The 72,089-nt window shown below is 38.3% G+C and overlaps 1 pseudogene; it reads right to left on the reverse strand.

Annotated features, from left to right (window-relative positions):
- Positions 1–2,173: 2,173 nt before the first annotated feature.
- LOC112395965 (40S ribosomal protein S15 pseudogene) lies at positions 2,174–26,412 on the reverse strand (annotated as a pseudogene).
- Positions 26,413–72,089: the final 45,677 nt, after the last annotated feature.

Genomic DNA, 72,089 nt, shown 5'->3' on the forward strand with positions numbered 1-72,089 from the left:
CTTGCTTCAGAAACTGGGACTATGTCAGATAACTCTTAAACGTTGTTTCCAGAGTTCTGGTTCCCTCTTAATCAGGTGCTTTACATAAGTAAACATTGAAAAATAATAGAGTAAGGAAGTCTTGGGGAGGACTGGATAGCTGTCTTCAGATATGCATAAGGCTGGCAAGTAGAAGAGGAAATACTTTGCCCTAGCTCTAGAGAAGTTTTAAGTTACACAAAAGAGTAACTCTACTCAATCCAAGTAAGAAATAAGTAGAATCGATTGTCGTGCTGATATTCAGCTCTATTTTCCTGGAATTCTATAAGCAGAGTCTGGTGGTTGTCTGTCAGTGATACTGTAGAAAACTGCAGTGGGTGGGAGACTGAACTGGGGGACCTTTCAGGTTACTTCTGAACTAAAGCTGGAAGGGAGAGCAAGGGAATGTGGTATTATCTTAGGCGGGGTTGCAGCAGTAGACTCTCAGGGAAGGATTTGAATGCAAGTGGTTTGTTGAGGAGGTGATCCCAGGAAGTATCAGTAGGAGGGTAGGGATGTGAGTCTTACTGGGGACTTCTGGAACACATTTCAGAATTGTCCTACTCAAGGGGTAAGTAAGCAGGGGCATCTATCCTCCATTTTCATCCCTCCTGGCTGGGCACTGCTCTCTGGGACATTAAATCCCCTGTACTCCTGGTCTGCCCTGTGCAGGTGGAAAATCGTGGGTCCTTGCCATGGAATGCCGTGGGCAAGCATGGAGTAGGTGACAAGTGCCAAAGGGATGTGACTGGGGCATGACAGAATCTGCTGTAGTTGTAGAGCATTGGCTATGGAGTTAGGCTGATCTTGTTTTGGTGCTTACCTCTCCTTCTTATTAGCTGTATGACTTTAGACAACTTATGTAGCCTCTCTGGATCTATTCCTTATCAACAAGTCAGATGTGACATAGATACCACACAGGGTGATTGTCGAAATTCAGTAAAATAACAAACTTAAAGCACTTAACAGAATGATCTAAAAAAAGTAGCTTTTGTTATTGTAAGAATAAATCTTTCTTCTTAGATCTAAAATGAGCTCATTCCCAAAATAGTAAGATATTAAAATCTTACATGCTGCCAAAAGACTTTACAGGTAATACAAATGCTAAAGAAAGAAAATTTTAAACTACTATAGAATTTAGTCAGAAATTATTCTTCTTTCTTCATGTAGCAACTAACAAGTATTTAATATTTATTGACTATCAGGTAAATATGTGGCAGTACTAAATTCACAATGAGCATAAATGCCTATTTATTCAAGACTTGGCTTAAGCAGCATTTTCTCGCTGCGAAGAATAAAATTATTTTACAGCTAGACTGGGACACTGACTGACACTGACTCTTGGCCAAGATAAGGGCAGTGGGCTAACTAATGATGTGTAACATGCTATTTAAAGTTTGAAACTCCCCTAGCAGCACTTAGGACAGGTTTATTTTAACTTTTTTCTTCTAGCTTTATTGAGGTATAATTGACATATAGCATCGTATAAGTTTAAGATGTATAACATAATGATTTGACATATGTATATATTGTGAAATGATTACCACAATAAGTTTAGTTAATATCCATCACCTCACATAGTTACAGTTTTTTTTTCTTGTAGTAAGAACTTTTAAGATCTCTCTTAGCAGTTTTCAAATATGCAATACAGTATTTTTAACTATAGTCACCATGCTGTACATTACATCCCCAGAACAAATTTCTTTTATAAGAGAAAGTTTGTACTTTCTACCACCTTCACCCAGGCCCCCTTCCACCGCCCCAACTCCCCACCTCTGGCAACCACCAATCTGTTCTCTGTTTCTATGAGATCGGTTTTATTAGATTCTATGTATAGGTGAGATGATACAGTATTTGTCTTTTTCTATTTGACTTATTTTACTTAGCATGATGCCCTCATCCCTGCTGTTCCAAATGGCAAGATTTCCTTTTTTAATGGCTGAATAATATTCATATATATATATCTTAAGACATCTTTATCCATTCATGTGGATGGGCACTTAGGCGTTTTCTTGTCCTGTAAATAATGCTGCAGTGAACACATGGGTGCAGATATCTTTTTGAGACAGTGATTTTATTTCCTTTGGATATATACCCAGAAGTGGAATTGCTGGATCATAAGGTAGTCCTATTTTTATTTATTTTTTAAAATTATTTATTTTTTAGAGCAGTCTGTGCCTTTATTGGCCAAGCAGGCTTCATGAAGGGGATGAAGCTGGAGAAGTGGGCGACCCTGATGTCTGAGCAGCTCGTGCTTCACAGGCTTGTAGGTGATTGACAGCTTGCCCATACAGTGGCCAATCACCCCAGGCTTGATTTCCACCTGGTTGAGGATCTTGCCCTTGTAGCCGCCCACTATCTTGGGAATGATGATCATGTCCCACAGGTGCATCTTAACAACCTTAGGCTTCTCTGTGGGTGGCGCCTTGTTCTTGGCCTTGCTCAGGCACTTAAGCGGCGAGTGCTGCTTCCTCCGCAGGCCAGATTCAGCCGCGGTTGCTGCCGGGCGCAGTACAACTGCATGAGCAGCTTGTAGGACTTGTCCAGCAGATGGTTGAGGTCCACGCCTGAGGTAGGTGGACTTATGGAAGGTCTGCCTCTTTTGCTCCACTTCTGCCACCTTGTCAGTTATTGGAAAATGTTGGTAGTCCTATTTTTAATTTTTTGAAGAACTTCTATACTGTTTTCCATAGCGCTGCATCAATTTAGATTTCTACCAACAGTGTGGAAGGGTTCCCATTCCTCCACTTCCTTGCCAACATTTGTTATCTCTTATCTTTTTGATAATAGCCAGTCTAATGTATGCGAGGTGATATCTCTTTGCGGTTTTAAATTGCATTTCTCTGATGATTAGTAATGTTGAGCACCTTTTCCTGTGCATGTTTGCCATCTGTATGTCTCCTTCGGAAAAATGTATATTTGGGTCCTTCACTCAATTTTTAATTGAATTATTTTGTTTTCGCCACTGAGTTATATGAGTTCCTTATATATTTTGGATATTAACCCATTATCACATGTGTAGTTTGCAAATATTTTCTCCCATTCTGTAAGTTGCCTTTTCATTTTGTTGATTGTTTCCTTTGTTGTGCAGGAGCTTTTTAATTTGATGTGGTCCCACTTGTTTATTTCTTATTTTGCGTGCTTGTGCATATCTAAGAAATGACCAGTGTTAAGGAGCTTTTCCCCTGTGTTTTCTTCTAGGAGTTTTATGGTTTCTGGTCTTACATTTAAGTCTTTAATCTATTTCCAGTTAATTTTTGTGAGTGGTTTAAGGTTGGGATCTAGGTTCATTCTTTTGCATGTGAATATCCAATTTTCCCAGCATTATTTGTTGAAGAGACTGTCTTTCCTCCACTGAGTATTCTTGGCTCCCCTGTCAAATATTGGTTATCTGCATATGCGAAGGTTTATTTCTGGGCTCTCAATTCTGTTCCATTGATATATATCTTTTTGTATACTATTTTGATTATTATAGCATTGTAATGTAGTTTGAAATCAAGAAGTGTGATTCCTCCAGCTTTGTTCTTCTTTCTCAGGATTGCTTTGGCTATTCAGAGTCTTTTGTTGTTCCAAATGAATTTTAGGATTGTTTTTTCTATTTCTGTAAAAAAAAAAATGCCATTGGACTCTTGATAGGGATTGCATTCAATCTATAGATAGCTTTGCATAGTATTTTAACATATCTTATTTTAACAATATGAATTCTTCCAGTCCATGAAGACAGGATATCATCCCATTTGTGTTTTCTTCAATTTCTTTCATCAGTGTCTTATCGTTTTTAGTGTGGAGATCTTTCACCAACTTGGTTAGATTTATTCCTAAGTATTTTATTGTTTCTGATGCTATTGTAAATGGGATTTTTCTTTATTTCTTTTTCAGATAATTCATTTATTAGTGTAGAGAAGCACTAATGATTTTTGTATGTTGATTTTGTATCCTGCAATTTTACTCAATTCGTTGATTAGATCTAACAGTTTTTTGGCAGAATCTTTAAGACTTAATATATATAAAATCATGTCATCTGCAAATGGAGAAAATTCTACTTCTTCCTTTGTGATTCTGATGCTTTTCTTGCTTTTTCTTGCTTGATTGCTCTGGCATAGGCATGGTGAGAGTGGGTACCCTTGTCTTATTCCTGATCTAGGGCCAGTTTGTTGGTGCTTTATAGCTGGTGTAACCAGTTTAACAGTCGGGCTTGGTTATGTGACCAGAAGGTCATGGAAGAATCTGCTGGAACCTTTTAGGGAGTTCTCCCTAAACAGAGACTCATTGGACAAGTCTTTCACCTCCTTGGGTGAATAAGAAGGACCATGGGGAGCTGTGCTTGGGAGGCTCTTGGGAGTCTTGTGAATATGTTCAATTATCTGGTCCTATTGTAGTCCTTGAGGGAGTACTAATCCTACCAGGTTATTATTGGCTGTCTACCTATATGTCTTCCCCATAGATGTGAGAGTTTTGAGAGCAAGAACCCTGTGTGCATATTGTTTACTATTGTATCCTTCATACTGAAAACATTGCACAGAACACCATGAATAGGCAAAAATGTTTGTTGGATAAAATGAGTGAATGAAGTAGTAGTTGACATCATGGAAAAGGCTAGATGTTTATTAACTTAAATCCACAAATATTTATTTAATGCCTTTTATGTGCAAAATGTAATAATTGTTTTTTAAAATATTTTCTTTTTAAAAATTCGATATAAATTTTTATAGTAAGTATGGTTTATTTATAGTCTGTATTTAATAATTCTAATATATAAAGTCATTATAGTTCTATTTGTGTGCCTTGTTGTCCTTGAGTATTTGCTGTTCACTGTATCTGAAAATTACCTGTAAGAACAATTTAAGTCAAAGAATGAAAGTGAATTCCTTCAGAAAGAACTTGGATTTGTTTCTACCAAATGCCTGAAGTTACTACCGGTCTAGGTTCACTTTAATCCAAGTTCAATTTTTAAGTTCCCTGGACCACACAGATGACATGATTCCAGCCTGAAAGACGACTTACCCTTCCTTGAGGGTGTAGCCCTTTGAGGTCATAGCTTTTTATGCAGACAGTCTCCTAATAGACTTCCCATCTTCTATGGGCCTTGGGCTTTGTTCTCCATGCTCCTAATCCTGTGAGACCATCACAATAAACATTTTTATTTTACAGAAATATCCGAGAAATAATAAGGAAGATGGTGAAGGAGTAAGACGTGGAGATCACCTTCCTCTCCACAAATACATCAAAAATACATCTACATGTGGAACAACTCCTACAGAACACCTACTGAATGCTGGCAGAAGACCTCAGACTTCCCAAAAGGCAAGAAACTCCCCCACATACCTGGGTAGGGCAAAAGAAAAAAGAAAAAACAGAGACAAAAGAATAGGGACAGGACCCGCACCTCTGGGAGGGAGCTGTGAAGGAGGAAAAGTTTCCATGCACTAGGGAGCCCCTTCACTGGCGGGGACAGGGGGTGGGCAGTGGGGAAAGCTTCAGAGCCATGAAGGAGAGCGCAGCAACAGGGATGCAGAGGGCAAAGCGGAGAGATTCCTACACAGAGAATCTGTGCCGACCAGCACTCACCAGCATGAGAAGCTTGTCTTCTCTCCCATTAGGGGCTGGGAGCTGAAGCTCGGTCAGACCCCAGGGACAGAACTGGGTTTGGCTGTGTGAAGACAGCGTGAAGGGGGCTAGTGTGCCAGCCGGGAGGGAGTCTGGGAAAAAGTCTGGACCTGCCAGAGAGGCAAAAGACCTATGTTTCGGGATGCATGAGGAGAGGGGATTCCTTCCCAGTGTGCCCACAGAAAGCAGAGCACTGCCTAAACGAGCTCCAGAGATGGGCGTGAGCCGCGGCTATCAGCTCAGACCCCAGAGATGGGCATGAACCACTAACGCTGCTACCGCTGCCATGAATAATCCTGTGTGCAAGCACAGGTCACTATCCACACCCACCTGGGAGCCTGTGCATGACACCACTGCCAGGGTCCCATGATCCTGGGACAGCTTCCCCGGGAGAACACACAGCAAACCTCAGGCTGTTGCAATGTCACGCCAGCCTCTGCCGCCTCAGGCTCACCCCTCATTCCAATTATGACTACCGTACCCCTCCCTCCCCCCAGCCTGAGTGAGCAAGAGAGCCCTAATTAGTTGCTGTTTTAAGCCCCTCCTGTCTGGGTGGGTAAAAGACGCCTGAGGGTGGCCTACACCAGAGGTGGGGCCAAAACCAAAGCTGAACCCCAGGAGCTGTGCGAACAAAGAAGGGAAAGGGAAATTTCTCCCTGCAACCTCAGGAGCAGCAGATTAAGTCCCCACAATCAACTTGATAAACCCTGCATCTGAAGATACCTGAATAGACAATGAATGTTCCCAAAATTGAAGTGGTGGACTTTGGGAAGAACTGTAGACTTGGGGTTTGCTTTCTGTGTCTAATATGTTTCTGGTTTTATGTTATGTTAGTTTAGTATTTAGTGCTTATTATCATTGGTGGATTTGTTTATTAGTTTGGGTGCTGTCTTCCTTTTTTTAAATATATATATATTTTCTTTTGTCTCCTTTTTCTCTTTTTGTAAGTGTGTTTGTGTATGCTTCTTGGTGTGATTTTGTCTGTATAGGTTTGCTTTTACCATTTGTCCTAGGGATCTGTCCTTTTTTCTTTCTTTCTTTCTTCCTTTTCTTCTCAGCCATGTGGCTGGCAGGGTCTTAGTACTCCGGCCAGGTGTCAGGCCTGAGCCTCCGAGGTGGGAGGGCCGAGTCCACGACATTGGACCACCAGAAAGCTCCCAGCCCCACGTAATATCAATTGGCGAGTGCTCTCCCAGAGATCTTTGTCCCAACACTAAGACCCAGCTCCACCCAACGGCCAGCAAGCTCCAGTGCTGGGCACCCCATGCCAAACAACTAGCAGGACAGAAACACAGCCCCACCCATTAGCAGAGAGGCTGCCTAAAGTCATACTAAGTTCACAGACACTCCAAAACACACCAGCGGATGCAGCCCTGCCCACCAGAAGGACAAGATACAGGCCTACCCTCCAGAACACAGGCACCAGTCCCCTCCACCAGGAAGCCTACACAAGCCACTGAACAAACCTCACCCACTGGGGGAAGACACCAAAAATAACGGGAAGTATGAACCTGCAGCCTGTGAAAAGAAGACCCCATACATAGTAAGTTAAACAAAATGAGAAGACAGAGAAATATGCAGCAGATGAAAGAGCAACGTAAAAACCCACTGGACCAAGCAAATGAAGAGGAAATAGGCAGTCTACCTGAAAAAGAATTCAGAGTAATGATAGTAAAGATGATCCAAAATCTTGGAAATAGAATGGAAAAAATAAAAGTAACGTTTAACAAGGACCTAGAAGAACTAAAGAGCAAACAATGATGAAAAACACAATAAATGAAATTAAAAATTCTCTAGAAGGAATCAATAGCAGAATGACTGAGGCAGAAGACCAGATAAGTGACCTGAAAGATAAAATAGTGGAAATAACAGCCATAGAGCAGAATAAAGAAAAAAGAGTGAAAAGAGTTGATAACAGTCTCAGAGACCTCTGGAACAACATTAAATGCACCAACATTCGAATTCTAGGGGTCCCAGAAGAAGAAGAGAAAAATAAAGGGTTTGAGAAAATAGTTGAAGAGATTACAGTTGAAAACTTCCTTAACATGGGAAAGGAAAGAGTCAGTCAAGTCCAGGAAGCGCAGAGGTCCCACACAGGATAAATCCAAGGAGAAACACAGCAAGACACATATTAATCAAGCTATCAAAAATTAAATTCAAAGAAAAAATATTAAAAGCAGCAAGGGAAAACCAACAAATAACATACAAAGGAATCCCCAAAAGGTTAACAACTGATCTTTCAGCAGAAACTCTGCAAGCCAGAAGGGAGTGACAGGACATATTTAAAGTGATGAAAGGGAAAAACCTACAACCAAGATTATTCTGCTCAGCAAGAATTTCATTCAGATTCGACGGAGAAATTAAAAACTTTACAGACAAGCAAAAGCTAAGAGAATTCAGCACCACCAAACCAGCTTTACAACAAATGCTAAAGAAATTTCTCTAGGCAGGAAACACAAAGGAAGGAAAATACCTGCAATAACAAACCCAAAACAATTAAGAAAATGAGAATAAGAACATACATATTGATATTACCTTAAATGTAAATGGATTAAAGGCTCCAAACAAAAGACACAGACTGGCTGAATGGATAGCAAAACAAGACCAATATATGCTGTGTACAAGAGACCCACTTCAGACCTAGGGACTCATACAGACTGAAAGTGAGGAGTTGGGAAAAGATATTCCATGCAGTTGGAAAAAGGTATTCCATGGTAATGGAAATCAAAACAAAGCTGGAATACCAATACTCTTATCAGACAAAATATACTTTAAAGACTACAAGAGACAAGGAAGGACACTACATAATGATCAAGGGATCAATCCAAGAAGAAGATAGAACAATTGTAAATATTTATGCACCCAACATAGGAGCACCACAATACATAAGGCAAATGCTAACAGCAAACAAAGGGGAAATCAACAGTAACACAATAATAGTAGGGGATTTTAACACCCCACTTTCACCAAAGAACGGATGATCCAAAATGAAAATAAAGAAAGAAACACTAGCTTTAATAGACACATTAGACCAGATAGACTTAATTGATATTTATAGAACATTCCATCCAAAAACAACAGAATACAGTTTCTTCTCAAGTGCTCATAGAACATCTCGAGGATACATCATATCTTGGTTCACAAATCAATTCTCGGTAAATTTAAGAAAGTTGAAATCATATCAGGTATCTCTTCCAATCACAATGCTATGAGACTAGATATCAATTACCGGGAAAAAACGGTAAAACATACAAACACATGGAGGCTAAGCAATACACTACTAAATAACCAAGAGATCACTGAAGAAATCAAAGAGGAAATCAAAAAGTACCTAGAAACAAATGCCAGTGAAAACACGACAACCCAAAACCTATGCGATGCAGTAAAAGCAGTTCTAAGAGGGAAGTTTATAGCTATACAACCCTGCCTCAAGAAACAAGAAAAATCTCAAATAAACAACCTAACCTTAAACCTAAAGCAATTAGAAAAAGAAGAAACAAAAAACCCCAAAGTTAGCAGAAGGAAAGAGATCATAAAGATCAGGTCAGAAATAAATGAAAAGAAATGAAGGGAACAATAGCAAAGATCAATAAAACTAAAACGTGGTTCTTTGAGAAGATAAACAAAATTGATAAACCATTAGCCAGACTGATCAAGAAAAAAAGGGAGAAGACTCAAATCAACAGAATTAGAAATGAAAAAAGAAGTAACAAGTGACACTGCAGAAATACAAAGGATCATGAGAGACTACTACAAGCAATTATATGCCAGTAAAATGGACAACCTGGAAGAAATGGACAAGTTCTTAGAAGAGTCCAACCTTCCAAGATTGAACCAGGAAGAGATAGAAAATATGAACAGACCAATCACAAGCACTGAAATTGAAACTGTGATTAAAAATATTCCAGCAAACAAAAGCCCAGGACTAGATGGCTTCCCAGGCAAATTCTATCAAACATTTAGAGAAGAGATAACACCTATCCTTCTCAAACTCTTTTGAAGTATAGCAGAGGGAGGAACACTCCCAAACTCATTTTACGAGGCCACCATCACCCTGATGCCAAAACCAGACAAAGATGTCACAAAAAAAGAAAACTACAGACCAATAACACTGATGAACATAGATGCAAAAATCCTCAACAAAATACTAGCAAACAGAATCCAACAGCACATTAAAAGGATCATACACCATGATCAAGTGGGGTTTATCCCAGGAATGCAAGGATTCTTCAATATATGCAAATCAATCAATGTGATAAACCATATTAACAAACTGAAGGATAAAAACCATATAATAATCTCAATAGATGCAGGAAAAGCTTTTGACACAATTCAACACCCGTTTATGATAAAAAGTCTCCAAAAAGTGGGCATAGAGGGAACCTACCTCAACATAATAAAGGCCATATGTGACAAAGCCACAGACAACGTCATTCTCAATGGTTGAAAACTAGAACCATCTCCTCTAAGATCATGAACAAGACAAGGTTGCCCACTATAACTGCTTTTATTGAACATGGTTTTGGAAGTTTTAGCCACGGCAATCAGAGCAGAAAAAGAAATAAAAGGAATCCAAGTGAGAAAAGAAGAAGTAAAACTGTCACTGTTTGCAGATGACATGATACTATACATAGAGAATCCTTAAGGTGCTACCAGAAAGCCTCTAGAGCTAATCAATGAATTTGGTAAAGTAGCAGGATACAAAATTAATGCACGGAAATCTCTTGCATTACTACACACTAATGATGAAAAATCTGAAGGAGAAATTAAGGAAACACTCCCATTTACCATTACAATAAACACAAAATATCTACGAATAAACCTCCCTAAGGAGACAAAGGACCTGTATGCAGAAAACTATAAGACACTGATGAACGAAATTAAAGATGATAAAAAAAGATGGAGAGATATACCATGTTCTTGGATTGGAAGAATCCACATTGTGAAAATGACTATACTACCCAAAGTGATCTACAGATTCTGTGTAATCCCTATCAAACGACCACTGGCATTTTTCACAGACGAGAACAAAAAAATTCACAATTTGTGTGGAAACACAAAAGACCCCGAATAGCCAAAGTTTTTCTTGAGAAAGAAAAACAGAGCTGGAGGAATCAGGCTCCCAGACTTCAGACTATACTACAAAGCTACAGTAATCTAGATAGTATGGTACTGGCACAAAAAGAGAAATATAGATCAAGGGAACAGGATAGAAAGCCCAGCGATAAGCCCATGCACACATGGTCACCTTATCTTTGATAAAGGAGGAATAATATACAATGGAGAAAAGACAGCCTCTTCAGTAACTGGTGCTGGGAAGACTGGACAGCTGCACGTAAAACAATGAAATTAGAACACTCTTTAACACCATACACAAAAATAAACTCAAAATGGATTAAAGACCTAAATGTCAGTCCAGACACCATCAAACTCTTAGAGGAAAACATAGGAAGAACACTCTTTGACCAAAATCACAGCAAGATCCTTTTTGACCCACCTCCTAGAGAAATGGAAATAAAAACAAAAATAAAGAAATGGGACCTAATGAAACTTAAAAGCTTTTGCCCAGCAAGGAAACCATAAACAAAACCAAAAGACAACCCTCAGAATGGGAGAAAATATTTGCAAATGAAGCAACTGACAAAAGATTAATCTCTAAAATATACAAGAAGCTCATGCAGCTTAATATCAAAAAAACAAACAACCCAATCCAAAAATGGGCAGAAGACCTAAATAGACATTTCTCCAAAGAAGACATACAGATTGCCAACAAACACATGAAAGGATGCTCAGCGTCACTAATCATTAGAGAAATGCGAATGAGAACTACAATGAGGTATCACCTCACACTGGTCAGAATGGCCATCATCAAAAATCTACAAACAGTAAATGCCTGAGAGGGTGTGGAGAAAAGGGAACCCTCTTGCACTGTTGTTGGGAATGTAAATTGATACGGCCACTATGGAGAACAGTATGGAGGTTTCTTAAAAAACTAAAAATGGAACTACCATATGACCCAGCAATCCCACGACTGGGCCTATACCTTGAGAAAACTATAATTCAAAAAGAGACATGTACCACGATGTTTATTGCAGCACTATTTACAATAGCCAGGACATGGTAGCAACCTAAGTGTCCATCGACGTATGAATGGATAAAGAAGATGTGGCACATATATACAATGGAATATTACTCAGCCACAAAAAGAAACAAAATTGAGTTATTTGTAGTGAGGTGGATGGACCTAGAGTCTGTCACACAGTGAAGTAAGTCAGAAAGAGAAAAGCAAATATCATATGCTAACACAAGTATATGGAATCTAAAAAAAAAATGTCTCTGAAGAACCTAGGGGCAGGACAGGAATAAAGATGCAGACGTAGGGAATGGACCTGAGGACACAGGGAGGGAGAAGTGTAAGATGGGACAAAGTGAGAGAGTTGCATTGACATATATACATGACCAAATGTAAAATCGATAGCTAGTGAGAAGCAGCCGCATAGCACAGGGAGATCAGCTCGTTGCTTTGTGACCACCTAGAGGGGTGGGATAGGGAGGGTGGAGGGAGACACAAGAGGGAGGGGCTATGGGAATATATGTATATGAATAGCTGATTCACTTTGTTATACAGCAGAAACTAACACAACATTGTAAAGCAATTATACTCCAATAAAGATATTAAAAAAAAAAACATATGGAATGCCCTCAGTGTAGAAGTGGCTTCCTTGTGCACTTTTTGGATTCCTGATTTATTTTGCTTTTGTTATTAGATCTTTTGCTTTGTAAGAGATTTGTAAAAGAAAAAAACAAAACAAAACAAAAAACAAAAGTCCTTCCCTCAATTTTTTTGTTTTCCTCTGGCGGTTTGGTCAGAATAACTGAGTCTCCCATTATTGGAAATTAGAAATCTCACTCAAATATATTGTAGTTATCAAAGAACTTGCAAATAATTGCAGTGAGAGACAGAGGTGAACCCGAGTAAGTATAGGACAGGGACTGCTAATCTTTCTGCCATCATCTCCTACAATTTTCTGCCTCTCTTATCTCACTCAAGTCCTATGAACCTCTTATTCTTCCTCATACATACTTGCTATTTCTTCTGTCTAGAACCCTCTTCTCCCAGATCTTTTACACCTGCCAATTCCTGTTGTTGTTCCTCCTTCCTGACACTAGAAGAAGCTTATTTTTTACTGTTTCACATTTATTAGCATCTCTACTACTGAGTGGAAAAAATAAAAGGAGATAAATCTTAAATTAATTCATTTTAGTGAAATTAGGGCTGATGAGAAAAAGTAGTAGTAGATGAAATTAAAACTAACATTTGAAAATATACTTTTTAGATTTTCTATGATGAAGTGAAAACCAAGAGGCGTGGGATTTGGCCCTGGTGCTACCACTGTTCCTTAAGGTGGAGTTAGTGTCTTCTTTTGCAAAATAAGTGAGTTAGATTTCTAAGCACATTTTCAGCTCTAAAATTACTTTATTAAACAATTTATATTATTTTAGTGCTACAGGCTGGATAACATCAAGAGTTTTCAGTGGTTTCAGAATCTGAAAATCCATTTCCATGAAAGCTTCTCTCAGGTATTAATGTCTTAGGACTATATAACAATCCTGAGATACTGTGTTCACAGTCTTTAGGACTTGTGGAACATTCTAAGTCAGAGATTTTTAAAGAAGAGTGCATATCTGAATCACCTAAGGAGTATTTTCAAAATGCACATGCTTGCACCCTGCCCATTCCAGGCCTACTGAAATCAGAACCACAGTAGTGGCTTTTCAAGCCTCTGCTTGCATCAAGTTTGTAACTATTCATTTGGTCAAAGCATGTCACATGGTCAGGCCCAAAGGCAGTGTGAGAGGGCACTATAAAAGGGCATGGATACAAGGATGCATTAAAAACTGGGACTATTAGTGCAATCAGTCTCCCCCAATCTACCATATATTTATTGAGAACATGCGGTCCAGCACACTATTCCTGCACATAGTATATATGCCATGGGAATCTATTGCTAACAGTATGCTAAATAGTTGAGAAACATTGCCTTTTGTCGTCCCCATTATTCTCTGATTAATGGTTCCTTGAAGGTACTCTTTTGGAAACCAGCTGTCACTGATAATGGTGTTGGCAGAGACTGTGGTGGCTTCCTGACAACCAGTGCTTTCCCCTCCTCCTTCTCGATGTAGATTCTGTTTTCTCTGACGTGGGCACAGTCTTACGCATCTCTTTCATTTTTCAGAGAATAAATTTGGGTGGAAATATTTTTAGACTTTTATAGGAACTAATGAATTCAGCTGCCTTTTTACCACCCCTCCTCTCTCCATCCCTGTCTTCTTTTCATGTGTTTACTCTATGTGAGTTCATACATTTTTCTGTTTGTGTATTCATTATGGAAACATGGATTATTGGGTTAAAATTTGTTAACAAATTTACAATTGTAGTGTCTTCAATTATTTTGAAGTGTGTTTGTTGCATTGCAAGAAAGGCCTTTGCAGAGTCAATCAGTATTAGACAGTTTTGGTAATATACTATGATGGTATCTGAGTACTTGATATTTCTTAAATATTTGTTGCAAATGAAGCTAACTGAATGATGACAAGGATAATATAAAGTTGTTCCATTCAATGAATCAGAAGTATGGAACTTCTCTGAAGGGTTTAGTTACAATTTCACTTTTATAACAGTTACTATTCTTTTCTGACATGTTTTTTTCTTTAATTGAAGTATAGTTGACTTACAATATGATTAGTTTCAGGTGTACAACATAGTAATTCAATATTTTTACAGATTACACTCCATACAAAGTATGACTATATTCCTTGTGTTGTACAATACATTCTTGTAACTTTTTTTTTTAATATCTAGTAGTTTGTACCCCTTAATCCCCTTTGCCTATTCTGCCCCTATCCCTACCCCTCTGGTAATCACTAGTTTGTTCTCTGTATCTGTGAGTCTGTTTCTGTTGTGGTATGTTTGTTCATTTTATATTTTAGATTCCACACTTAGTGAAATAAGTCAGACAGAGAAAGGCAAATATGGTATGTTTTCACTTATATCTGACATCTTTTTGATCCTTTTTTTCTCAAGTACTCTGTGAAATCATCTTAAAGGTAATTTCATTGAAGTCCTGAGATGGTAATATCTATAGTCAATTCATGAGTATCACCAAATTCTTGTGCTTTACGACTAGTTTAGTTATAGTGAGGAAAGTGAAATCATTCTGACCACATTCTACCTTCAAATAAGCATTTTTATAGTTAGTAAAACTGGTTTTGCTGGTTAAGAGAAAGTATGGGTAAATATTCACTTGTTCTTCAAATGGGGGAAGATTTACAAGAATAAAAGCAATGTGAAAAAATCTTAAAGGAAAAGGCAAACAGATTTGACTGCATGAGAATTCCAAATTTCTGTGCAATGATAACAATGAAAATCCACCATAAATTAAAATTAATGGTAAAATATAAGTGCAAAAAATATAATAAAGAACTAATATGTTTTAATATGTAGAGATGCTAATAAAACATTGAGAAAAAACTAACTGCCCAGTAGAAGATACGGGCTATGGTCATGAACAAATCACAAAAGAAAAAGAAATAACCCACAAATGGTCAATATATTTATGTGTGAAATGATAAATTGCATTAAAAAATAAAAGAATGGTAAGGTAATGAGATAATGGTTTTGACCGTGAAATTAGAAAAGAATGATCCAAGATAACACTCCATGTAGTCACTAGTGCTCTTGGAAGGGCATGTTTATACATTGCTCATGGGAAGATATATTGGGACAATCGTTTTGTGAAACAACTTGGCAATTGTACTAAGAATCTTAAATATGTTCCTACCCTTTCATTGAGGCATTTAACTTCTAAGCATCTATCCTAAGGAAACAATTGGATAGCCAGGCAAAGTTTTACAAAAGAAGATTTGTCCAGATTTTTCTTTCAACAAAGGAGGCAAGAATATACAATGGAGAAAAGATAGTCTCTTCAGCAAGTGGTGTTGGGAAAGCTGGGCAGCCGCATGTCAGTCAATGAAGTTAGAATACTCCCTCACATCATACACAAAAATAAACTCAAAATGGCTTAAAGACTTAAGACATGACACCATAAAACTCCTAGAAGAGAACATAGGCAAAATATTCTGACATAAATCATAGCAATGTTTTCTTAGGTCAGTCTCCCAAGGCAATAGATATGAAAGCAAAAATAAACAAATGGGACCTAGTCAAACTTACAGGCTTTTGCACAGCAGAGTAAACCATAAACAAAACGAAAAGACAGGGCTTCTCTGGTGGCACAGTGGTTAAGAATCTGCCTTGCAATGCAGAGGACATGGGTTCGAGCCCTGGCCTGGGATGATCCAACATGCTGTGGACCAATAAGCCTGTGCGCCACAACTACTGAGCCTGCACTCTGGAGCGTGCAAACCACAACTACTGAAGCCCACGTGCCTAGAGCTCGTGCTCCGCAACAAGGGAAGCCACCGCAATGAGAAGCCTGCACACCACAACAAAGAGTAGCGCCCACTCGCCGCAACTAGAGAAAGCCCATGTGCAGCAACAAAGACGCAACACAGCCAAAAATTAATTAATTAATTTTAAAAAAACAACAAAAAGACAACCTATGGACCGGGAGAAAATGTTTGCAAATGATGCGACCGACAAGGGCTTAATTTCCAAAATATAGAAACAGCTCATACTACTCAGTAACAAAACAAAACAAACAAAAAATCAAAAAATGGGCAAAAGACCTAAATAGATATTTCTTTAAAAAAGACGTACAGATGGCCAAAGGCATGTGAAAAGATGCTGAACATCACCAATTATTAGAGAAATGCAAATCAAAAGTACAACAAGGTATCACCTCACATTGGTCAGAATGGCCATCATCAAAAAGTCTACAAATTAAGTGCTGGAAAGGGTGTAGAGAAAAGGGAACTCTCTTACACTGTTGGTGGGAATGTAAATTGGTGCAGCCACTATGGAAAACAGTATGGAAGTTCCTTAAAAAACTAAAGATAAAGTTACCATATGATCCAGCAATCCCACTCTTGGGCATATATCTGGAAAAGATGAAAGCTCTAATTTGAAAAGATGTATGCACCCCAATGTTCAAACCACTATTTACAATAGCCAAGACATGGAAGCAACCTAAGTATACATGAACAGATGAATGGATAAAGAAGATGTGGTATGTATATATACAATGGAATACTACTCAGCCATAAAAAAGAATGAAATAATGCCATTTGTAGCAACATGGATGAACCTAGAGATTATCATACTAAGTGAATTAAGTCAGACAAAGACAAATATAATATCACTTATATGTGGAATCTAAAAAATAGTACAAATGAATTTATTTACAAAACAGAAACAGACAGACTTAGAAAACAAACTTATGGTTACCAAAGGGGAAGGCGGGGAGGAGGGATAAATTGGGAGCATGTGATTAACAGATGCATATACTGTATATAAAATAGATAAACAACAAGAATTTATTGTATAGCCCTGGGAACTATACTCAATATCTTGCAATAAACTATAATGGAAAAGAATAAAAAAAAGAATATAGGTATATACATATACTTGTATAACCAAATTACTTTGCTGTACATCTGAAACTAACACAATATTATAAATCAGCTATTCTTCAATTTAAAAAAAGATTTGTCACAATATTATTTATAATAGCAAAAATTTGGGAAATATCTTAAATGCCCAAGGATGTCGAAATTGTGACACATTATGGATTATTACATAGCCATTAATAATCATGTTTATAAATAATCCCAGTTATGTTAATTAGAACTAATATAAACAGAGAAAATTGCCCAGAATTTAATATATCAAAATGTTAACTTCTGGTGGTTTAATTATGAATAATTTATTTTTTTTAATACTCTTCTGTTTTCAGCAAGGAACATATATTATTTTGTCACCAAAAATGTTATTTAAACTTATGAATACTTTAAAAATCTTGTAAAATTCATTAGAACCAGTCCTGTCAGACTGAGCAAGCTTGTTAGAATTCTGCTCCATGTTTTGCCTTCTCCCCCAACACCCCCCGTTTTTCTTCTCTTTGTGACTCAATCCTACCCCAGAGAGTAGGTTGGTTCTCTTGTTGGATAGAAAACACAGACCATTCTGTGGAGAGATGGTGGGATGTTAATGAATTACAATGTGGGAAACAGGGGAGCTTTCTTTCTTAAACACAGAAGATCCTGTGATGAGGTTCCTTTGATATCTAGTACTGATTACACTCAAAGTAATATTTCAATCAGGCTGTGGAAGTACATTCAAAACCTTGTCATTTGTCCCAGTGTAGATTGACTAGTTCAGGTAACTGAAGTATCCCAATTCCTTACTATATTCTATTTCCAGAAGTCCCATGGAAAATAGTCCAAGTTTTCATGTTATCCACTCCATTCCATTTCTAAATGGGTCTGCATTGCCAGCACTTGTTGATCAAGAATTTGTCAAGTTTGTTGTTTCAGTATTCTGTAGCAAAGAGTACCAGTATGTTAGTCTCCAGAGCACCAGCAACTGAATGATAAACAATTCAGGTGTGAGGAAAGGCTTGCTGGTGTGGTAGCTTCTGCTTCTCCTTGGGGAACTCATTAAAAGCCTGAAAATGGCTAACAGTCTCTGAGAGCCTGGCTGTACTAGCACTTTAACATCAATGAAATTTGTTCTCCCAAGGGCACTTCCTAGATGACTGAGCATTATGTGGAAACCTCCTACTAAGTAGTCTCCCCTTTCCATTGGTGTGTCATAATTTTAACTCTAATTCTTCTAACCAAACTGTTGTGATAGATCTAGTTAGAGGCTGGATGTAACTCCCAAATCACTGTTGAGTTCAAGAAAATAGGCTGGACCCAGACATACCAAATGTAGGATTCTAGGGAAAGCAGAAGCAGCAAGTGTGATAATTACAACAACATTGAGAGCTCACTCTAAACCAGGTACTGTGCTAACAGCTTTACATAGATTATCTCACTAAATTCTCCTGGACATCTTTAGAGAGAGGAGCTATAACAAATCCCTATTTTACATATGATGAAATTTGAACCCTAGTGATTTGATGCCTGAGCCCCAGCTCTTAACCATGAGATGAAAGTGAAATACATTTGAGAATGTAGAACCTGTGCTTGCCAATCCGAGTTCAACAACTTCTGTTTCCAGTCTTCAAAGAGTTTCTGGGAGTGTTATATTTTCAGTTCATAGACCTGAGCAAGCTGTTCACCTTCACTGGCAAGGAGAATCATGTCTAAAAGATTCAAATGCTTGGCTATACCTGTTGGTACTCCTCTACCTGTCATGGCCAGCTGATCACCTCTGTGTCTAACCTGAATGTATCTTACCCAGCAGGGCAGTGGAAGACTCAGAGATACAAAGGAAAATCTTTCCCCCACCAACCAAGCTTTCCAATACAAAATAGACCTAACCATTTTTTCTTTTGATTTATCTAAGATGATCCCTAACATTCCTTGCGTATCTTTAAAATCATATGAATGTATGAACAATCCTGCGCTGGATGAAGTCGAGTTCTTTGCCCTTGGGAGCTTGAAACTACATGTTTCAAAAGCCTGGAGATTGTTTTGAGAGTAGTTACAGCCACAATTCATAAAGCACTTGGTATTTGCTCAGCACTCACATCAGTAAGTACTTTACATAGTTTCACATTTAATCCTCACCACAACCCTACTAACTAGATGTGATTATCCCATATTTTACACACGAGGGACCTAAGACTAAGAGATACTAAGTAACTTGCCCAAGGTCCCACAGCTAGTAAATTGAGCTTGGGTCTCTTTGATTCCAGAGTCCCAATTTGGGACATCAATACCTACTTCAAGGCTCCTCGAATTTTAATATGTGTAAGAATCACCAGAGAATCTTGTTAAAATGCAGATTTTGCTTTAGTACATCTGGAGTGGGGCTTGATATTCTGGACTTCTAACAAGTGCCCTGCTGTGGTTGATACTTCTGGTCCTTGGACCACTGTTTGAATAGCAAGGCTTCACAACTTCCCCAAAAAGGGAAAGACCAGACTTTTGGTAATTTAATACTTCAGGTTAAATGTGAAGAAGGGAACTTTTCCTAATTTGTCCTTATGAATAAAAATAAATATTAATATAAAAATAGCAGTAACTGAACAAGCCAAATATTATTCTAAGCACTTTACATGTCATATCTTATTTAATTCACTCAACAACCCTCGGAGGTAGATAATATTACTGTCCCCTTTTACAGATGGGGAAAATGGAGTACAGAGTAATCAATGGATAGGTTTTGTTTTCCCCAGCCTCTTCTTGCTCTTCCCCATTCACATATTTTCTCGATTCCTGAACTTCCTTAGAGATTCATTCCCTTGTTTCCATTTAAAAAGCAATCCCCTAGATGAAGGTAATACACTGCTTTGTCATTTATTTATACCTTAGTCTCTATTTTATAATGAAGGTGTAGGGAGGAAACAAAGTACAAAACATATGAGACCTTCAGTTCCTAAAGAAGGGAAAAAAAGAAATGGAAAAGATAGACTGAGTCTCTAATGAAGCTTGGCACTACTTGCTTTGCAAGTTGCACTATGAGCCCTGATGGCTTCACCCACACATATTCCAAAGTTGAAGCCATTGGTGATTTCAAGATAAGAAATAAAATTAAGTTGTAGATTTATTAGCTATGCAGAGATCACCATGGAGACAACCGAAAGAACTCTCACCATTGAGATCTCTCCCTACCCCTCTCTGCCTGAAATGATCAGTACATCATATAAACATCATAAATAAATTTGGGAGGGAAGACTACAAAGCAAGCAGACTAGAGCCCCAGAAGGACTGGTGATGGGGTGAATTAACAATCCAGAGAAAATTTCTAAGGTTGGTCTTCCAAAGTCACATGTTTCTGGGTGCTATGTAGTTTCTTCAGGGAAGAAGAGAAATTTCCAGAGCTTTGTTCATGTTAGCATGGGATGATTGGAGGAAGGTCAACTTAGAAACTAGTACCAACTCTAACCCTGTAGTACAAGGAAAGAACCTCAAATGAGGCTCTTTCCACTATAAGGGAATCACTATGTCAATATGACTCCTGGTCCACTCCCCTGTGTCATCAACATAATGATGAAATCAAAATGTACTAGGGAACAGTAACCTTGGCAATGTGGATTTTTGTCAAGTAGCTCTGACCCAGAACAAGTGTCCTCTCAGAGAGTAGACTCCACAAAATGCAGCACTTTTTCTTCAGTGGATACTTACATTTTCAGTATTTTGTATAAGGAGAGCATGGAAATAATATTATCATAGGTAGAGCTCCCCAGGAAGCCGACTTTGAGGTGAAATTTGACATGCAAAATATTTATTAGGGTGTGCCGTTGGGGCATAGGGGAAGGGAGCAGGGCTTGGAAAGAGGGAGAAGTTGAGGTACAAGGTAGGCCTGACAACAGCCATGGCCTACCTTACAGAGAGCTCTGAAACTAGAATGGCTCTTCAGAGTTGTTCCAAGTTGGGTCAGGATGGCCACATCTTTTTACTCTTGCATTGATTGTTCATTGGATGCGGGTCATTGGGTTAGGGGAATTGGGCCAGATGGCTCTTTGCAGCTGAGGCAGCCATGAAGGGGCTGACAGCTGAAGGCTGCCTGCCAACAGCACTGCCAGCAGCTGAGGCAACAAACCCTTCACTGAAGGGAAATCAGGGTAGCACCTCAGTGTCTACCACAGATAGTAGTGATTTCAAAGTACCAAGAGCTCCAAAGTCAGATAAGTGAGATGTGATCTTTACTTTTAAATTAAGAAAAGCTGTCTGAGTCATAAACCACTTCCCGGGGCAAATATTGTGTTGGCCAAAAAGTTCGTTCGGATTTTTCTGTAACATGGAAAACCCCGAACGAACTTTTTGGCCAGCCCAATATTTAAGTGATTCTGCTAAGTATGAAAAGGCATTTCACTGGTCTTGGTATTCAGAAAATTAATTAAAAGAAATGCATTTTTATCCCTTATTCTGAATAAAAACCAAATAGATTACTCATTCCAGTTTTACAGTGTACATATGTGTTTAAATGTCAATGTGTATTTTTTCCATTCTCTTACCGACTCAGGAAAAGGTGCAAGAAGATTTAAATAATGAATTACCATATGGGTAATATACTCATTCATTCATTTAGCAAATATTTATTGAGCATCCATTATATGTCACAGCACCACACTAGCCATTGGCTCTGTAAAATTAGTAATAACATAGAACCTGACTGAATAACTATGTCAGACAAACTCTGAAATAATAAAGAGTAGCAGGAGGAATAGAGGTGGGTAGAAAACACAGGTAGGAAGAAGCATTTGCTTCTTCCAGTTGTCCTTTTCTACCTGCCATTTGGTAAAGAAGAGATGGGCATGGGCAGTCTCAGCAGGTAAGGGTAAGTGAGAGAAATAACTGTTACCAAATTAAGTTGTATGGACCCAGCTCGGGCCCTAGCCTGGCCAAGCCTTCTGCCTCCGTTTGGGTTCTAGTAGGCAAATAACGAAACCAAAGCTGAGATCGGCACAGCACTTTTTTCAGTGGCCAAAGAATGGAGAAGGGGAACTAAGTTCACAGATCATTTCTTCCCCACCTGGCGAGAGGGACTTGATTTTAAAGAGTGAAGGCAAAGGGAAGAGGAGTGAGGTTAATGATGGGAATGTATATGCATTATTCTACCAGGGAAAGGGCAGGGCTTTTTCCGAGGGAGTGGGGTGCCACCCACTTTGTATTCTCTCTGGGTCCTATTAATATCTGGTCATGGCTGCTGGTAGGTGTGTCATTTAATATGCTAATGTAGTAAAATCAGCGAATAATGAGACTCAGGGTCTGCAGGAGGTCAGATTCATAGCCATCTTGGTCCCAGCTTGTTCCATCTTGTTTCTTTGTTTGTTTGTTTGTAGCTTCCTTTCTTATCTCTGGACACTTTAACTTAAAGATTTACGTTAACTCCTGCTAAAGGTTGCAGGGGTTGGCAGGTTTTGAGCAAAGTAGTCCTGCTAAAGGTGGTGGGGTGTGGGGGTTGATGGGTTTTGAGCAAAAACCTGGAGCAACTTTGGCAACACAACCATCAACTTCATTTTTTTAATCAATTCTTTATTACATTCCTTCTGTCTTTCTGGTTACCTTTTTTAGGTGACTGTCCTTCTCTGGGGTTAATAGACTTCATGAGGTTCTTCCATTGTTTGTGGAATGAACTTCCATAATTAATAAGTTCAAATTTGCCTGTAAAATGACTAATGGTTATTAATGCACTGGATAACTGAAAATGGGCATCTAAAGATGCGAGAAGTAGAGATTGGAGAAAAGTATATCCCTTCTTTCAGTGTGGATATAACAACTTGGAAAGACTAAGTACTCCTTAGCAATCTGAGAATTTTGTTGAAAGAGGTTCCTAAATTGGAAGACAGAGGTCAGACAGCTTCTTGGATTAAAGAGATTAAGGACACCATTGTCTGTTTATGTTTACATTCTTGAGCAAGCAACTAAATTCAATAGGAAGCAAGACATCTAGAGTGAAGAATATTTCTTAGAATCCTAGGGAGAAGATTTCACCCAGAGGTTGTACCAACCAAAACAGAATAGGTCTTTACAAAACAGCCTCTAATAGTATTTTATTTACTCCATTTCTGAATGCCATACAGAATAAATTTGCTTTCTTTCTTTAATTGAATCTCATGTATCTTTGACCCATTCTTACCAGGACACCTTTCTACTTGGTGTTGACCCCACTTTATTTTTATTGAATTTAAAAAGTTAAAGTAAATCTCCTTACCTTTGTAAAGAGTTGTGAAAAACTGGTTCAACTGATTCTCACCCCAAGATCTGTTGAGACAGAGGTGGAAGCTGAAAGTTGACTTAAACCTTAGAGTTTTGGACCAGCAGCATCAGCATTATCTGGGAACTTGTTAGAAATGCAGACTCTCAGGCCCTACCCCAGAACTCTTGAGTCATGATCTGCATTTTAATAAGCTCCTAAGGTGAATCCTATGCACGTTAAAGTCTAAGAGGCACTGATTTACAGCATTTGTGGAAAAGTCCTTCCTCTATAGCTAAGTTAAAAACACAGGACAGTGAAATACTTAATTTTCTTTCCCGAGTCTCTGTTCACTGTTCTTAATAACATTGTAACAAGTTTGGAATACAAAAGAATTATCAGACAAGAGACCTTTTATAAATACAGCTCACAGAGATCCAAGGGGCCATCTGAAATGGAGTCAAACTTTTGGAAAAGCTGAAATAGAACTTTTCATTCATTTCTTTTTCAAGTAGTTTAACTGGGGGAAAATATCTAAGCAATATATTACAGATGCAAAAATCTTTAAAACAGAACCAGAGGAAAACATTTTGGAAATGGTTTTAAAACGACTCTGATAAAAATGTAAGAAACTTGAACTGTTTCCCCATGAAAAGAATACAGCTGGAGGCAGCATTTACAGCTGGCAGGGAAGAAGCTCAGCTAGTCAGGGCGAACTGGCCCAATTTTACATCAATTATTATTACATTATGTTCATTTAGAAAAACATTAAATGTTCCTCTTTGTCACTTTTCTTTGCCATCTCTTTAGATATGAAAGGATATTTAGTATATCTACCAGAACATGAAATAATGCTCACGAAATATAATCACCAAGTTGGTCATCAGCTGCTGGCCTAACCAGTCCTGCTGAAGCATTTGAATCTCCTTCCTGCACCCTGAACTCAAGCAGATGGCAGGTCGGCAGCAGTGGTGACAACTGGCTACTGAAGGGGGCATAAGTCCAAAATGAAGAGATCACATTCCTTGCTGTGGAGGACCAGAGGCCTATTGTGCTTTTCCAGCATGATCACAAACAGGCAGTTTTTTGGGTACTGCAGGCAGGTGGAATGAAGGACTCTTAGATGAACCGTCACTAACAACAAAAATTCAGATTACATGTAGAAAGAGTAACAAGCAATGCAAGTAAGGCTGAATTCAAACAATAGGTTCCAAAATAGAGCACTCTATTCCAAAGGATCATGCTCTCTAACTCGTGAATCAATTTTTTCCCTGTTTTGCTCCTTAGTAAATTGGACAGAATTGTTATTTTTATTTTATAGACAGGAGAAGGGAGGTTAAATGATTTACCCACATTTGTACAGCTTATCTATAGGAAAGAAAGTTGAATTTGAGCTTTTTGATTGCCTGTCCAGTGGGCTGATATGCTTTATCATGCACAGTAATACATTTGAAGCAACTTGCTCACATTTTATAGTAGCAGTTAATGATCTCTTTGGTATTGTTTATCAGTTGTTTCAAATGTGTTGTTGTTTCACAAGCACTTTCCCCAACTAGGTGCCAAGTATCTTGTGGACAGGCCTGGGCATATTTTATGTGCTCAGTGAATGCTGATTGAATAATTACCAAGGAAAGATGAAACATTTGGAAAAGAAGGGAAAAAAGGAGTGGAACATAACGGAGCTGGGGAGAAAGACACAGCTCTCAAAAGTTGCATCCTAGTCATTTAAATTTAGGGCATAACATCGCAGAATATTATATTTGGAAGGGTCCCCGGAGACGATCTTACCTAACCTTCTACCTATTGAGGAGTATCTTCTTTTATTTTCTTCCAGTTTTATTGAGATATAATTGTCGTACAGCACTGTATAAGTTTAAGGTGTACAGCATAATGGTTTGACTTACATACATTGTGAAATTATTACCATAATAGGTTTAGTAAACATCCGTCATCTCATATAGTTACAACATTAAAGAAACAGAAAAAAATGTTTTCCTTGTGATGAGCACTCTCAGTATTTACTCTAACTTTCATATATAACATACAGCAATGTTAATTATATTTAACATGTTGTATATTCCATCCCCAATACTTATTTATCTTAAAACTGGATGTTTGTACCTTTTGACTGCCTTCATCCTATTCCCTCTCCCCCTACCCTAGGTTTACCTTCTATAGAACCCTTCATTGGCCTCCCTCTGGTTTTGCTTAAATATCTCCAATGTTGTGGAGCTTATCTCCAATCAGGTCTGCTCTTAGACTGATCTATTCCTCAAGTTTTTCTGTGTCAGTTAAGCAATCATTTATTGAGCAACTGTGTCTCAGATGGCATGCTAGCTGTCAGAATACCAAGAAGAAGAATAGATCAACTTCTCTGTCATGTAAAGCCTAAATGGGTGTTGCTGTTCTGCGGGCAGCTCTCTTCCAAGTCTTGTTTTATGGATCCAGCCTCCTTCCATCTTGTGACTCTGGTGTGTTCAACTTAATGCTTCTAAGTTTCCCATGCTCATTTGCTGCAAGCCAGAAGTGAAAGGGCATGAAGGATGTGTGTGGGAGTCGTTAGGAGTCAGGCCTGGAAATGATGCACATATTCTGGAATAATTCTGCTCATATTCCTTCGCTAGATCTCAGTCACAGGTCCACATCTAACACCAACAATTGCCTAGCTGTAGGCCCAGGAAGGCGAAAACAAAGGTTTAGTCATTGGCTAGCAGTTTCTGCCATAGTGCTCTCATTATGCACAGTTTTTGGATGAGGTGAGGATGGCATGCTCCAAAGATCATGTAGGTATAGTTAGCCAGGATTCACACTTGGGTGATATGGCACTGCTGCTCTCCCAGTGTCTCTTGATGTGTGGCTCCCAGGCCAGCAGCATCAGCATCACCTGAGAACTTGTTAGAAATGCACATTAATTGACCTCACTCCAGACCTACGAAATCAGAAACTCTGAGCTGGGGCCCAGTAATGTGTTTTAACAAGCCCCCTCCGACTGACTCATACTCACGTTTGAGAACCATTGCACCATACTGTACTACCTTTCATTTAAGGGCTTCCAGAGTATTTTTCTAGTTGGCCATCAATATTATCCATTATCTAGAGAAATGTCTGACAGTATTAGTGACCAACTTGAAAAATAAACATTTAAAATTATTTTTACTTCAAATACAAAAATATTATTTGCTCTGCTTTAATTTTAAAATAATGGTATTTCTGTTACAGCGTTGCCTTGCTTTAAGTGTTATTTATGCAATTGTCTATTTTCTCACACTAATTTCTAAGCATCCAAAATGCTCTTGTATCTCCCACAGCCACTAGTAATTTGCTTTCCAAATAGTAGGCATTCAATAATGGTTGGTGTAATTGAATGAGAAAAAAATGTTGTACGATAATGTTTCTCATTAAACTGAAGATATATGGAAAGCAGCTTTAGATGATAAAACTTTTCAGTCATATTTTCCATGACTATTAAAAACTTCACAGAAAGGACAGTTTAATATCTTCATTGTCAATCGATAGCAAGATTTGAAAACTGCTGTTATCAGATGTGAAAATTTACAATGAGACGTTTAAAAATTATTAGTTACTTAAAAATCCACAATGTTCTATTTTTCTTCCTGAAATAACTTTCTCAATTAGCTAATTTATAATGCACACACTAACAGACTTTAAAATACAACTTTCATTTATTGGATATTTCACAGGCTCTGATGGAACTTTAGAATATGTCTAAAATAATTTTTAGTGTTTCAAATAATTACTGATTCGGCATAGAACTATTTATCATGCAGGAGACTATCCTTCAAGAGTGATCTTTTCAGAATGTTGTTTACATGGCGATGTCTCATGTAAATTTTGCTGCTAGATGTGACTATTATCTTGTATATTTCACCACCTCCCTTCTTCCCTTCCTCCCATAAATCAGAGTATTGGAAAGATAATCAGAACACATTTTACCATGCATATATGTGACAGCAAATAATATTGTGAGGTTATTTTCCATTATCTCTATCTTCAAGTTGAAAATCAAATTGAAGCATTTATCTATATAGTGTGGATTTCACTGGTGCATCTAAGCATTTCTTTGTAACTGAATCAAACATAATTTGGTATTATCAAATGAGATGGGGTGACTCATGAGCTATTGACCAAGTTCTAATGGTTAATTAGCAGCAGTGCATTATAAACCCTACCCGCTCACAGTCACTAGTGCAGCTAAAGGAATTTTAATTAGCTGTGTGAGACTTTAGTAAAATACACCTGCAAGCCAGCTCTCTTATTTTTCAAAGCTCTCCTCCTATGTTCTTGCTTTGGAATTTCTATTATCCAAAGGTAGTGATTACAGCTTCCTTGGGATTTTACCACCTTTCTTTCTCTTCCTCCCACTTCTCTACCTACAATTACCCTCTGCAAACTCTGAGATTGATCATAACGAATCTGATAATGGGACCAAAGGGTTTCAGTTTCTGCATGATAACGCAAACATGCCAACCTGGCCCCATGTGAATCGGCTCAGGTTTCCCCACTGGTTTGGCCCTCGTTTCCAGTGGAGTTGCTAGAAAGGACCATTTTGGATGTTGACTTGGATTTCCAGTCAGTATGCTATTTACTCGCTCCAATACTGGCTTCAAGGTAACTTCTAATGCTATATATGGCTTAGAACAAAGTATTTGGAATGATCTGGGGAGGACTGGAATAGGAGTGAGAAGACCTTTCCTTTCAGCTTGTACTTCTGACTATTCAAAAATATACCTAAACTGGGGTGGATACATTTGTGGGTGAATAATAAAATTAAAACATTAAAAATAGAATGAGGTCTGGCTTGAGCTTAAGGTGAGTGAGTGAATCATGTGCCTGATTAAATTAGCATTGCACAGAAGTGGAACCAGAAGGGGGGTAGAGTGTAACAGCTCTCTTCCCTCTGGGGTGACTTTTCCATCTGTACACTGCAGGCCTGCTACCAGATAATGAATGGTGAGAGATCCCAAATGACAGGTGGCAGAAGAATACTGAAGAGTCTTATTAGCCAACTCCTACAATATATATTCTGAGCGCTGCTACTTGAGCATTTTTTTCCCCATAAAAAGTACCTGTTAGCAGAAATTAAATATAGAAATAATATTCTTTACCTCATGACCTCCATATAGGGGGAAGGGTGCATTGGAGATACTCAAGGGAAGGCATAAAGAAGTGAGGGTACAGGTGTTACTTTTTGGTGGCTGGGCATCTATTCATCCTATCTGTACAGGGATAGGATGAAGAGATGCCCAGGGGATTCACTTGTCTCCTTTTTATAGACCATGAATTTGAGTGGGACACCAGGATGCAAAATATGGCCAAGATTAAGCCTCTAGAGTCTGAATGTTTGTGTCCTCTCAAAATGCACGTGTTAAAATGCTAATGCCCAGTGTGATGGTATTAGGAGGTGAGGCCTTTGGAAGGTCCTTAGATCATGAGGGTGGAGGCCTCATGAGTGGGATTAGTGTTCTTAAAGAGAGACCCCATAGAGATCCCTTGCCCTTTCCACCATGTGAGGACACTGTGAGAAGGCACTGGCTATGAACCAGGAAGAACCCCCTCCCCCAACCCCTGCCAGAACTCAACCATGCTGGTACCTTGATCTTGGATTTCCCAGCCTCCAGAACTGTGAGAAATAAATGTCTTTTGTTTATAAGCTACCCAGTCTGTGGCATTTTGTTATAGCAGCCCAAGCTGACTAAGACAAAGCCGATCAGCATATTGCATTTCTCAGGGTGCAATGGTTGGTTCAGTGATGGTCCCATGATCCTACAAGAGTCTATGAACACTGAGGCTTTCCTAGGGCTTTGGGAAAAAGACACATTCTTTCCTGCTTTACTTGAACATAAGGGGCTGTAATGGCTGTATTACTTCTCTCATACTGCTACAACATGGAGCCTGAGACTGAAGAAAATAAAATAGGGGGTCAGAGATAATGACATGGAGAGAAAATAAGTTCTTTTTTCCTTCCAGTTTTATTGAGATATAATTGACATACAGCACTGTGTAAATTTAAGGCATATAGCATGATGATTTGACCTACATACATCATGAAATGATGACCGCAGTAAGTTTAGTGAACATCCATCATCTCACATAGGTACAAAATTAAAGAAATAGAAAAAATTGTTTTCCTTTGCAATAAGAACTCTTAGGATTTACCCTCTTAACAACTTTCAGATATAACATACAGCAGTGTTAATTACATTTATCATGTTGTACATTACATCCCTAGTACTTATTTATCTTATAACGGGAAATTTGTACCTTTTAACCACCTTCAGCCAATTCCCTCTCACCCCCGCCTCTGGTAACCACAAACGTGATCTCTTTTTTTATGGTTTGTTTGTTTGTTTTTGAAGTATAATTGACCTACAATCCTATGTTAGTTCCTTGTATGTAACATAGTAATTTGATATTTCTATACAGTTCAAAATGATCATCATGATAAGTCTATTTACCATCTGTCACCAAAGATATTACATAATTATTGACTATATTCCCCACACTGTACATTTCATACCCATGACTCATTTGTTTTGTAACTGAAAGTTTGTACCTCTTAGTCTGCCTCACCTATTTCTCTACTGCCCCACCCTTCTCCCTCTGGCAGCCACCTGTTTTTTCTCTATGTCTATGACTCTGTTTGTGTTTGGTTATGTTTGTTCATTTGCTTTGTTTTTTAGATTCCACATATAAGTGAAATCATACAGCATTTGTCTTTCTTCGTCAGAGTTATTTCACTTAGCATAATACCCTCTAGGTCTATTCATGTTGTCGCAGATAGCGAGATTTCATTCTTTGTTATAGCTGTGTAATATTCCATTGTGTATGTATGTGTTCATCTATTGATGGATACTAAGGTTGCTTCCATATCATGGCTATTATAAATAATGCTGCAATGAACATAGGGGTGCATATATCTTTTCAAGTTAGTGTTTTGGTTTTCTTCAGATAAATATCCAAAAGTGGAATTGCTGGATCTTATGGTAGTTCTATTTTTTTTTGGGGGGGTCTTTGTTGTGGTGCGTGGGCTTCTCATTGCAGTTGCTTCTCTTGTTGAAGAGCATGGGCTCTAGGGCACGTGGGCTTCAGTAGTTGTGGCTTGCGGTCTCTAGAGTGCAGGCTCAGTAGTTGTGGCACACAGGCTTAGCTGCTCCGCGGCATGTGGGTTCTTCCCAGACCAGGGCTTGAACCCGTGTCCACTCCATTGGCAGGTGGATTCTTAACCACTGTGCCACGAGGGAAGCCCTGGTAGTTCTATTTAAAATTTTTTAGGAACCTCCATACTATTTTCCATAGTGGCTGCACCAATTTACATTCCCAGCAATAGTGCACGAGGGTTCACTTTTCTCCACATCCTCACCAACACTTGTTATTTGTTGTCTTTTTGATAATAGCCATTCTGCTAGGTAGGAGGTGATATCTCATTGTAGTTTTGATTTGCATGTCCCTGATGGTTAGTGATGCTGAGCATCTTTTCATGTTCCTGTTGGCCATCTGTATATCTTCTTTGGGAAAGTGTGTATTCAGGTCCTCTGCCCATTTTTTAATCAGGTTGTTTGGGTTTCTTTGATGTTGAGTTGTATGAGTTCTTTGTATATTTTGGATATTAACTCCTTATTGGATATATTGTTTGCAAATATCCTCTCGCATTCAGTAACTGGCCTTTTTGTTGATGGTTTTCATTGCTGTACAAAAGCTTTTCAGTTAGATGTAGTCCCATTTATTTATTTTTGCTTCTGTTTTCCTTGCCTGAGGAGACATATCCAAAAAAAAATTGCTAAAACCAATGTCAAAGAGTGTACTGCCTATGTTTTCTCCTGGAAGTTTTATGGTTTTACATCTCACATTTTAGTCTTTAATCCACTTTGAGTTTATTTTTGCGTATGGTGTTAGGGGCTGTTCTAATTTCATTCTTTTACATGTAGCTGTCCAGTTTTCCCAGCACCACTTATTGAAGAGGCTGTCTTTTCCTCATTGTATATTCTTGCCTCTTTTGTTGTAGATTAATTGCCCACGTAAGTGTGGGTCCATTTCTAGAGAAACAAAGTCTGATGACACATTTGAGCATTGACTGCAACAGTGCCTGTAGCCAGCCCTGCCTCTGGATCAGGCTGCCTCTGGATTTCATTAATATAAATCAATAAATTCCTTTAGGCTTCAGTAGTTGTGGCTTGCGGTCTCTAGAGTGCAGGCTCCGTAGTTGTGGCACACAGGCTTAGCTGCTCCGCGGCATGTGGGTTCTTCCCAGACCAGGGCTTGAACCCGTGTCCACTCCATTGGCAGGTGGATTCTTAACCACTGTGCCACGAGGGAAGCCCTGGTAGTTCTATTTAAAATTTTTTAGGAACCTCCATACTATTTTCCATAGTGGCTGCACCAATTTACATTCCCAGCAATAGTGCACGAGGGTTCACTTTTCTCCACATCCTCACCAACACTTGTTATTTGTTGTCTTTTTGATAATAGCCATTCTGCTAGGTAGGAGGTGATATCTCATTGTAGTTTTGATTTGCATGTCCCTGATGGTTAGTGATGCTGAGCATCTTTTCATGTTCCTGTTGGCCATCTGTATATCTTCTTTGGGAAAGTGTGTATTCAGGTCCTCTGCCCATTTTTTAATCAGGTTGTTTGGGTTTCTTTGATGTTGAGTTGTATGAGTTCTTTGTATATTTTGGATATTAACTCCTTATTGGATATATTGTTTGCAAATATCCTCTCGCATTCAGTAACTGGCCTTTTTGTTGATGGTTTTCATTGCTGTACAAAAGCTTTTCAGTTAGATGTAGTCCCATTTATTTATTTTTGCTTCTGTTTTCCTTGCCTGAGGAGACATATCCAAAAAAAAATTGCTAAAACCAATGTCAAAGAGTGTACTGCCTATGTTTTCTCCTGGAAGTTTTATGGTTTTACATCTCACATTTTAGTCTTTAATCCACTTTGAGTTTATTTTTGCGTATGGTGTTAGGGGCTGTTCTAATTTCATTCTTTTACATGTAGCTGTCCAGTTTTCCCAGCACCACTTATTGAAGAGGCTGTCTTTTCCTCATTGTATATTCTTGCCTCTTTTGTTGTAGATTAATTGCCCACGTAAGTGTGGGTCCATTTCTAGAGAAACAAAGTCTGATGACACATTTGAGCATTGACTGCAACAGTGCCTGTAGCCAGCCCTGCCTCTGGATCAGGCTGCCTCTGGATTTCATTAATATAAATCAATAAATTCCTTTAATTCTTTTTTTGCCTAAATTAGTTTGGTTTGGGTATTCTGTTATTTGCAACCAAGATTGCCCTGATTTACACAGATGTGAATACCACTCAAACATCTCCGCAGTTGAAGACTGATCCACGATTCCACAGGGGCCTACACCTTTGGAGATTTATTTATTTAGTAACAAATCAAAAGTAAGAGGAGCTTTTCAGGAAAGTTTGTTTGGTGGTCAGAATTTTAAATTATTCCAGTGGCAAAGCTCCTAGCAATCCATCTACTAATTGGTTTGTGAATAATTAAAAGATGATCTAAGGTCATCAGCAGACCTCAAGATAAATCCTGGTGTCTAGAGTATGCATCATTCATGTAATTTTATGACATAAATGTTCTCATACTAAGTGAAAAAGCAGAATAATGACATGTATATAATATGGAATAAAATGGAAAATCAGAATGTAGAACCTCATGAGGAATCACTAAAAAAAAAAAAAAAAAGTAACTGGGAAACCCCAAGCATGAGGTTTTAGAATGTAACAATTTCATTGAGAGAAATGATTTGTAAAACAATTTGGAACTCCTCTAAAAGTTTCAGTCTTTATTAAAATTTTCTGGTGCTTATTTCAACTTTAATCAAATATTACCTTCATATAATAGTTGATATACATGATATATGGATATAAGATATAACCATTGGAGTCATAGTGTTCTTAAAGAAATGAATATTTATTTGATAAATACTGCATTTCTGAAAATACTATACTGACTGGTGATTTTTAATATTTTTTATTTTGTCCCATTACTAAAGGAATAACTCTCAGTGGACACATTTCAGAAGCTAGTTGCTATACCTAAAAATAAAGAAATGTTAATGTTGCCTTTCCAAGAGAGACAATACACAACCATCCTAAGATGGATTTCAAAGTGTAAATATCAAAAAAAAAAAAAACCAAGAATCCAAAATTTTGCCAAGATGTCTTTTGAAGCAATTGAAATAAAAGGCCAGACTTAAGTCTATACAGGCCTTTCTTTCAACCTGATGATTAAAAGAGGGAGTTTGACCTTTTTGTTTTTTTTAACACTACTTCAACATTGATGAAAGAATGAGTGGATCTGGTAAATAAACCAGAATACCTCACTCATAATGGATCAGTTATGTCCACAAGAAGTGAATGTATGATTTCTGTAATGCTGTTAGCTCAGTTTAGGTCTGTGAAGACAGTGAAGGCAACAGTGTGTTGCAATGAGCCAGCAGCACACAGAAGTGCTGTGGAATCAAATGATCCAGTTGGGAATCTCAATTCTACTACTTCCTAGCTGTATGGTCTTGGGATGTTTACTTATCTTCTCCAAACCTTAGATTCCTGATATATAAAATGTGTCTGAAAAATGTTAGCTACTATCACCTAAGTTTTTCATAGTGTAATAATATTTGTCATTTTTAAAGTATTTCTCTGTGCCGTGTGCTACACTACACATAACACACATGTGCGTGTGTGCACATACACACACCCCGTACCCTTAAAACCCTATGAGACAGTTATTTTAGTTCCAATTTTATAGATGTAGAGACTGAGGCTCAGATAAGTTATATATCTCACTCAGGATCACGTGGCTTGTGTGTAGTCAGTCTTCAATTTGAACAAAAGTCTGTCTGATTCCATAGACAATGATTCTAATCTATAAAACCAAACAATGTCTATATGTTGCAATAAGAAAGACAGTAACTTTGAACCTGTACTTTGACCCATATCACAATTAATCCATAGTGTGGGGAGTGCTTGCTAATTTGGCCTACTCGTAGGTAGTTCAAGAATGTATAAAAAAGAACTTTGTGTAAAAACCATAAACCACATACTGGCTTTGGGATGTAACTGAGACAGACAGATCCTGTAGCTGTGAAACTGGAGGAGGAACAGATTAGGCAGAGCTATGGGCCAACAGGTACTGTGAGATGTGGTCATGGTCAATCACCAGACTACAGAGCAAATCTCTATTCACTGTGGAAAAATCAAAGTCAGAAAACACACCAAACCCCACTGTGACATTAGAATCCTCTTCAACCTAAAACACTGACACTAATTGAGTTTGGCAGATAATATCAAACTGGAGCTCATGGACCCACATAGGCCATAAGGCTCCACTCATATAGCAAATCTTAATGCTGGTGCAAGGCTGTGCTGACTTTATTGATTCTAGGATTTTAGGAGTACAGATATCTAGGTGGATCCTAAGCTGGTGTTGAATACTGGGAGTAAGACTAGAATTTAGGACAGGAAAGAATTCTGTGATTTCTGGCCAATGGGCTATACATTTTCAGCCAGTTATTCTTTGTGTTTATTTGTCCTTTGTTATCCTTGAGCTTTAAGTGAAATATGATTTAAAGAGCTTGTTCAGTTATTCTATGATTTTTTTAATCCACGTTTATCTAGGGTGTTAAACTGAGAGCAGCTCACGTGATAGTCTCAGTGAAAGTTACCTAATGCTCTGAAGGAAAGTGGACCAAGGGCAATAATGGTCAAAACTTCAAGGGACAGTGTTTTCTTCCCACATGGAGATGCTTTGTAAATCTAAACAGTACTTTCTTTATACCAGTCACCTCCTAATTATTAAACTAATAACATTTTTCAAATCTAATTTGAGCCCTGTTAAACATTTGATCCTAACGAATTCTTTTTATTTCTTAAAATGCTCTCTTTGCTTGAATTCCTTCTCTCTTAGTTTTCTGCCAAGTCTTTTTCAGGTTCCTTCATGCACTCCTCTTCTTCTATCTAATGTTTAAATGATGGTTTTCTCTCAGGGTTCTACATACCCTGACCACTTCCCTTTTGACTCTATACATACATACTATACATTATACATATCATATCTAAGTGATTCCATAGCTATTATTTTAATTACTTAATATTCAAAAGCTACATATTATCATGAGAAAGACTCACAATATTGGACTTTTACATAATGGCCCTATTGCTGTCATACAGAAGAGGTGAAATGGACCCTCCCTCAAAATTGGTTTGGATATTGAGACTGATGATACCACATATGCATCAAGAGAGTAGGAATGAGATTTATTATTCATCTAATGAGACTTTCTGAAGAGAGAAGGGTGAGTTCCCAAGCAGATTGAAAAATGGATTGAGAGAGCGAGGAGGGGCAGCTGGCTTTGGATTTTATTGTGGCTAGGTTGTGGGGCTGGGGTGAGGGTTCCCTTGCATGGGCTAGGGCTTCCATAGTTTGAGCCTCCCCCTGGCACCAAAGTAGGGAGCATCTAGGCCTTCTCATCAGCTTGTGCAGATACAGGGGAAGACAGAGTGGCAGAGCTTGAAAGCTATCAGCAGTCAAAAATCAAAAATGGAGTTAGACTCTTTATTACGAATCTCCATCATAATTAAGTCATAGTTAATTTAGATTTGACCACTACACAATCCACAACTTCAGTCCATTTGTCTGTTCTGAATTACAGAATTGCCAAATTGATCTTTCTACTTGGATGTCTGACAGAGCCCTCAAGCTCAACATGTTCAAAACTGAGCTCTTTTTACAAGGTAAGTTAATGACCTCTCAATCCACCTAGTTTTCCAAGTTAGAAAGATGACAGACATCCTAGATGTTTCTCTGTTCTTATCAACTCCTGGTCTTTGCTATTGGTCATAAGCTCCTACTGATTCTACCTTTGATCACCTTGCTGATACCACCCCCTCCTCTTGTAGATCCCATTGACTACCTCAGTTCAGTCCCTTGTAGTTTCTTGACTGGATTATTGCAATAGCGAGATCTTAATGGCTGCTCTGTTTCTAGTGTCATCCTCTCTGATAATCACCTCCACACACACACATTTACCAACTTGACCCCAAATGAAAATATGATCCACATCACTCTCCTACTTAAAACTCTTCTATTAGTCTTGATCAGCCACAGGTTAAAGTATCAATGTCTTATAATGGCATACAAACGCTTTTGTGTTTTGGCCTCAACCTATTTCTTTGGCCTCATCTACGTACTCCCCTGTCCTGACTCCTATTTTTTCACATTCACCCTGGGTTTCGTTTATACCAAAATACCTTCAGTTCCTCAAACGGCCTGAAGTCATTTTTTTTTGTCCCCATACCTTTTTACATGCTGCTCCTTTTGTCCAGAAGACCCTTTATGTCTCTGTCCTCTAGGCAGCCCTATTTATTCTTCTAGTCTGAATGCAGCTAATATCTCTTCTATGAGGCTTTTCCTGACTTTCCCAGGCCTTGTTCCCAGCATAGCACCCTGTATATAATGAGTATAGTAACCATTTATTCTGTGCTTCACACTGTGCTAAGCCCTTTACATATATTATTTTAGGCAATCTATATAGTAGTTTTAGGAACTAAGTATGGATATCCCTGTTTTAAACATAATGATATTAAGGTATAGAGAGTTGCAATGACTTATGCAAGACCACACTGCTATCAAGTAGTGGATCTCAAATTTGAACCCAAACTTAGGTCTTATCTAGACCAATGCTCATCATCATGATGTCACTCAGGTGTATTTGTTTAATGACCTATCTCTCCATATAGTCATTTTTGCATTTCCTAGGCCAAACAAATAGTAGTGCCCAATGTGTATATTATATGCTGAAGAGACCAGGATATGTGGGGGTGGGACTGGGCAAATGCCAAAGAACAATACAGTACAGCCATTAAGTCCATAGTAAAAAGTTCAATCATACCATCATATTTAAAATCTGTAAAAGCTGATTAGGAAAAAACTGAGAATAGATGGTCATTTCTGTTTCCTTTTTCAAATCTAAATGAGGAAAATGGCCAAGTACTTCTTAAAAACCATCAAATGATTGAAGTAAAAACAGTGTAAAAGTTCTATAGCAGTCATATGTCACAGCATCTATGTCCCTCAATTACATCTTGAATGGTCCATAAAGGGAAATGACTTTGGCTTCTGCCAGCTGTTCCCTGCATCAAGAATAAGTACCATGGAACGGACTGAGAATGCATTTTATGCAAGAACTGTCACACAAAGAGCAGACATTAAGATTGAAATTGCAGCTCTTAGACTGAGGAGCTGAACAATAGTCAAAGATGGGAGAAACCCTAACAGCTGGCAAGTCAAGGGAAAGGAAGATGGGGAAATGAGTCTCATTGTTTATCTAACTTCCAAAGATGAAGTCTTAAAAATCATATAACCTAATTGCAGTTCTGTTGTCATTCCAGGGATGTCTTTTTGCACCACTCAAATCAAACCATCTGGGTTCCATTCTTCCCTATTGATCTTACTCATCCTACATGATATAGCTCAAATGTTACCTCCTTTGTCACATATCCCCTGGTCCCCCAGTCAGCATTGATAACCCCACCCTTTTTGCTCACAAAGAACCCTATTTGTACCTCAATTTAGTAGTTCTTAGCTAGATTCAAGACCAAGTTTGAGCTTCTTAAAAGCAGAGAACTATTCTTTCTTGTATGTTCATGCCAACTGCCTAGCGCTTTCAGTGAAGGCTTGTTGAATTGAAATAAATCTGTTAAGGTTAAGGAATTACTAAACTGTAAATCTTTCTTGACCAAATGACTTGTTCCTCTAAGGACAAATTTTAAAGAATCAGGAAGCCTCAAATAGTCTCTTGTGTTCTGTTTGCACTAGATAGTTTCTTACTGAAATTTTAGCCTCTGAAATGCACACTTTATTAGCACAAAAGATTTCCTCAGACAGAAAACTCAGATGTTACATATAACCTTGGCTGAGTCATGCTTTAATGTTCCTTCAACGTTCCCAATAGTCGACCTTGATTCTTTGTCAGATTTCCTGGAAAGCACCTGCAGCAGCTGCACCTGCCACTACCGCTACTCATGTTGGCCAGCCTGTTTGCTGCAGCCATCAGGGGTCTAGGCAAGTAGGTCTCTGACTGAAGAGGGAGCGCTGATTGATAAAGCAGCCAGGAGAGTAGACCTAAAATCCTGCAGTGTGTTGTATTCACCATTATATTATGATTATTATGCACTTTTCTTCTCCTTCTACTAGATCATGAGGTTCATGAGAACAGGAAGAAGATCTAAATCATTTTTGTATTCCTTATTGTATTCGATCAATGCTTTGAAGCTTCAACTTTAGTACCTGCCATATATAGCCTAAATTGTGGTAGTAACTAAGCCAAGTAAGGTGAATTCATATTAGGCTAAACTCCATCCTAAGGATTGTGAAGCACTTCAAACCCTTTAAGGAAAAAATCATCCAACGTATAGTTGGATTGGATTCTGATGAGGCTTCATCCCCAGTTTGATTCACTTGGTCAGCACTGGGGCCTAGGCATCATTTTTTAAAAGCTCACCCACCCAGAATTCTAATATGCAGCCAGGGTTGAGATCTAGGGTCACTGATCTAGGATGTATAGATATGACAGATAAAGATATCTCACCTTTGAATTAAAGAAAAGAACAAACAGCAAATATATAAACTTTGTGTACTTTTACATTCTATTTCCTAGAGTTAATTATTTACCTACTTTATTTTTTAAATTAATTTTTATTGGAGTATAGTTGCTTTACAATGTTGTGTTAGTTTCTACCTAGTTTAAATAACATTTCTTCTTGGCAAAAAACTTAATGTTTGTATTTAGGAAGTATTATTCTCTTGCGAGTCTTTACTTCTCACTAGGAAGCTTGGTTTTTTTCATGAATTGCTTTTAGGTAATTCATGGGGAAGTATAAACAAACACATTCAAGAGAGAATGGTCATTGTTCTTCCCTGCTATGAATATTTATCATGCTAAATATTTGGCTTTGACATTTATTTCAACTTCACTGATACTTTTGCAGTGCCTTGCTTTCTTTTGGCATTGACATTTTAGTACCCTTTGCCATTATACAATATATTTTTGGAGGCATTATTGTTTGTGGAAATTCCCAGCCTCGCTTTCACTATTACAAATTTAACTGGATAGGGCCACTGATTTATTGAGCTTCAGTCTGGCCTGAGCTAAGGTGTTTTCTCCTAATAGCTGCTCTCCTGAAATATGTCCTCACCTGATCTGCATGTTTTCCTGGTTTGTAGATCATGAAAATACCCCTTTGCTCTATAACCCTCAGTGTTATCGTTTGTTCTATTCTTCATCTTCAGCCTTCCCCAGCTTCTCAGAGTGAATTAACTGGCGCCCCGCAACTCCATAATCATTACATTCTATTTTTGAGCAAATTTTAGTTATACAGGTAGTGTCAATCATAGCATCAAGTGGAGAAGTGATAGTCATAGTAGTGACAGAGCTTGGATTAAAGCCATCTAGTAAGCCAGACCTGAAAGAGAAAAGAGAACTGAGATTCCACATTGTTTCTGAAGGATCCTGACCCTCAGTTGAGCCTAGAATGTGGTTCTCTCAGGAAGAACTGATGTGTGGCTTCCAGTGACCTATGTGGGATTAACTCCAAAACAGACTGGGACTTCAGTCACAGAAAGATGATGAGAGAGGAGTAGGACCAAGGCTGAACCAAATGACTTATGTGTAAAGGTGATCTGCAGTAGAGACTGACAGCCTAAATGACAGCAGTCCTTACCACTGAGTTAGGCACAAGGTTTTATACCATGTCAGGCCTTTCTGGTTGCTCTGCCACCCACAGCCTTCACTTCCCTCTCTAGCATGAATCTCCTTCCAGGTCCTGACTTTTGCCCACCTCTTGTTATCTCCTAACCTAGTATGCCATAAAGCCAGACAGCTTGTCCTGAAGAACAGGGCGAAAGCCAAGATCTTACAACTTACCTCAATTTGGGATCTCCAGGTCTAACTCAGCAAGAGCAGGGAATTTTGCTCTCCATCTAAATGGAACACCCTCTTCCTGGTTTCTTCTCTCTTACATTTCGACAGTGGTTCTAGAGCACAGAGATTTGCCTTCTCTGACTGATAGACCACATAGAAAAGTTCCAGTGGAATTTAGCTCTTGGGCTCAGAAAACTGATTGTTATGCAATTATAGCTCGAATCAATAAATAAATACAATTTTTTGAGAGATTCATTTCAAATCAGGCATGTAATTAGAAGACAAAAACATACGGAATAACGAAGCATGTTCACCAAACAGTAATCACACCAAAACTCAAAATTTTATTGCATCAGAAATTGCATTTTAATATGATTGTGTGTGTATGTAATGTAAAAACTTTATTTACGAATGAAACATTAAACAGAGCACTACCGTTAAGAAGTGTTACAGATCTTGGTTAAGGATTTTAGCATTTAACTCCACAAAATCACTTTGGGAAACTCTACTGAAGCTAAACACACACCTATCCTATGACCTAGTAATTCCACTCTTTAGCATACCCAGGAAAAATGAGTGCATACATCCACAAAAAGACATATGTAAGAATATTCATGAGAGCTGTATTCATAATAGTCACAGCAAGCTGCAAATAAGCCAAATAAAAGGAAAATGGATAAACCAATGGTAGTATACTCATACGATGGAAAACTACACAGCAATAAGAAGAACAAGCTACTGGTGCACATAACAACATGCATGCATCCCACATGTATTATGTTGAGTGAAAGAAGCCAGACACAAAGGAGTACATATGTATGATTCCATTTATATCAAATTTAAAAAGAGGCAAACTAGCTGAGGAAGATAGGAGACCGAATACTCGTTACCTGAGGGTGCGTGTGGATGGGACTGCAGAGTGGAATGAGGAAGGAGGGAGCTTTGAAAGGTACTGGAAATATTCTATATCTATGTGAATGATGGTTACAGGAAGGTGAGAAGGAAGGTTGGGAGGAGGGTTTACTTATGTAGTAAAAATTACCAAGCTGCACACTTAAGATTAGAACATTTACATAGTTTATGCTATATATATTATATCTCAAAGAAAATTAACTCCAACATAGACTGTTACAAAAACACAGAAGCAATTTTTCTTAAGCTATTTACATTCAAATGGTTAAGGCCAGATGTTTCAATGTTCAACACATGTGCGTGTCTAAAATAACACCCTTCGGCATACCTCATTGGTTGGCATAACAAAAATGGCTGGTGATTATACAGTCATTCTTTTGTTCAAGTAGCTCAAAGCCTTTATAAGTTGATCTCACAATGTGGATGTTACGAACACGGTAAGTCTTATTCATAAGGACACTTTATCTTGCATCCCAGGAGGGTTAGTTTTATTTAAAAATTTGAATTTTAATTCTTAAAATCTGCATATAGGCTCCTGTTTTTATTTATCTTATTATTTTACACAGCAGAAATGCAATGAAGATTATCAAAGGCCTTAATGAAATCTTGGGAGGCAGTACAATCTGCTGATTCATAGACTCTTCCATTTCCTTGAAGTATGACCTTGGGCAATGGCCTTCCTTTGGGAATAATAGTTATGAGGATTAAATAAATTAATATGTTTATTGGGCTTACCATACATAGTGCCTGGCACATACTAATAAATGTTAGCTACTTTATCATTTAAAAGAAATCAGATGGCAAGTATGGAAGAAATTCAACTAGCATGGTATCTCCTTTCGAATACAGAAAACTCTTAACTTTAGTGACTTTCCTTTGTAAATAAGGATGCATTTTTCCAAAACAGCAATATTCTCTCATGTCAAATTCCCTTTAAAAACAGAAACTATGGGTACAGTAATATTAGGCGCACATGTATTATGTCAGGCTGAGAAGTGAGCAAAGCTACTCTAGTTGATCTACAGACCTGTGAGTAGGAAAAGAAATGCTTCTTGTTGTATACCACTGAATTTTGGGGTGGTTTGTTATATACCATTATGTGTCAATAACTGGCTCATACACTAGGTAGCTGATAGTCTAGAGCAGAGGTTGGCAAACTATGGCCAGTGGGCCACTTCTGGCCCATGGCCTATTTTTGTATGGCTTATGAGCTAAGAGTGATTTTTATATTTTTAAAAGGTAGTTAAAAAATAAGAAGAATATGCAACAAAGATCTTCTAGGGCCTGAAAAGCCTAAAATACATATTATACAGCCTTTCTCAGAAAAAGTTTGCCTATTCCTGGTCTAGAGTAAAAGGTAAGGAAGAGAAAAGAGAAATTCTCACCATAGCCATGGCAAAAAAAAGGTATTTTAATGCCCACTACAACCCTGCCTGGATGGCTGTCCCCAACTGGACTTTATATGTTGTTGAATGAGTAGAAGACTACAGCACTTTTTAGGGAGACTGCGTGTAGAGGGACAGGAGGTTGTAGGGGTGAATACCTCCAGGCCTGGGTTTCTATAGCCCACTGACTAAACAACTGTTGGCCATGAGGAGGCAGCACTGTTCACATGGATAACTCAGGAAAAAACACTGGCCAAAACCTTAAATGGAGATAATTTCTTTAGGTGCAATAGCAATTCACAGCCTCTCTGTTTCACTACAGTTAGTGAAGAATGATTCCTAAGCCCCTTCCTAGTTCTTTTCCTCCTGCTGAACTATTTATACATTTGGTGATTATTTGGTGTTCCTTGATTTATATTGGTAGTACTGACTTTCATTGGACAGTGGGCTCCTGGGAAAACATGATGAAAAAATGGCTCTATAATAGACTGGGTATGTGCCGGTGTATGCAGCTCCTGCCATTTTAATTTTTTTTTTTTTTTAGTCAGCTTTGGTAGACACTGTTGAATGAGCAGGTAAAGGCAGTAAGAAGTGAAGCAGAGACATTTAATAAGCAGCAGCACATTAACAGAGCCACACAACAACTGGCAATGAAAAGTAGCTACTGCCTATATATGCAGATGTCCATGTTAGGTGACAAGATAGTTCTCTATTTACTACCACTCTGTTGGTGGAGAAAAATCCTGGAAGGACACGCACCATTAATTCACAGTAGTTACACAATGAAGACCAGCACTGTTTTGCAGACAAAAATTTGGATTCTAAGCTACCTGTGGTACTTCCTCTTAAGATTATGTACAGGGTTCAAGTGAGTGTTGCAACGTTAGGTTGTTTATTTATTAAAAATCGAACCTGGTAACATAACATACTTTGTTTACATGTAGTTTGAAAAGAGCTTGAAAATCGAATTCCTAATTGGGAAAGAGATTCAGCATTGGAGCTATATATATATATGTTGTGCTCAGGAAATCAATGTCTTTTACAGAAAAGCCAAAGAGCAAAGTTTGTCTGGGTCATAAATATAGTTGTCTGCCTCTCTCTCCCTAGGAGGTCTCCCATTACTGTTATTTTATACCTCATACTAGCCTTTGCTGATACTCTGATGTTGCCAATACAGCACTTGAGCCATAAATTTGTTCTGAACTTTTTTTTAATCTAGAGCTATACACTTGCTATTTGGAATTGCAGTGTACTTACTTTGTAAGAACAGAAGGAAACTGCAGAATAGTTACTGACCTGAAAACAATATGTATTTTTAAAAACAGAGACTGTGTGGGTATGATAATCTTAGAGCAAAATTGTATATTTTGTCAGGTTGAGGCTGATGGCATTTACGTAATGCTTTGAGTCGTATTCTAGGCTTGTCTCTCTAGCTCTTGTAACTTCAGTTAAGTCAACTCACTTCTATTTCCTTGTAAGCTCTAACTCAGGCCTTTGTGGGGTGATAAGAAGGATACCAAGAAAAGCCTCATTCACCCGAAATAGCTCATCAACTGGGCTCTTGAAGGGGAGATAGTATTTGGGAGAAAAGAAGAAACCTTTTTTGGAGGAATGGAGACACCTCAAAGATAAGATTTTTCAGTTTTTCAATTTTGACTGGAATCACTTTCAGGGATTGTGAGGAAAGGACATAAAAACTTGCCTTTAAACTTATTTGGAGAATAATGCATTGTTTGTGAGATGTCTTGAGTTCTCTGGAGAGAAAGTACAATAGGACAGGAAGGAGATTCTCAATACCCAAACACCTTTGACATCAGGATGAAGAGATTTTTGTCCTAGGAGGACAGGGTACAGCTTTCCCCAAATGTAAGGAAATGGGCTTGGTGAACCTCAAGTGGCCATTCTGCTTCTGCAACCTCTGGATGAATGCTGGTGAAGATGTGATGTTTGGGCTCCTAAAGGACTCTGTGAAATCAGTTTTCAATGACTATGTGATTACATTGCCATAGTAAAACACTCAATATGTACTTGATTGACTTCTAGGCTTTTTATGTTTTAATCCAGCTTCCCATCCCCAGTTTTCATGTGATTTCATGCCATACTATCCCATCCTATCATATTCTATTCCTTTTCATTCCATCCAATCCCATTTCATTCCACTACTTTCCACAACCAACGAATATCTGCTCTGTGCAAAGAATTGTTGGGTGCTCTGAGATGGAAGGTGAATTAGGTTTTGTATCAACTTAGAATCCCATTGGAGACACCAGCTCATACATATGAAACGAATAGTAAATAACATAAAACCACATGCAACTAAGTGACCTACTGTGAACACACATTCAGTATTTGAGAGGAGGAAAATGGAGGCTCAGGTGATCAGAGATGGCTTCAGGGAAAAGACGGCCTTGAACTCAGACTTGAGGGATGAAGTGGTTTTTGTAAAAAAGGGGGGCAAGAAGGAGGGTTTTCTGGTTAAGGGAAGTAATGGGTAAGGAAATGTACAGTTGAGGGGGGAACATTTTGTCTCTCTCTTCACATGCTTGCCTCAGCCTATAGAATGATAACATCTACTCTGTTGGGAGCATTGAAGAGGTTTCAATTCTTGTTTACTCCTGTCACACAGTGTTCTCTGTGGAAAGAGAAATTATTTACCTGAGTGGTGGAATGGTTAGACTGTGACACCCTTGAGCCCATTCTAGTCTCCAGTACTACACTGATGGACTAAAGATCACCGACACTTTTCTGTTGGCCCATTTGTGAGGAAGGCCAGGTTCCCCTATGTGTCTAGCTAAGGGTCTCCTCTGTAGATCCAGTTCCCCTTGTGTGGGTTGCAAGGTCTGGACTTGGGGTAAAGAAGTAGCAAGTCCATTCGGGCTTCAGACCTGAGCTACATTTTCCAAGGCAGCTTTAATAGAAATAAAGCTGGTATTTTGATCCCTATTACAATCCTATGTCCACTCATCAATTGGTTCAAAATTCAGAAGGATAGAGTATGAATAATTACCAGTTGTGGACCACAGTATAAGGCAGTAATGAACATAGCAAGTTCAAGGTGGGTAGACGTGAAGGAGACAATGAAAAGACTGGCTAGCCAGAGGGCTTGTGGCAGAAAAAAGTAAGTTATGAGCTGGGATAAGAAGGAAGGGGTAGACTGCAGAAGGCCTTGGTTGCCAAAATATGGATGGGAATGTTCACAGCCTAGCTGCTGTAGGAGAGGTGTAAAATTAATTTCAACACAATGAGCTAAATGCTATTATAAAGATGCTTTCAAAGAATGGAAGAGGCTAGTTCTGCTGGAGAAGTGTGTGAGAAGATGCAAGAGGAGAAGGGGAGGATAGTAATGGGAGATTTTACAGAGGCGGTACATTCCAAAAGCTGAGGATGGTCCAGTCTGTCAGCAGCATTCCCCCACCCCCATCCCCATCTCCAACAGAGCAGTTGCTTGGGGGGCAGGAAGAGATGAGACTGAAAAATTAGGCAGAAGAGAGTGCTAAGGAATTTGCATTAGGTGCTGGAGGCAGGAGGGGGACCCTGGAGTTTGTTTCCTTGTACACATTTACACATCGCAGCACAGTAGGTTTAAGAACCGTGAGAATGTGTCTCCCAGGGCCAGGAACAAACACACCATTTGAAACCTGACGTGACCTTAGCTGGCAAGAGGTCTTTGGAGAGGAAGAGGGGCTGCTTTGCTATGGGTTCTACACGCGGTAAGGATTTCTCCACTAACTGAGGCTTTCCTCGGAGGAGCTTGCTTGCTATTTTCTCAGTGGGTGCCTGCTGCTGGTGCCAGGAGAAACTCTGGAATGAGTGCCATATCTGCAGGGAGGCTACAGTGAAGATGCACTTTTAGCTATACAGGAAGATGGCGGGGATTGGGGAGGGGGGTTGCTTCCTAGCCTCATGACTCCAGCCACAATTGGCTTCCCTTTTCCCTTTCTAGTGTTTTCCTAGCTCTCTTCATCTCATAGCTTAATTCGTGGGAAACATTGCTGAGAGTCCTTGAGCATTAACAAAAGCCTCTTCTCCTGGAATGTTGGATCTGGAATTGATTTCAAAAACCTTCAAACTTGGTGATTATCTTAAAGCATCTTTAAGGGGAGACTGGAGGGTAGAACAAGACCCTTGAGCTCTGCTCACATGTCACTTTTCCAGTGACCACTTTATTTAGCAGGGCACTCCCCAGATTCCTTTCCTCACTCTCTACTCTAGTACTCATTCTCTTCCAGTAGACCCTATAGTTTATTTACGTTGCTTCCTGTTTCTCTCACCTGAATATAAATTACGGGAGGATAGGGATTTTCCTGTTTTGTTCACAACTGTATCCTTAGTGCCTAGAACGCTATCTGGCACATAGGAAAAATTCAATTCATTTTTGTTGTATTTGTTTCATTTTGTATGGAAGTCCAGGTAGGAGGTGCAGCAGACACTGTCCACATCTCCCATCCCCTCAGCCCCCACCCCCTCCCAGCACACCAGCCTGACCTCCACCTACCAGAACTTGCATCATCTCTTTGCCTAAGGGATTTCTTTGGTCATCAAAACCTATTCTGCCCTGCAGCACATGATAGGCCAGGAGGGCAGAGAATTAGCAATCTCTATGAGGAGCCCTCAACTACTAGCTGATTGACAGAGTTGATGAATTAAAACCCCAGCATGCTCCCCCCTTAGTTCGTATAACTCTGAGATGCATGTTCTATACTAACTCCCAGAGTTCCTCAGTGCAGTTAAGCTCTAGTTGCCCACAGTGCCACTTGGTTGAAACACATATCTTGTATTAGCTGCCTTCCCTTCCATGGCTCACTTCCCATCCCTCACTCCCCTATTAGTGTTTCCTAAGATCATCTCCCAAATAAACTATTAGTACTCAAATTCTTTTCTCAAGGGCTATTCCTAGGGGAACCCAAACTAAGATAAGAAGTGTTCGATAAATGTTCAAATTAATTAATGATTATATTCTTATACTACCTTTCATGCCTGTTGGGGTAGGCAGCAAACTAATTGGCTGTGGATAAATTTTGCCTGAAGATGTGTTTTGCTGGGTGGCAATATTTGAATACCTTCATATATGTGGCATGTGCTCAACATCCACCTGCTGTTAGGCATTCACATTGAAACTTTTGGGTCTGAAGAGTGTATTCTGAGAGGCAGCACACAGGATTGAAAAGCACAATTAAAAAGGCTTCAATGTTATATTCAAACACTGGAATATTATGCAGCAATGAAAAGAAATGTAGTACAAATAATGCTACAACTTGGGTAAACCTTATGCTAAATGAAAGAATTCAGTCACAGAAGATCACATATTATGATTTCAGTTATATGAAATGTCCAGAATAAGGAAATCTGTACAGATAGAAAGTAGGTTAGTTGTTGCCTAGGGCTTTATGGGGGAAAGGGTGATCTGGGGGTTGATGACTATAGGGAGTGGGATTGCTTTTAGGGGTAATGAAAATGTTCTAAAGGTTGTGGCAATGGATGGACAACTCCATGAATATGTTAAAATCCATTGACTTGCATACTTTAAATTGATGAATTATGTGGCATGTGAATTACATATCATTAAAACTGTTTGAGAAAATATCTGGCAAATTTGGAATCGAGTCCTTACTATACAGTATGCTTGCCATATATGAGCCAAATGAGCTGTACAGGTAAATGAGAAGGTGAGAACAGGGATGAATTTCCCTTTGTCTCGTTTCTCAGTAAAAGATGAATGGGCTTCAAGTGAGGAGAGAGAAGTAAGGGTAGGGGGTACTTCAGTCTGGGGAGCATAGAGAGCAGCAATGAATAATAATAGTAAAATCTTTCCCTTATGGAACACTTGCTATGCACCAGGTCTTGTACTAGGCATTTTGGCTTCATTATCTTTTTTTTTTTTTTTTTTTTGCTGTACACGGGCCTCTCACCGCTGCGGCCTCTCCCGTTGCGGAGCACAGGCTCCGGACGCGCAGGCCCAGCGGCCATGGCCCACGGGCCCAGCCGCTCCTCGGCATGCGGGATCTCCCCGGACCGGGGCACGAACCCGCGCCCCCCGCATCGGCAGGCGGACCCCCCAACCACTGCGCCACCAGGGAAGCCCGGCTTCATTATCTTTTATTTTGCACTTCTTCATAGTAGTTATTACTGTCTCTTATTTTGAGAAAGAAGAAACCAAGGCTCAGAAGATTACCCATGATCACCAAGCTAGTTAGTCCAGATACAGAATCCCAGATCCAGGTCTGTCTTCATCCAAAGATTGCACACTTTCCATTAGTAATTGTATAATAATCATAGTAAATATTTGAATAGGGCTTGCTGTGTGCTAGGCACGGTTCTAAGCTCTGTGCATGTGTTCGCTCATTTAAACTATACTGAGGGAACGCTGGATGAAAAAAAAAATTGAAGTGTGTTAGGGCCAGATTAATAAAGGGATATTTGAAGACAGATTTTTAAAAACAGTTTTCTGAGTTTCCTAAAATTGGAAAATCAGATAATGCCATTATCTGTGTGTGAATTAGAATTTTCCTCGGCAGAATGTTATCAGAGTTATTTTCCTTTTGAAAGGTAGCTGGTATGGCTAGGGAGAATTGAAATAGTAGGTTGCGTGTAAATTACTGAGGTTAGCCAAGAAGCCATTTTGCAATATGTTTGAACTTTATCTTACAGCCAAAGGGTAATACCAATATTTACAGCAAAGGCCATACTAATGTTTAGGTTTTAGATGGTAGATATGCTTTGGCTCAAAAATGTTTTATGCATCAAAGATAATTTTGATCAGTGCTTAGTTTGAAAAATATGTTTGATTTCTTAAATGTAGCCCCCAAGTAAGATAGAGTAAGCAGTTGAGAGCCCCTCTTCCCACATTTCTCTTACTGGGTCTTAGGATAAACTGAGCTAAGAGAGTTGAGTCTTCCTAGTTTTCAATAGCCTTGTGGAAAAGGGACCAGGGAAAAGCTAGCTTTGCACTAATGAACAGGGTTTTGGCAGTTCTGTACACTAAGAGGTCTGAGTCCTTATCATAAACTGGAGTGCAATAGTGAGTTTTGTAGCCTTTCACTTCTAGCCTTTCACTTAGCCTTTCACTTTAAGTCTTAAAACTAACCTCTGGCTCTCCATAGGATGAGAAAGATGGGGGCATATGTGTTACTATCACCTTGATAGCTATAAGCCACATCCACCTCCAGGAGGAACAATGCCAGAACCTAAGTGAATCTTCAACCTTGGAACCAGGGCTCTGGGATTTGGTGCCATTTCTCTTTTCCCATCTGGTCTACACATCCAATATATAGTCCTCCCTCCTTCTTTTTAGCACCTGATATCAAAGAGAACTGCTGGCATGGATAAGGAGAATTAAAATATGATGCTGTCTGTAAATTACATGGCCAAGAAGCTATTTACAATTATTTTGAACTTCATCTTATATCCAAAGGGCAGTCACTGAAGTTTTATAAATATGGGACTGCCACGATAGGTTCTAGAAATGTGAATCTCTGTTCTGTGGGAATAATAAATCGGAAGTGATACAAGAGAATAAATGTAGGAATACCACTGCTGAAGTATTATTACAATGTTTCTCGCTTGGTAGTGAACATGGAAAAGAGGGGCAAGATATAAGAGATAATATGAAGGAAGAACTAGTAAAAGGACTTGTTGGGGAGAGCCTGATGAGAAGAGGGTATCAAAGATGGCTTTGAAGTTTAGAGCCTGGGGAACCATCCTTCCATTTCCCCCTTCTCCCCAAAAATAACCCTGAGGAGTGACAGCTTAACAGGTTAACTTACCATTTTGATGTTTTTTAATGGGTGGAAAAATTGACAAGTAAACTAATTCTTCTGAATTCTAACATTAGAGTAAACGAGCTTTGGAGGCATGCACAATGTCCTGGTCTACAGCCACAAAAGACCTGTGCTCTGGTTTTTCTATTCAGGGTATTCTTACAAAATGCTTTGAATGAATGATAGATCGATCTCAGGAGGTAAGTTCCTTGGTGTCCAAATTATAATCCATTTCACTGCGCTTTCTGAAAGTGGTGATGAGAAGAATGCTCATTGTGAAATTTCTAGAACCACATGTTCCCTTTCACTTCTTACAAAGAGGAGGAATTAGTTTATCTTTGCCAATTCTATAACTTTCCGGGGACATAGAGGAAAAGAGAAGAAGTAGTTACTTTTATTTGTCTCTGCTTAAAACTAGATGAGTTTGAGTTTGCCTAGTTTCATCCGACTACTCATGCTATCCTAGACCCTGTTTAGAAGTGATGTGCTACCTCTTTATTTTTCCTGTCTTTTAGGATTTGTCACAAGCCCTAAGCTCCACTGCTTCTTCCTATCCTTCTAAGAAGCAAATTATTTTCTCCTTTTCTTTCTTAGCTGTCAACTATAATAGAAGAGAGAGTATTAATTTCAACATAATCTCCCTGAATGGTTGATATCCTTGCATTTTCTTACTTTAAAAAATGTACTTTCCTCCATTTTCAATGTAATTTTTGTGATATTTACAATTTTCTGATGTTGAATTGGGTACTTTGTCATGTAAATTGCAAATCTTGCAGAAAGGAGGAAATGAGGTCTTACTTAGGAATTTACAATTAGATGAAAGGGAAAGCCTCTAGAAGAAAAGAATGAGAAAAATGTGTACATGAAAAGAATTAGTTTCAGAAGTGAGGGGACAGAGGGAGTAAATCTTTTAGATGGGGAAGGAAGATAAAATAAATGTTTTATGCCGCCCAAAATGTTGGGTCTCCAAGATGCCTGGTATAAAGGATCCTCCTCGGGTGTAAACATCTATCCACATCCATGATGTAAGTTGAAGAGTACCAAAACGCTAAAGGAGGCTACTACTCCCTCCCATACTGACTCTGGCATTGTGCCAGGTATCTCCACCCTATTCCTACTTGACAGTACTGCCGTGGAGTTGGCTACTACGGTGACCCAGATTCCCTGAAGTCAGGATACTAATAGTTCAGGTTGTGACTGTGGGTGTGGTGTCAAGTACAGAAGTCACTAGTATCAAAGATGTCAAGAAATGTATAGGATAGGCTTTTAAATGGATCATCCACAAGGACTTTGGGGCCACCCAAGAGGATGATATGATTTGGGAAAGGAAGACTGAGCCAGATGTCAAAGTCTTTAATATATGGGAAGTTGTACTCAAAAAATCACTTGTTAGCAGTGATGATGAGGAAGAGATGGTTTTATGAAAGGAGAAAGATGATGACATGAATTGTAAAATGAGGGAACAGAGAGTTAGGGTTCTCCAGATTTCTTTTTTTGGGATTGGCTCATGTGAATGTAGAGTCTGGCAAGTCCTAAATCTGTAAGGCAGGCTGGCAGGCTGGAAACTCAGGCAGGAGTTGATGCTCCAGTCTTGAGACAGAATTTCTTCTCTGAGAAACCTGTTTTTGCTCTAAGACCTTCAACCGATTAGATGAGGCCCACCCACATTATCAAAAGTAATCTCCTTAAAGTCAACTGATTGTAGATGTTAACCATATCTACAAAATACCTACACAGCAGCACCTAGACTAGTGTTTGATTGAATATCTGGGTACTATACCTAGCCAAGGCGACACATAAAACTAACCACCACAGTGAGGATGGAAAAATAAGAACTTAGTCAGCTTTTTCTTAACTCTAAAACTTATTTCTATCTCTAAGCATTTTTTATTCTTTCAGAAACCTTTACTCAAACATCTCTTCTAGTCCATTATGTGCTTCCTATCTATTAAAATCCAATAAGCCCCTTTCCTATTAATTCTACCAAGAGGGATATATCCCTTGAATTCAATGATAGTTCAAAAATTTGAAATCAGTCAATGTGATAACCCACATGAACAGGATGAAGGATAAAAAATCACATATCTCAATAGATGCAGTAAAACCATTAAAAAAATTTAACACCCTTTCATGATTAAAAAAAACTCCCAACAAAGTAGGAATAGAATAGAAAAAAGAATAGAAACTACCTCAACATAATAAAGGTCATATATGAAAAGCCCATAGCTAATATCATGCTCATTGGTAGAAAACTGAAAATATTATCCTCTAAGGTAAGGAAATATGCGCTCTTACCTCTTCTATTCAACATAGTGCTGGAAGTCCTAGCCAGAGCAAATATATAAGAAAAGAAATAAATTGTGTCCAAATTAGAAAAAAAGAAGTAAAATTATCTCTGTTCACAGATGATGTGATCTTATATGTATAAACCTCTAAAAACACTACAAAAAACTGTTAGAAGTAATAAACTAATTCAGTAATGTTACAGTTTACAAAATCAACATATAAAAATCAATTGCATTTTTATATATTAACAATGAACAATCAGAAAAGGAAATTAAAAGAACAATTGTATTTACAATAGCAAAAAGGAAGAAAAAAAGAAAATAATTAAGATTAAACTTAGCCATAAGGTGAAAGACTTTACAATGAAAACTATAAAACATTGTTGAAAGAAATTAAAGAAGACATGAATAAATGGAAAGACATCCCATGTTCATGGATTGGAAGACTTAATATTGTTAAATGTCCATACCACCTAAACTTATCTACAGATTAAACACAATCTATGTCAAAAACTCAATAGCATTTTTGTACAGAAATAGAAAAAAAATCCTTACATTCACATGGAACCTCAAAGGATCCCAAATAGCCAAGACAATCTTGAGAAAGAATAAAGCTGGAGACATCACACATTCTGATTTCAAAACATATTATAAAGCTACAGTAATCCAAACAATATGGTACTGGCATAAAGACAGACATATATAGACCAATGGAACAAAATAGAGAGCTCAGAAATAAACCTGTGCATATAAGATGAATTGATCTTTGACAAGGGTACCAAGACTACACAATGGGGAAAAGATCATTTGTTCAACAACTGGTGTTGGGGGAACTAGATATCCACATGGAAAAGAATGAAATTGGACCCTTATCTTACACCATGCATGAAAATCAACTTAAAATGAATTAAAGACTTGAATGTAAGACCTGAAACTGAAACTGTAAAACCCATAGAAGAAAACATAGGGAATTAGCTTCATGAACTTGGAATTGGCAATGATTTCTTGAATACAACACCAAAAGCACAGACAATAAAAGCAAAAATAGACAAGTGGGACTAAATCAAACTAAAAGGCTTCTTTGCAGCAACAGAAATAATCAACAAAGTGAAAAGGCAGCCTATGGAATGGGAGAAAATGATATAAACCAAAATATATATGATAGAGGATTAATATCCAAAAAATATAAGGAACTCCTACAACTCAATAGCAAAGAATACCAAATAACCTGAATAAAAACGAGCAAAGGACTTGATTAGACATTTCTCCAAAGAAGACATACAAATGGCTAACAGGTATATGTAAAGATGCTCAACATCACTAATCATCAGGGAAATGCAAATCAAAATCACAATGAGATATCACTTCATAACTTTTAGGATGGCCATTATCTAAAACAAAACAAAATAAAATAACAACCAAAAGTAAGAAGTGTTATTGAGAATGTGGGAACACTTGTACGCTATTGGTAGGAATGTAAAAATGGTGCAGCCACTGTGGAAAACAGTATGGAGGTTCCTTAAAAAATTAAAAACGAAAATACCATATGATCCAGTTACCCCATTTCTGAGTATTTATCCAAAAGAATTGAAAACAGAATCTTGAAGAGATATTTGGACTTTTATGTTCATTGCAGCATTATTCACAATAGCCGTAGTGTCGAAGCAACCTAGATGTCCATCACCAAATGAATGGGTAATGTGGTGTATGCATACAATGAAATATTATTCAGGCTTAAAAAAGAAGGAAATCTTGTCATATGTGACAACATGGATGGACCTTGAGGACATTGTGCTAAGTGTAATAGTCCAGTCGCAGAAGGAAAAATACTGCACAATTCCACTTATATGAGGTATCTAAAATAGTCCAGGTATGGAAGGCTGGTTCAATGCCTGAAAATCAATCAATGTAATCCACCATATCAAAAGGCTAATGAACAAAAATATTATCATATCAATTGATGCAGAAAGCGCTTTTGAAGAAAACCAATACCCATACATGAAAAAGAAGCTTTTCAGCAAGTTAGGAATAAAGGGGAACTACCTTAAATTGATAAAGAGAATCCACAAAGAGTCTACAGCTAACTTCATACTTTGTGGTGAGTGAATGGCTGCTTTCCCCCTAAGATCAGGAATGTGGCAAAGATGACCACTCTCACCATTCTCATTCAACATAATACTAGATATTCTGGCCACTGCAATTAGGCAAGAAAACAAAATAAAAGGCATTCAGATTAGGCAGAAAGAAATACAGCTACCTCTATTTGCAGATGATTTTCTATGTAGGATATCCCAAGGAATCTACAAAAGCACTCAGAGAACTAATAAGTTAATTCAGTAATGTTATAGGATACAAGAATCAACCACATTTCTATCGATTAAGAATAAACTTGTAGAGCCCAAAATTAAAAACAAAATACCATTTATAATTCCTCAGTGAAAATGAAATACTTAAGTATAACCTAAATAAAGGATGTAAAGGACATGTATTCTGAAAAATTATAAAATGTTTATGAAAGAAATCAAAGAAGACCTAAATAAATGGAGAGACATACTGTGTTATTTATCAAAAGACTCACCACAGCAACTGTCAATTCTCCTTTAATTGATATGTAGGTTTAATGCAATTCACAGTGAGGATTTTTGTAGAAATAAGCAAGCATATTTTAAAATTTATATGGAAATGACAAGTTATGGAATAGCTAAAACAGTCTTGAAAAAGAAGAATTAGGTGGAAAGAATCACTCTACCTAATTTAAGGTTTACTATATAGCTAGAGTAATAAAGAAGTGTAGTATTGGTGGAGGGATAGACACATAGGTCAGTGGAACAGAATACATATCCCAGAAATAGAGCACTACATATATGCCCTACGGATTTTTGACAAAGGTTCAAAAGCAATTCAAAGGAGGAAGAACAGCCTTTTCAACAAACAGTGCTGGAACATTTAGACATCCATGGGGAGGTAAAAGAACCTTGACCCAAACTTCATACTTTACACAGAACTTAACTCCAAATGGATCACAGACTTCTTAAATGTAAAATGTAAAACTAGATATCTTTTAGAAATAAACATAGGAAAAAATCTTTGGCATCTAAGGCTAGGCAAAGTCTTCTTAGACTTGACACCAAAAATATGACCCATAAAAGGAAAAATTGATAAATTGAACCTAATCAAAATAAAAAACTTTTCTCTGTGAAAAGCCATGTGAACAGGATGAAAAGATATGCTAAGGAGTGGGAGAAAACCTTTGAAAACCACACATTTGGAAAAGGACTTGTATCCAGAATGTATGAAGAACTATCAAAAACACAATAGTAAAAAACCATCCAATTAGAAAATGAGCAAATGATACGAACAGACATTTCACCAAAGAAGATATATAGATAGCATATAAATGTATGAAAGATGTCCAACTTCGTTAGCCATTAGAGAAATTTAAATTAAAACCACAATGAGATATTACTACATCATATTAGAATGGCTAAAATAAAATAATAGTGACAACACCAAATGGTGGCAGATATGAGTAGAAACTGGATCAGTCATAAATTGCTGGTGGAAATATGAAATTGTTCAGCCAATCTGGAAAACAGTTCAGCAGTTCTATAAAAAAACTAAACATATATATAGCATACAACCCAGCAATTGTACTCTTGGGCATTTATCCCAGAGAAATGGAAATTTGTTTTTACACAAAAACCTGTACACAAATGTTCACAATAGCCTTATTTGTAATAGCCCCAAACGGAAAACAACTTTGATGTCCTTCAACGGGTGAATGGTTAAACCAACTATGGTACACCCATACCATGGAATACTACTCAACAATAAAATGGAATGAACTACTGATGCGTCCTGGATGGATCTCCAGACAGTTCTGCTGAGTGAAAAAAAGCCAGTCTCAAAAGGTTACATGCATACTGCATCATTCCATTTATGTAACATTCTTGAAATGACAAAGGAATAAAGAACAGATTAGTGGTTGCCAGCTGTTAGAGACTGGGGCAGAGAATGGGAGGGAAGTAGGTACAGTTATAAAAGGGTATCCTTGTGGTGATCAAACTATTATGTATCTTGACTGTGGTGATGAACCCATGATTCTACACATGTGATATTGCATAGAGGTAAATATATACATATATATCTCTATATATATATATGCTCACAAATGAGTGCATGTAAAACTAATAAAATCTTAATAAAACAGAATGATTCTATGAATAGCAAGATCCTGGTTGTGATATGGTACTATAGTTATGCAAGGCGTTACTATTGGGGAAAACTGGGAGAAGAGTATATGGAATCTTTCTATATTATTTCTTATAACTTTATTTGAACAAAATGTTAAAAAATAAAGAAGAGATTGGGTAGATTAAACAATGTTAGAAAGAAAAATGGGACAAAACATCAGAGATCAAACACATCAGAGATTAAAAATGATAAGAGATTTTATGATCAACTTTATGCTCATATATTTGAAAACTTAGATAAAACAGATAATTCCCCAGAAAATATAACATTAAAACTGACTAAACAGAAAACAGAAAACTTGAATAAACATAGTCATTAAAGAATCTGAGTCAGTAGCTAAAGAGTCCCTCCCACACAAGAACAAAACACTAGGTCTAACTGATTTTATGGATGAATTCTACCAAACATTCAAGAAACATAGAATTCCAATCTTCTGTAGACTCCCCAGGCAATAGAAAATGAGGGAACACTCAATTATTTTATTTAGGCTAATATAATCTTCATACAAACAATAGACCTGGGCATTTTAAGAAAAGGAAATTGCTGGCCAATCTCACTAATTAATACAAATGCAAACATCCTAAATAAAATATTATCAATACTATTTCACTAATTATAAAATATTATCAAGAATATCTTACTTAGGATGTTTGCATTTTAATGTCTTAAAATATGTGACACAACTAGGTTGGGTTTAACTCAGGCATAAAAGTGTAACTAGTAAATTGAATAAGTAGGACTCATGGGATTATAATCAGAAAATAACTTTGATTTCCCTACTGCCAATGTAGGTCTACTCTGTGGGATTAGATCTTTTCTCTTGGATCAAAAGTAAGACAGTTCCATGACTCTTGTGTATTTTGGTCATGTTTTATCACAGAAGAGTCTCAGTTTAATTAAAGTATTGGTTATAATGAAAGCTTTAGTATTTCTTTAAAGTTGTATTTTCTTCCATCTCTCACCCAGGCCTACTGTGGGCTGGGTAGTTGAAATGAGAAAGGAGATGTGGCCAGTACCTTCTTACTTTCTCCACAGAGTGCTTCTAACCTTTCTCTGCTATATTGCTTATGTGGGTTTGTGATCCTTCTAGAACTGTACCATAGAAGGAGATAGGTGAGAAGAGAAAGAAGAATAAGTTCTTTCTTGATTAATTCTTCCATGAACCAGGATCAATATTATTAGAGCCTAGCTGGTGTTCGAAACCAGTGTACTTTCTTATGGGGTACTCCTATGGGCTTTTCTGAGACCTTCCTATCCTTCATATTTCTCAAGTGAAGTCGACAACAAGTGTACTGTGTCTTCTCAGATCTGGTTGACATATATCAAACCTTCAAGTAGTTCCATTGAAGCTCCTTTCCCTAGGCTTAAGGTGAATGTGAGCCCAGCTCCCACACCCTTCCACTGGGAGGACTTTAGAGGCACAGAATGTCTACACCTTTTTCCGATTCCTCTCCTAATTTCCAAGCCCTTTCTTGGCCTCTCCACCTTCTTTTACATGTGGGGATTGGCAGTCAGCTAAGGGTCACAAAACCAGTTTACAACTACCTCCTTTACAAGACCAGCATGGTGGTCTCACACCTCACATTGGAATGTGTTGTTTATTGTTGGGGCCTCAGCCAAAACTGAGACTGAAAATTGTTTCATTTTAAGATCTTGTTTCACAATATTGTTATACCATTAGGAAAATCTATTAATGTAATTCAACACAATAAACAAATAAAGGAGAAAAATATATTATTATTTCAATAGAAGCAGAAGAATCATTTGATAGAATTTAGTATTTATTTATGACTTAGAAATCTCTTACAAACTAGCAATACAAAAGAATTATTTATTTTTTTGGCTGCGCGGCTTGCAGGATCTTTGTTCTCAAACCAGGGATCAAACCCATGCCCCCTGCAATCCTAACCACTGAACCACCAGGGAATTCCCCAAAAGAATTTCTTAACCTGATTAAGAGTATCTATCAAAAACTTCCATAGTAAACACCATACTTAATGGTTTAAGGCTAGGAGGCTTATTTTTAAAATAAGGATCAAGACAAGGATACCATTATCTTTACTTCATTTCAACATTTCACTGGAGATTCTATCCAGCATGGTAAGACAAGAATTTTTTAAAAAGAGAAAAAAATTTATTAGAATAAGAAAAGAATAAAACTACCACTATATATTGAATATGCAATTGTCTATACAGAAGATCCAGGAAAACCTATAGAAAAATTATTAGAGTTGATAAGAAAGTTTAGCAAATTCACTAAAGATAAGCTCAATATGTGAAAATTGATTTTATTTCTATCCATTAGTAACAAAGTTAGACAGAAATGTGACTTTTTAAAAAGGTGCCATTTTCAGCAGCAGTTTAAAAAGAAAACCAGTAACAGATCTAACAAAGGATATACATGACCTCTGTGGAGAAAAATTATAAACTGTTATTATAAAACTTTAAGAAAAACCCAAGGAAATGGTGAGAAATACCATGTTTATGGAGAAGACTCCATAATCATAAATATGTTAATTGTCCCAAAATCAATCTGAGAATTCAGTGCAATCCCAATCAGAAGACATTCATGGGAATAATAAACCCAAGTTTTGGGGTGGGGGAAATGTGAGAAAGGACATTATTTTACAATATTTCTTAATCTAGGTAATTGATATACAGGTATTCATTATGTTCTTTTCTCATTTTTTTTGGTATTTCTGAAATATTAAGTTTAGGAAAAGGGTGCTGAGTACACAACTTTGGCATTGCACTGGTGTCTACAAGCCAGTCTCACACCAATAATTGATAATTTGGTATGGATTCCTATCTATGTGCATTTGCACACTGGATTCTCTATGCTTTACTCCTTTGTGACTTGAAGCAGGTAATTGATACTCCTAAACCCTCAGTTTTCCACATCTATGAAATGTGGTTGTCATAAGCAATTTAAAATTTCTAAAAAGTTTAAAATAAGATAAAGTATTCTCTCAGTAAATTTTAGTTTGTTTCTCTATAAGAGGAGATTGTCAATCTGGTTCAGAAAGTGAAGCATCTGGGAATCATAGTGCCCTTTGCGAAACACCACGAGATTCTGACATATATAACTCAATCTTGTGAAGTAGGAGAAGTTTTACTCAAAGTAAACGTGGCATATGTTTGCAGTATATGACCACAACCACACATGTAAATAAAAAGTTTCTAAATTACTGCACTAGTCTGCATTTGCTGCCACATCAATAATTTTGTCATCTGCTAGTGCTCCTGGCAGCCAGTATGAGAAAAATTTATGGACGGAATTATAAGATTGAAAAATTCCCGTCTGTTAGTCTAACTGCCCCACCCCACCCCACCCCATGCATTGAGGAAAGAGCACCAGTATTGGAGTTTAGTTCAAAAACCTTTAATTATTCTTATGGGAAAAAAATCCCTGGGATGCAAAGCAAACAGAACATTGAAGAGGAAGGCCTAGTGGCTCCACCCAGCAGAATGAAAACATCTTCAAAGACTCCTATCAGTTAAATCAACATGACAAATCTTTCTTTAAAAGGTTTCTGGCTTATTAGTCTTTATTATCAGATACTAGGTCAGACATTCCTTCATTTAGGTTTAGAAGTACTGTTTTAAAATTCAAATCAGAAACTGTTTGAAATACTCACATCATCTGACCTAAGTTTGAAATGATATATGCACAGAGCACGTTCAGATAGTGATCTGTATCAAGTGGGAATCATAAAAACTGCTCCTTAAAGTAGGACTGCCCAAGTATTCTAGATTTTGTTGTGTATATATTTTAATTAATTTACAAAGATCCTTGTACATGAAGCCGTGCTGATGCCTAGACCTTCCCATTAGGACTTGAGATGAAAGAAAATAGATGTTCCCATCTATCCTTCCTTCACAGACTGACCAGACCCTATTAAGACAAGAACAGACAATCTTCTTTCACAAGGTTTTTCAGGAAGTTATTGATTAATTAATACAACAGTATTTAGTGAGGACCTATTTGGTTAAATCATTGTCCTAGACACTGGAGATATAGCAGTGAACAAAAATTTGTGTAGTTTAATGTTAGTTAGTGGTAAGTGTTATGAAAAAGAAATTAATCAGTGCATGAGAATAGAATTATGGGTGATGCCATTTAAGATAGAGTGACATTTGAGTAGAGACCTGAATGAAGTGAGAGAGTTAGTCATGTGAATATATTGAGAAAGACAGTCTCTGAGAGGAGAGAATGTCAAGGCCCTGAGTTGGGAACATGTTTGTTGTGATAGAAGAACAGGAGGCCAGTGTCTGGTTTGAGCTTAGTGAAAAAGAGAGCTAGTGTCAGGATATGAGGACAGAGAAATATTCAGAGGCCATAAAGTGAAAGGCTTTGTAGGCTACAATAAAGACTTTAGATTTTATTCTAAGTGTGTTGGAAAACCACTGGAAGGTTTTGAACATGGGGAAGACATACACTGACATATATTTTTATAAGGGTCATCCTGGAGACTATAGGAGAATGAAATGTAGAGAGATAAGAGTACAAGGTGGAAGGCTACTGCAGTAATCTAGATGAGAGATCATGGTGACCAGGACCTGGAGTATACTGGTGGAAGTGGTGAGATGAATGGTGGTAGAAGCTACAGGATTTGCTAGTGGATTAGATGTAGTATATAAGAGAAAGAGAGTTAAAGATGATTGCAACTTTTGTGACTTGAGCAAATGCATGAATAATGGTGCCTGTCTCAGTTTGTTTGGGCTGCTGTAACAGAATACCACAGACTGGTGGTTTATAAACAACGAAAATTTATTTCTCACAGTTCTGGAGGCTGGGAAGTCCAAGATCAAAGTGCTGGCAGATTCAGTATCTGGTGAGGGCCCACTTTCTGGTTCATAAACAGCTGTCTTCTTGCTGTGTCCTCACATGACAGAAGGGGTGAGGGACCTCTCCCGGGTCTCTTTCATAAGTATACTAATCCCATTTACGAAGGTTCCACTCTCATGACCTAATCACCTCCCAAAGGCGCCATCTCCTAATACTATCATATTAGGGGTTAGAATTTCAATATATGAGTGTTGGGGGAGACACAAATATTCAGCCTATAGCCGTGCCATTTACAGAGATGGGAAACACTTGCTGAGATGGGAAACAATGGAGAAGGGGCAGATTTGGGGGAGGGGAAATCTAGGGTTACCTCTCCCATCGCGGAGCACAGGCTCCGGACGCACAGGCTCAGCGGGCATGGCTCACGGACCTAGCTGCTCCGCGGCATGTGGGATCTTCCCGGACCGGGGCACGAACCTGTGTCCCCTGCGTCGGCAGGCGGACTCTCAACCACTGCGCCACCAGGGAAGCGCCTAGGGTTCATTTTTTAACATGTTAATTTTGAGATCTCTAGTAGAAATCCAAGAGCAGGCAATAGATATGAGACTGGAATTCAGAGGAAAGTTGGAGCTGGAGACATTTGGGAAGTATCAGTTTATAGTTTGTATTTAAAACAATGAAATCATTTAGAGAGATCGCATAGATCGAGACACGGTGTATGAAGATTAAGTCTTGGGCATTATGATATGTAGAAATATGGAAAAAGAAAATAATAAAGAGACTCAGAAGAGGCAGTCATCAGGGAAGCAAAATCAGTTCTGGAAGCCAAGTGAAGAAAGTGTTTCATGAAGGAGAGAACAATCAACTTTGACAAATGATGCTAAGAACTCAAGGAACATGATAATTGAGGATTGACATTGGATTTGGCAATGTGGAAGGGACTTAAAGAGGCCGACTTCATTGAAGTGTTGATAGCAAAAACCATGTTGTACTGGATTCAAGGAACAGTTGGAAGAAAGAAGTGAAGGCTGTATGGGCAACATTTTCAAAGATTTTGGCTGTAAAATGGAGTAATGAAATGGTGAGGGAATGTTGGAACAATGGAGATTTTTAAAAATTTTATTATAGTTGATTTACAATGTGTTTAGTTTCTACTGTATAGCAAAGTGACTCAGTTATACATATATATATATTCTTTTTCATATTCTTTTCCATTATGGTTTATAACAGGATGTTAAATATAGTTCCCTGTGCTATACAGTAGGACCTTGTTGTTTATCTATTCTATATATAATAGTTTGCATCTGCTAATCCCAAACTCCCCATTCTTCCCTCCCCCACCCCCCTTAGCCCATGGCAACCACAAGTCTGTTCTCTATGTCTGTGAGTCTGTTTTTGCTTTGTAGATATGTTCATTTGTGTCATATTTTAGATTCCACATATAAGTGATATCATGTGCTATTTGTCTTTCTCTTTCTGACTTAATTAACCTAGTATGATACTCTCTAGGTCCATTCATGTTGCAGCAAATGGCATTATTTTTAATGGCTGAATAATAGTCCATTGTATTGGACTATATATATATATATATACACACCAGGTCTTCTTTATCTATTCATCTTTTGATGGGCATTTAGGTTGTTTCCATGTCTTGGCTATTGTAAATAGTGCTGCTATGAACATAGGGGTGCATGTATCTTTTCGAATTAGAGTTTTGTCTGAGTCTATGCCCAGGAGTGGGATTGCAGGATCTTATGGCAACTCTACTTTTAGTTTTTTGAGGAACCTCCATACTGTTTTCCATAGTGGCTGCACCAATTTACATTCCCACCAACGGTGTAAGAGGGTTCCCTTTTCTCCACACCCTCTCCAGCGTTTGTTACTTGGAGACTTTTTAATAATGGCCATTCTGTCTGGTGTGAGGTGGTGCCTGATTGTGAAACAATGGAGATTTTTATGACTGGACTTAACTACAGCATGTTTGTGTGCTGATGAAAATGACAGAAGAATAGATGCTGCAGGAGAAAAGAGGGACAGTTACAGAGCTATTGTTCTCGAAGTGGTGAGAAGGATGTGGGTGACAATACATCAAGATAGGAGCTAGACAGTTTATCTGCTATAACTGGAGAGAAGGCAGAGTATCTGGGTGCAAATGCAATTTTCACCCAAAAAACTAGGTTTGCCTCTTGGTGGGTGTTGAGCCAAAAGAGAAAACGAAGCTAAAGAGTGGGAGGAGGAAGGATTTATTACTTGCAGCAAGTAAGGAGAACACTGGAGATCTTTCCCAAAGCCAGTGTCTCCCAAACAGCAAAACTGGGGAAGTTTTAAGCTAAGGGTACATGCATATTCATGAAGGGGCTTGTGTGGTTCACAGAGTCCAAGCTTTAGTTGATTGAAGTCAGGAGGGTCAGAAAAGGTCAACAACATCATCCCTTAGGTTCCAGTCGATCTGGCGGTTGAGTGCTTCAGGCTAGTCATTACCATTGAAACAGAACTGGGGGTCTTTACAACTGATATATTATCTTTCCTATTGTTACTGCTGTTGCCTTACAACCATTTGTTTGTCATTTGTTTCTGCATTCTTTTGTCTCCTTAAGATCATTAATAACTGAAACCTGTTTAAGGACAAGCATCCGTGGCCTGGCTTAGATCCCAAAATGGCTTAAGCCAAAAAACGGCTTCTCTCCTGTCAAGAAAGCCATGCCTGGTTCTTTTTCTCTCAGGACCCCCTACCCTGCCTGCTTACACAATAAGATTGGAAGATGCGGTGGTGAAGGATGTGGAAGTTAGAACTCTTTCTGATTGAGTTTTTAGCGAAACAGGAAACAAAGTCATCAGCTAAAAGTGAGGAATGGGGACAAGTTATTGCAGTTTTAAGTCAGGAGACAATAGCATGACATAGCATCTTAGATAATGGGAGAATGATTTGACCTTTGGTAAGTATAAGACTGCCAGCAGCACTGAAGATCTATGTGTGGCTCATGGGCTTAAATCTAAAATGAGCCCCCCCTAAGAGAGAGGGAGAAAGAGAGAGGGATAGCAGGCATAGATTCCAGCAGAGGCAGCTGTTGGCAATAGGTTGTGGCATATAACTCTGCAAACTCTCCTACACCCCCTCAGCATGGCTCTCTGTGAATTCTCCAGAAAACACTGTGTGTGTGATACGCTCCCTTTGTCAGACTCTGCACATTGGCAGCTGTGTTGTTGAGTTTTGTAATTATACAAATGATGACAGCAGCCCAAACAGCTTCCCATGTTTTCCAGTTCTTCCTTAAGGAAAATGGGCGAGCATTTCCTGTTACATAGAATCATACATAGAATCTAGGCTCTTAGTGGTGATTTTCAGGGTCTGTATTATAAGGAACCATGTTATGATGGACCTTAGTAACCAAATTAATGAACCTGGATCTTATCCTAAAAGTAACAGTAAGAGGGCAAACAATGGAAGTCTTTTTTTATTTTTGGCTTAAAATATTGACCTATTATTTCTCACGATTCTCTGGGTTGATTGGGCTGTTCTGCTGGACTCACTTCTGAAGTGGCATTCTGTTGTAAGGTTGGCTGGACAGGAAGGCCTGAGATGGCTACAGTCATATGCCTGGCCTGTTACCGTCCATGTGGGTTCTCATCCTCTAGTAGGCTAAACTGGTTTCCTTCGGAAGCCTCAGGGCAGTGTTCAAGATGGGGAAGGTGCAAGTTGCATGGCCTCTTAAAGCTGAGGCTTTGGAATTCATAAAAAAATCACTTCTGCCACATTCCATTGGTCAAAGCAAGTCCCAAGTCCAGCTCAGATTTAAAGGGGTAGATAAATATACCGAATCTCTGTGTAGGAGGATGGGCAAAGTCACATCGCAAAGGTGCAGGCATACGGCAAAGGGAGAATTTTGTGACCGTTAAAAAAAACTGACCACACCAAAAAACACTACTGGAATCCCAGGAAACCCACTTTGGGAAATGTCATGCTAGGCTGAATGACTGTTCCCCCCTAAAAAAGCTATTCCCCCAATAGAGTACATATCAATACATGTGATTGTTTAATTTCATTTTATAATCATATTGTGGTCCTAGGTGACATTCACTGGAATTACAAGTGTTCTTTAATTTAGTTATCTTACTTTACTAATTGCCAATGTTTTCCTGGGGTAACTCCAATAATTCCTTGCTTATTTTTGTAAGCCAAGAACAAAAAAGTCTTAAACTGAAAAAAAAAATTTGTGCTTATTTTCTTTTCCAAAGTATTAGCAGCAGAATCAGAGCTATGCTGGTCACATGTAGCACAACTGGGGGAGACATCTTCATGCAAAGTAGTTAACAGTCTGTCTCCTATGCTGCACAGACCTGCATGAATGCATAGTCCAGATCCAGGTCCTGAAACTGTCTCCCTGTTAGTGGGTGTGCTAAGATATTTTGCTTTAGGATGCTTTCTAGCATCAGAAATGGAGGCAGAGACTACACTGTTTAGAAAGATTGCATTCATGAAGATCCTTACACTTGATATCTTTAAGAAGATGATTTTCATGTGACTTCTTCTGAGGTTTGCAATCTACCCCTGTCCTTTAGTTTATGGACTCTTTCATTAACTATAAGCTTCAATCTGTAGTTGTGCTTCTCCCAGACTTCTCAGATGCCAAAGAAAGGCCATACTGGATACTGCTTGAGCTTGATGGCATACTGTAGCAGATGCTAAGGAGTGGCTCACTCTTCTATTCCAGCCTTTTTCTAGTGTGCCTGTTTGTACTTCAAAGACTGTAAAACTCCCTTGCAGCTAGGATTCTGAATATGATTTGCACTCCACCAATTAAATACGCTTGTGTGAAACCTGAATTGGGAAATGAGTTAAGTGGGAAGAGAGGCAGCATGTAAGGCATCCCTGTGGATTGTGACATGGGCTATAAGATTCTGGAACTGACAGCTGTGATTTCCTGATTCTGCAGCAGCTCCTATGGTAGCCCAGTCCTGTGGGGCTTTGGGGAGCTGTCCCTTGAATCTCAATCTAGAATTTTTCCTCAGTGTTGATGTCTTCCATAGAGTTATGGGTTCCACTGCATGAGAAGAGAGAAGACACCAATGAGATAAGGCAGAATGACCCCTAACCCAAGAGGTCTTTAGCTGTTCTCCAGGGCATTCCTTCAGTTTCTGTTCCCCTGGGGCACAGAGCTGGGTGGAGAAGGGGTAAAAGGGATTTGGAGAGGCAAATGGAAGATACTAGCACAATAATTAGGTCGAATGATCCAGCCAATCCTTGGGTTTTAGCTGGTTTTACACCTGCTCTCACTGGCATTCAGTGTAGGAGGTTTGCTCTGAAATATTCCTTTGTAAAACATGCTGGATACTATGCTGTAATATTTACATACCTGTTTCGGTTAAGTAAATCATTAAGGTGACTTTATAAAATGGGTATCATTATCACAAACTTACAGATGAGCAAATTCCCTGAGAGGAAATGGAATTGATGGGATTTGAACTTAGGTTTGTGTGGTTTTTTTTTTTTTTTTTTTAATTTTTTTTTATTTATTTTTGGCTGTGTTGGGTCTTCATTTTTGTGCGTGGGCTTTCTCTAGTTGTGGCGAGCGGGGGCCACTCTTCATCACGGTGCGCGGGCCTCTCACTGTCGTGGCCTCTCTTGTTGCGGAGCACAGGCTCCAGATGCACAGGCTCAGTAGTTGTGGCTCACGGGCCTAGTTGCTCCGCGGCATGTGGGATCTTCCCAGACCAGGGCTCAAACCCGTGTCCCCTGCATTGGCAGGCAGATTTTCAACCACTACACCACCAGGGAAGCCCGGTTTGTGTGGTTTTAAAGCCAAAGATTTTCTAGAAAGTCATGCCACCTTAGAGAGAGTGAGAGAGAGACAGAGACACACACACAGAGAGGGAGACTCTGAAAAGGCACCAGGCAACCCCTTTTGTCCTAGCAAACACAGATTTCACAAGACATTGCCTCTGTTTCCTCGGTATCATCCACCATGAATAACACAGCCAGCTATCATTTTACATGTTGCAGGCTCTGGATTACTTCAAAGAACGTCTCAGGCATATTTCCTGAGGATTTTAAAGTAGCCACACTCTGGGTTTTTTTGAACTACGTAATGATTCCCTTGGATTAGAGCAATTTTCTACATTTCACATCAGCTTTTCCAATGTAGTTGATATAAAATACTTTTTTTCTCAGTTCAGCAGGACCATTGCAATTGGTCTTTAGATAAGGCTGGGTTTTAGGTAAAAAAGGTGCCCTCCCTTGTCATAATACAATAAAAATTAGGATATATTATGCCAATTGACTTTAATGTTTATGCCTTGACATAATAATTTCATTTATAGGCATATAAACCAAGAAAATAACCTGAACTAAAGAAAAGCTTTATGCTCATATACATTTGTTATAACATTATTTGTAATGGTGAAAAACTAGAAACAACCTATGTAGCTAACACTAGAAGGATAGTTCAATCAACCATTAAGATTATGCTTATGAGGAGATTATGATAGAATTGAAAAGTACTTGCTATATTATTAAGAGGAAAAGGACTTATAAAAGTCATATATGTAGTCTAATCAAACCATTTTTAAAGAAAAATACACAAAAATCTATACACAGGAAAATATCTGGCAATATACTACAGTAATGGCTCCCAACTTTTCATGTATGAGAACCCTTGTCAAAACTCATCATAGGGCTTCCCTGGTGGCGCAGTGGTTGAGAGTCCACCTGCCGACGCAGGGGACACGGGTTCGTGCCCCGGTCCGGGAAGATCCCACATGCCGCGGAGCGGCTGGGCCCGTGAGCCATGGCCGCTGAGCCTGCGCGTCCAGAGCCTGTGCTCCGCAACGGGAGAGGCCACAGCGGTGAGAGACCCACATACCGCAAAACAAAACAAAACAAACAAAAAAAAACTCATCATAGATTTCTGGTTGCACTCAAGATGGAATAGTCCCATTCCTCCCAGGTCCTCTCTTTTATACCTAAAAATCCCTGGACATAACAAACAAGCTTAGGAAGACTGAAAGGTGGAAAAAAGAAGACAGACTGCCTAAGGACCTTGGGGCTGCAAGTAAGACACAGTGGTGAAGTTCCCTGGGTTTTCTTATTGTCTCCCATGGGCCAAAGATGAATTCATGACTAAGTTATCTTCAGCCTTAGAATGTGTTCTGATAATGCATCAAAGAGTGGATTGTTTTGGAGTTACACAAATTTGGTATGAGGATCACTGGTGATCCATAATGGTCCTTATAGTCCTATAGTATGAATGTTCTATAAATTAACAACGACCATGTTTTTATTTCCTTAGAAAATCATTGGTCTCTTTAAGGGACAGTGATGTGCCAGCTACCCCCCCCCCACTCCTTGCCCACACATAACAGTCATGGCTAATTTAACAATCACTGGGCAACCAGTATTAATTGATCAGTGTCATATGACAAGGTGACCATACATCCCAATTTGCCCAGAACAGTACCTGTTGTCTTGGCTTAATTATTAACAGTGCCCCTTTCACTCTCATATAAGTGTCCTGGATTGGATGATGCCTAACTGTGCATAACTAATCTATTGTAATTAGCTCTGCTCAAAGATTGAGTGTATTAGATTTTCACTCTCCACCATTTGAACTGAAAAATGAAATTAGATTCCTATGATTAATGGTGAAGGCTGAAACTGATAATTCATGAAGTAGAGAGAAGTGGGAGGGTCATGATAGGCCATGAGTGAGTCAACATTATGAGTAATTCAAATTTATGAATAAGTAGGAACTCTGAAGTTGAGGAAAGATCTACAGAAGGGAGGGTGAGAAATTAGTTTGGAGGGGAGAGGAGAAGAGACTCACAAAGGAAACCAACATGTTTTATGTAATGATGGAACCTTATAGTGAATACTCATGAGTTCCCAATGCCAAACCCATTTTCCATGAGACTGAGTCTCATTTCAGTGCCAGTTCTTGGATTCCTATAAGGTCATTTCTTCCTTACTGATTATCTTAGTTTAAGTTTCCCCTGGAAGCAGACCTTAGGACAAGAATTTCAGTGAAGGTGATTTATTTGGGAAGTGGTCCCACGAAGCACTGGTAGTGGGATGCGGAACTGAGACAGAGAAGGGAAGAAAGCCAATACAGGCATTTTCACGAGCATATTACTGCTGTAGACAAGTGGGACTTATTCATGCTGGGGGCTCCCAGAAGACAGCATGAAGGACAATTCGGTTGTTCACTCAAGGGGAAATGAAGCAAAGATATTTATTCACCACACTCAGTCATCATTGGTAGATGGCTACTCCCAGGACTGGTAATTCCCTGGCACTTCTGGCATGCTCCTTGCATGGGCTGGGCATGCTCCTGTGGCCAGAGGAAACTCTCAGGCAGATAATCCCACATGCTTGAAATAAGAACCATTAATGGGAACACTGAGTACCAGTGTTTCTGGTAGTCTGAATGTGTTTCTGTTTATCACTACAGAAATTGCCTAAGACAGTCTCCAATCATTTATTTATTTTATTCTTGTACTTCCAAAATATGAACTGAGCAGTATCTGCCATACTGTTAGATTTTATGAGTTTAATTGGGATAACGGAAATAAGTAGTACAGATCACTTTGTAGGGATGTTTGACCCCACAATAGTGGCCTCTTAGTTTGTACAATATGTGAAAAATACTGATTTATTAGGATGAACAATAGTGATGTTTATCCTTTAAATATGTATCTATTTATTCAGTGCTGATGAGAATAATTTTCTTTCTTTTTTAAACATTCTATTCTAGAATGTTTTTTCTCAAACACTCAGTGAAATCTGTCTACAAATAATAGTAGAAAATGGACTACCTTACATTACATTATTGTTTGTAACTAAAAGAATGTTAAGAAAAAATGGAGATTTAGATCCACAACGGGGGTGGCAGATTATGATCAGTTAAGCTACAAACCTAACACTGGACCACTAAATTCCACCCTTGGGGTTAGATGGCAAAAATTTTCCATCATTGAGGCCTGCCTTTATTCAGCCTTTCATTTTTCTTTAGCATACCATAACAGATTTCCTTATCAGTGTTAATAGGAATTCTATACAACATTCACTGTTATAGAATCAACTGAACTACAGCGCACTTTATTATATAGAAATGTTCCACCTACCTTCCTACCCTGCTATCTGCCAACGTGGCTTAGAAAAAATCTTGGTGTATAACAAGAGATGGTTAACTCTATGCATGAGTTTATTGGCAATGTGCTGGAGCCAGTGCTTTGAGATTCAGTTTTGCACATCTTTCCCCCACTCTGTGTTCAGTAACATCATGTTAGTAGCATACAGTTGACCATAGTGGGAGCATTTACACCATGGGAATTAGAAAAACACCATGAGTCAGGCATCTTTTTTTCTAATGGCTGGTTAAAAATTTACCAGCCTACCACTGGTTTTCCTTTCTCTTTCTCTTTCCTTTTCTTTTTTTTTTCTCTAGCTTTGTTCAGATATTATTCATATATAACTTATGTAAGTTTAAGGTGTACAATATCATTATTTGCTACACATATATATTGTGAAGTGATTAGCACAATAAGCTTAGTTAACACGTCCATCATCTCACATAATTACCACTTTTGTAGTGATAACATTTAAGATCTACTCTATTAATAACATTCAAGTAGATAATAAAGTATTGTTGACTGTAGTTACCATACTGCACATTAGGTCCCCAGAACTTCTTCGTCTCTTAGCTGAAAGTTTATATCATTTGACCAGCCCCTAGCAACCACCATTCTACTCTCTGTTTTTAAGAGTTTCACTTTTTTAGATTCCACATATGAGTGAGAACATACAGTATTTGTCTTTTTCTATCTGATTTATTTCATTTAGCATAATGTCCTCAAGATCCATACACGTTGTCACAAAAGGCAAGATTTCCTTCTTTTTATGGCTGAATAATATTCCACTGTATATACATATAACCACATTTTCTTTTTTTTAAACCTTTTTATTTTATATTGGAGTAGAGTTGATTAACAATGTTGTGATAGTTTCAGGTGTAGAGCAAAGTGATTCAGTTATACATATACATGTATCTATTCTTTTTCAAATTCTTTTCCCATTTAGTTTGTTGAGCAGAGGTCCCTGTGCTATACAGTAGGTCCTTGTTGGTTACCCATTTTAAATATAGCAGTATAACCACATTTTCTTTATCTGTTTATCCATCAATGGAAACTTAGGTTGTTTCCATGTCTTATCTATTGTTAATAATGCTGCAATGAACATAGAGGTGCAGATATTTCTTCAGGATAGTAATTTCATTTCCATTGAATATATATCCCAAAGTGGGATTGCTGGATCATATGGTAGCTCTATTTTTTTCCAGTTTTATTGAGATATAATTGACAT

This window comes from Neophocaena asiaeorientalis, unplaced genomic scaffold, assembly GCF_003031525.2.
Source record: "Neophocaena asiaeorientalis asiaeorientalis breed wild unplaced genomic scaffold, Neophocaena_asiaeorientalis_V1.1 scaffold194, whole genome shotgun sequence".
NCBI classification, from domain to species: domain Eukaryota; kingdom Metazoa; phylum Chordata; class Mammalia; order Artiodactyla; family Phocoenidae; genus Neophocaena; species Neophocaena asiaeorientalis.